General features: G+C 44.1%; 5 protein-coding genes and 2 pseudogenes across 16 annotated transcripts in view; 2 read left to right on the forward strand and 5 right to left on the reverse strand.

The window, feature by feature from the left end:
• Nucleotides 1-263: 263 nt before the first annotated feature.
• LOC112215739 (rhodopsin) lies at nt 264-11,491 on the reverse strand. Of its 5 annotated transcripts, XM_024375071.2 has the most exons (9): nt 10,682-11,491; nt 9,361-9,489; nt 5,976-6,087; nt 4,287-4,386; nt 1,968-2,136; nt 1,198-1,366; nt 873-1,038; nt 529-768; nt 264-436 (listed from the first exon to the last, which is right to left on the reverse strand). In XM_024375071.2, the coding sequence occupies exons 1-9, from the start codon at nt 10,899-10,901 to the stop codon at nt 317-319; spliced, it is 1,425 nt and encodes a 474-aa protein (XP_024230839.1). In that variant the 5' UTR covers nt 10,902-11,491; the 3' UTR covers nt 264-316. The 5 variants fall into 5 exon arrangements, with proteins under 5 accessions (XP_024230839.1, XP_024230841.1, XP_024230842.1 ...); XM_024375073.2 differs by lacking the exons at nt 4,287-4,386; nt 10,682-11,491 and having other exon boundaries at nt 1,968-2,177; nt 9,361-9,480; XM_024375074.2 differs by lacking the exons at nt 9,361-9,489; nt 10,682-11,491 and having other exon boundaries at nt 4,287-5,899.
• An 11,794-nt stretch (nt 11,492-23,285) lies between these two features.
• Nucleotides 23,286-31,258, reverse strand: LOC112215167 (annotated as a pseudogene).
• A 1,790-nt stretch (nt 31,259-33,048) lies between these two features.
• LOC112215738 (methyl-CpG-binding domain protein 4) lies at nt 33,049-37,656 on the forward strand. 2 transcript variants are annotated; one of them, XM_024375069.2, is made up of 8 exons: nt 33,049-33,246; nt 33,439-33,935; nt 34,073-34,911; nt 35,075-35,134; nt 35,248-35,382; nt 35,478-35,627; nt 37,155-37,258; nt 37,419-37,656. In XM_024375069.2, exons 2-8 carry the CDS (start codon nt 33,574-33,576, stop codon nt 37,491-37,493), a joined length of 1,725 nt encoding a protein of 574 aa, XP_024230837.1. In that variant the 5' UTR covers nt 33,049-33,246; nt 33,439-33,573; the 3' UTR covers nt 37,494-37,656. The 2 variants fall into 2 exon arrangements, with proteins under 2 accessions (XP_024230837.1, XP_024230838.1); XM_024375070.2 differs by having other exon boundaries at nt 33,443-33,935.
• Nucleotides 37,657-37,792: 136 nt separating this feature from the next.
• LOC112215740 lies at nt 37,793-40,788 on the forward strand. Of its 3 annotated transcripts, none has more exons than XM_024375077.2 (7): nt 37,793-37,957; nt 38,096-38,224; nt 38,365-38,498; nt 38,582-38,709; nt 38,849-38,908; nt 39,006-39,195; nt 39,766-40,788. In XM_024375077.2, exons 1-7 carry the CDS (start codon nt 37,834-37,836, stop codon nt 39,874-39,876), a joined length of 876 nt encoding a protein of 291 aa, XP_024230845.1. In that variant the 5' UTR covers nt 37,793-37,833; the 3' UTR covers nt 39,877-40,788. The 3 variants fall into 3 exon arrangements, with proteins under 3 accessions (XP_024230845.1, XP_024230847.1, XP_024230846.1); XM_024375079.2 differs by having other exon boundaries at nt 38,166-38,224; XM_024375078.2 differs by having other exon boundaries at nt 37,793-38,224.
• A 756-nt stretch (nt 40,789-41,544) lies between these two features.
• LOC112215741 (protein disulfide isomerase Creld1) lies at nt 41,545-49,542 on the reverse strand. 5 transcript variants are annotated; one of them, XM_042299213.1, is made up of 12 exons: nt 49,039-49,542; nt 48,891-48,934; nt 48,504-48,632; nt 48,242-48,324; nt 47,727-47,837; nt 44,899-44,990; nt 44,653-44,832; nt 44,433-44,528; nt 44,248-44,331; nt 44,038-44,133; nt 43,482-43,622; nt 41,545-43,369 (listed from the first exon to the last, which is right to left on the reverse strand). In XM_042299213.1, the coding sequence occupies exons 1-12, from the start codon at nt 49,058-49,060 to the stop codon at nt 43,149-43,151; spliced, it is 1,299 nt and encodes a 432-aa protein (XP_042155147.1). In that variant the 5' UTR covers nt 49,061-49,542; the 3' UTR covers nt 41,545-43,148. The 5 variants fall into 5 exon arrangements, with proteins under 5 accessions (XP_042155147.1, XP_042155148.1, XP_024230850.1 ...); XM_042299214.1 differs by having other exon boundaries at nt 41,546-43,369; nt 49,347-49,540; XM_024375082.2 differs by lacking the exon at nt 48,891-48,934 and having other exon boundaries at nt 41,546-43,369; nt 48,504-48,628; nt 49,347-49,540.
• Nucleotides 49,543-49,695: 153 nt separating this feature from the next.
• LOC112215168 lies at nt 49,696-51,899 on the reverse strand (annotated as a pseudogene).
• Nucleotides 51,900-66,608: 14,709 nt separating this feature from the next.
• LOC112215742 overlaps nt 66,609-70,134 on the reverse strand; it is a 12,035-nt gene continuing 8,509 nt past the window's right edge. The window contains exon 17 of the mRNA XM_024375083.2: nt 66,609-70,134. This exon is cut by the window's right edge and continues 273 nt beyond it. Within this exon, the coding sequence (XP_024230851.1) occupies nt 69,536-70,134 (599 nt within the window). The 3' untranslated portion in view covers nt 66,609-69,535.

Here is a 70,134-nt window from a genome sequence, read left to right on the forward strand (position 1 = left end):
ACCTGGTATCAGACAATGCAACCCCTATTCCTAACCATAACCTTTAAAAGGGGAGTAAAATAATCTGACTCTTTTTCAGTGGTTTGAGGCAACTTCTACCAACTCCAGTAAACGATTGATGAAGCCAACTAAGCACTGTTTCTTGGTTTGTTATGCTTTGGTCACATTGAGGGATATATGTACAGGTACAACAGGCACACCCATGCAGTGCAGACAGAGGTAAATCGAGAAAATTGGCCTATCGGAGGCTGCTGCTTGGCGGTGGGTCCACAGATGGGCTGGGACAGGTAAGGAGTCAGGCTTTATGGGTCGTAGGTCAGGCAGGAGCCACCTGGCTGGCGGAGATGGCCTGTGTTTTGGAGGAGGCGGTGGAGGTCTCCTCCTCACCGAATGGGTTCTTCCCGCAACACACTATGGTCAACATGCAGTTCCTGAACTGGAGAAGGGAGGAGAGGGAAGGTTTTTCACACACACGTCTATCTATGTCCGCTTTATGTAGACATACACACACACTCTGCTTGGGGTTACCTGTCTGTTGAGTAGAATGTAGATTATTGGGTTGTAGAGGGCAGCACTCTTGGCAAAGAAGGCTGGGATGGTCATCATGACTGGGCCAAAGTTGGTGCCCTGATTGGCAAAGATGTACCAGGCCACAGTGGCATAGGGCATCCAGCACACCAGATACGAGATGACCATGACGATCACCATACGGGTCACTTCCTTCTCTGCCCTCTGAGTGGTCTCTGACTCCTGCTGCAGGGCTGCCGCCTGAATGGACAGACACACACAGAGTGCTTTGATATGAGCCCTAACTGGAGATATATTAGTCCTGTGTGTTTACCGGTACTCAGTGACCGTGTGTGTGGTCGTACCGCGCGGACGGTGCAGAGCAGACGGCCGTAGCAGAAGCCGATGATGACCAGTGGGATGGAGAAGTGGAGGGTGAACATGTAGATGACAAAGGAGGTGTTTCCCAGCTCAGGCGTCGGGGTGTAGTAGTCAATCCCACAGGAACACTGCATGCCCTCTGGGATGTACCTACAAACATTCACCTCATATTTTTGTTTGGAAATGTAATATACAGAAGTATTGCCCCTGAGGTCTACCAGCCATCAGCCCATTCCCTGTTCTTAAGGTGACATTTAAGGTAAGACTAGTAGGAGATGCTATTTGGAGGGTATTTAGAGGGTTACCTACCTGGACCAGCCACACAATGGAGGTAGAGCACAGGTGAGAGACATGATCCAGGTGAAGGCCACGCCCACAATGGCGTGCCTCTCATTGAAGCGGAAGTTGGTCATTGGTTTACACACCACGATATAGCGCTCGATGGCCAATACCACCAGAGACCAAAGGGCGATCTCCCCTGAGAGAGACACAGCATGTTAGAGAGACATACACAGTATAAATGCTCATGTGCAGAAACTATTCAGACAGTTAAGGAATATTGGACACAGGCAGAAAACTTAACAGTGAATACAGGCTAGTGTATCTAAAAGTACACAGGGTATAGTGAGTGAGTTCCAAGAATATTGGCAAATATACGTTTTCATACAGTTATATGATCTCATTTATATCGATATGATAACTACCGTAGGTCCTACTTCAACACAGAGCTTAATGTATTCATTATATAAGGTCTATACATCTGCAGTTATTAAATACCTTTCCCCCACCCCCCCAGTCACAGAACACAGGTGTGTAAAAGAGGTGCAAATATACATATTATAGGGCGGCAGGGTGGCTAGTGGAGCAAGGCACTTAACCCTAGTGTTCTGTATCTCCTTACATTAAACTCATTGAGTTCAAGGTACATTGAGGTGACACCTTTAGGTAAAAGATCCTCTTAACCACAGATCTAAAATCAAATTCCCCATAGCCTAACCATAACCATTATGGGAACAAACATATCTTATCCTGTAGCTTGCGACAACTTCTACCTAACCTAAGGCTCCACCGTGACTTACCTCCCATAGTGGCAAAGAATCCTTCAACGTTACAGCCGGTGACCCCCAGGAAGAAGTATCCCTGTAGGGCTGTTGCCAGAGTCACAGTGAAGCCTCCCACCACCATGAAGAGGTCAGCCACTGCCAGATTCAACAGGATGTAGTTCAAGGGGGTCCGTAGCTTCTTGTGCTGCACCGTGACATAGAGCGTAAGGAAGTTGACGGGGAAGGCTGTGATGATGAGAAAGATCATGTAGGCAGCGAGGAGCGAGTACTTCCAGGGTGGAGCTAGGTAGTACTGAGGGTGCTCAAAGGGGCTCCTCACCACCCCTGTCTTGTTAGACATGGGCACGTAGAAGTTTGGGCCCTCTGTGCCATTCATGGCGACGGCTGTTGGGGTGTGTGTGTGTGTGTTTCTGTTTGTCTATGTGTCTCTACAGGAGTTTGTGTCTTTCTCGATCCTCTCTGGTATTTGGAGAGAGGAAAGAGAAAGCACTATGCCTTCTACGAGAGGAGCTATTTCTAGCTGGAAGGTTGGATAGATAGATGGAGGAAATAGATCCTGGTGATGAGAAGTGGTGTGCTCTGCCCCCCCGAGGCGGGCACAGACCCTTTTAAGAGCTTCTCTCTTAGGATTAGGGACGTGCATGGAACTCAGCATGGTGTCAACATAGGCAGATTTAGGACACACACACACTCTGTAATTCATGAGAAAAACATCTAGGACATATACTGTATACTCGAGGGTTATCCTCTGATGATTTCATCACAAGTGTGTCATAAACAAGTTTGCAAAGGAGAGAGTGTTACTACAGGAGGCTGACGAAGACCAATGCAATTTATAGACTTCTTCTCAAATAGCACATATGACTCTGGCAAAAAGTAGTGCACTGGGAAACATGGTGTCATCAGAGATTTACATTATCCTAGATGTCAAGAGGCTACTGTACCAGTCTGCTAGTGCAGACCGACATGTCAAACCTTTTTCTATATATCATGTTCCAGACATTTATTTCATGGACTGTCTACATTCCCTGTTGGTGTAAATCTGTGTGAGAGGCTCTGTGTAATCTGATCCTGTTAATCCTATTGGGTTGATCGGCTAAAGACGCACTTTTGTTACGGACTATAATGATCGTCATAACCTCGTCACTCAAATAACGTACACTACCATTCAAAAGTTTAGGGTCACTTAGAAATCTCCCTGTTTTTGAAAGAAAAGCACATTTTATGTCCATTAAAATAACATCAAATTGATCAGAAATACAGTGTAGACTTTTTTTTTTTAACTAGGCAAGTCAGTTAAGAATATATTCTTATTTACAATGACGGCCTAGGTTAACTGCCTTGTTTCGGGATTTTTACCTTGTCAGCTCGGGGATTCGAGCTAGCAACCTTTCAGTTACTGGCCCAACGCTCTACTATGCTACCTACCGCCCCTCAACATTTAACATTTAACAAGGCCGGGATCGCGGAGTCGCCTCATCACTGTTGACGTTGAGACTGGTGTTTTGCGGGTACTATTTAATGAAGCTGCCAGTTGAGGACTTGTGAGGCATCTGTTTCTCAAACTAGACACTCTAATGTACTTGTCCTCTTGCTCAGTTGTGCACCGGGGCCTCCCACTCTTCTTTCTATTCTGGTTAGCGCCAGTTTGCGCTGTTCGGTGAAGGGAGTAGTACACAGCGTTGTACCAGATCTTCAGTTTCTTGGCAATTTCTTACATGGAATAGCCTTCATTTCTCAGAACAAGAATAGACTGACAAGTTTCAGAAGAAAGGTCTTTGTTTCTGGCCATTTTTAGCCTATAATCAAACCCACAAAAGCTGACGCTCCAGATACTCAACTAGTCTAAAGGCCAGTTTTATTGCTACTTTTTATCAGCACAATAGTTTTCAGCTGTGCTAACACAATTGCAAAAGAGTTGTTTTCTAATGATCAATTAGCCTTTTAATATGATAAACTTGAATTAGCTAACACAACGTGCCATTGGAACACAGGAGTGATGGTTGCTGATAATGGGCCTCTGTACGCCTATGTAGATATTCCATTAAAAAATCTGCAGTTTCCAGGTACAATAGTCATTTACAACATTAACAATGTCTACACTGTATTTCTGATCGGGTGTGAGCATATGGGCGGAATATTCCTCAGAAGAGCAAGAGAGAAACTGACTCCAACTCCTTTTTCAATCAGACTGGACTTTCGATGAAAGCCATGTAACTGATTCCAGATCAGCATACAATCAAACATAAATATTTATTGGCTGGATTATAACCAAGTAGAAATGTTGATAAAATATATTAGTAAACTGGGAAGATGGATTAAGTGATTCTAAACCAGTTTTCGGAGGTCAGTTGGGTTCATCGATCGGCAGTCAGCAGTAGAGAGAGCAGTTAAACTGAAGCTCTGGCAGCTTATAGTCTTCACTGTGGAACATCTAGATTAGAGGAAACACAGCAGAGAAGACAGGATGAATGGGTCAGAGAACACAGCACCAGGCAGAGGAGGGATTCCCATAGATAGCAACACAACATCTAGCACTGCCGCTAGCAACATTTGGTAAAAGACACTTTTGGTAAAAAACACGAAACACAAAAATAAGTGAAAAATAAAAGCTAGAGAGGGTTCATTCTGAGATTCTGCCAGAGGGCTATGGAGTGCCACGGTGTGTGTGAGCATGTACTGTGTAATATTTTAATGATTAGAAAAAAATGTACCTCCCTATTCTGCACCTGGGTGTGTGTGTGTGAAAGGGGTGAGGGGGCATGAAGTGCAATTCTGTGTGTGTGTGTTCCATCTATTTAGTACCTGGAACCAGGAGCGGCACATATTGATGCTGACAGCAGGCAGTAAGGAGCGGTAGTACTCTCACTGAAGGGGTTTAGGCCAGGGCTTGAGCAGGACATCCCTGCTGCTCATAGACCTCAGCACAGAGCGACTCACCACCACTGGGACATAGTCAGACCCACCCTGCTGTAAAGGGAAACTGAGTCTTTCCATTCATACTCTCCTGTTAGTTTCTCTCCTCCCTCTCTTCCACCTTTCTAACCACCCTCTCACTCCTTACCCCTTCCATCTGTCCCTCTCTCCTACACTCTCCTTACTTCCCATATCCTTCCCTCTTTCTGTCCCTCCCTCCTCAACTCAAAGCTGAGTTTGGCCATGAAGATGTCCTCCTTTGTGTCTTCCGTGCCATCATCCAGCTTCAGGGACTGGGATTCTGACACCGTTAAGGACTCACTCGTAGACGTGCACAATACTTCTGCTCCCTGCTTTCTTACACACATTTAAGCCATACACCATTAACAGACCCATGCCACCACTTTGAGTATTTTAACACCAAAGAAAAACAAAGACACTGAAATGCACAACATTTCATCCTCAGAGCTCAGCCAGTAAGAGTGACGGAAAGAGTAGACTACTAAAGGTCAGTCAGTGAGTTAGTCAGCATGTGGTTTCTAGGAAAAGCCGTGGCCACCGTGCCCTTGTGGCAGGCAGGCTAATGCAGGTTAATCCCAGACAGAGAGGTCTCTGAGGTGTTAGTGTCATTAAACTGAGAGAGAAGATTCTAACCCTATTAACTCTCACCGCTAAGATGACTTAGGCCTGACAGCTTATGCTGCTCGGCAGAAATTAAATCAGTGCCAAGAAATACTTGGATTACTACCTTCTCAGAACACACACCTCAGCACTGACACGTACACATACTGTATGTAATGTGTGTATGTATGGAAACGTGTACGAGCACACAACCTTAACCTACAGATTATTCCCATTAGCTAAAAGTGGTCATGAGAAATGTGTTGATTTTAGTGGTGTACACTGCATAAGGTCATGGATACCCCTACTGCGGCATTCCTGTCAATGCGAGGGACCTCCAGGGCAATGACAGACACAGCCTCCTCATCAGCAATACCCTCGTCCAGGTAGAACTGCGACAGAGGTAGGACCTTTACAGTACAGTGACACATTAATAACACACCTTGGAACCAAACATCAATCACAAAGAGACGGGTGTCAACCTACCGTATGACGATGCCGTGTAGATCAAGGGCTGTTTGCAGTTGATACACACACTGCCCTGGCTGTCCAGCAGGGGGTTGTTGGTGGAGCAGCCGTAATACATGGAGATCAGGTCCTGGGTTACACACATACACACCTTTGTGAATATACACAAACGTATAAAATACACACTCCACAAAAAAAAAAAAAAAAAAAGTGCCTTCAGAAAGTATTCACACACCTTTACCTTTTCCACATTTTGTCATTTTACAGCTTGAATTTAAAATGGGTTCAATTGAGATTTTTTTTCTCACTGGCTTTACCCCATAATGTCAAAGTGGAATTATGTTTTTCGAAATGTTTACAAATTAATAACACATTTAAAGCTAAAATGTTTTGAGTAAATAAGTAACCATTTTGTTATGGCAAGCCTAAGTACAGGAGTAAAAATTTGCTTAACAAGTCACATAGTAAGTTGTATGGATTCACTGTGTGTTTAACATGATTTTTAAATGACTACCTCATCTCTGTACCCCACACATATAAGAATAACAGTTATATGTAGTGGAGTTACTTTTAGTCATTTCCATATTATTTCAACATTTACCAATCATTTTTTTTCGGCAACATACATATATATGTCATTTTCATTCATGTTATAATATATTAACATTAGGATTCATATCTGTAAGGTCTATAAATTGCATAATTTAGTGGAATTAAATTGGCCTGTGTGTATTTTATTTATCCAACAAAACTATCACGTGCAAAACATACAGCGGTTATTTTGTGAGGGATTTCTCCTGCAACTCCTCATTTGGTTGCTGCTGGAGTAAAACATGTGCTTTTATAAGTACATTCATTACGCAACAATTCTAAATGCAATTGCGTGTTAAAACTGTTTGGGTGCACGATTAAAAAGAGCTACTATTTTTATTTCTCAACTGGTAATTTAAGCGGTCTCCCATTCACCATTCAAGCATAGGCAACAGGCTATAAGCGCTTCACCCACAACTTTACAATGTGAGCTGAAGGCAGTATCCATTTTAAAAACATACTTAATTGTTTGAAACCGGAATGTTTTATTTCATATTATGACGCATGTCTATGGGCAAAATCTGACCATGAAGGCAATTATTTTATTAAGACTTCATAGGCGGTGCGTGAGTTTCAAGCTTGGGGAAGCATACAAATCATTCTACCATATCTACAATTCTGCGTGCCAGTTATGATTTTCATATGTGCTTTTTCATGGAACAGATTAATTTCAATAATAACATTTTAGTTTCTCAAAATCATTGTCACGCGGTTCATCATAAAAAGTTCAAAGTCAACTAAAGCGAGATCACCAGCCTCTGCCATATTGGCACACTGATACACCGGGATCCATTGGCTGCTAAAGAAATGAGCACATGGAACTCATAGCCTATAGGCCAATGTAGCAGTATAACTTCCATCTTTTACACTAAGGATTGGTGATTATCGGGGGGAGATTGTAAGAAAGATTTATAAATAGCTTACTGTGAGGAACTATAGTTTTAATATATTATTAGTCGAATTTGCATGTAAAAAAAAATGGAATCACTTTCCTACATTTCTGTGCAGCAGGCCAGGTACTTCTTATGCATACTCAGGTTCGCACGCCCCCTCAACATTATCAGGACAGAGAAATCAGACATGCTCATAGGGTGGCAGGTAGCCTAGTGGTTAAGAGCGTTGAGCCAATAACTGAAAGGCTGCTGGTTTGAATCCCTGAGCATACTAGGTGAAAAATCTGTCGATGTGCCCTTGAGCAAGGCAGTCAACACTAATTGTTCCTGTAAGTCACTCTGGATAAAAGTGTGTGCTAAATGATTTAAAAACATTTTTTTGAAGAGGCTATTTATTTTCGATTCCACTGTGGATAAGTCATGCTTTCTGGTGAAGTATTTCAGTATAGGAGTGATTACATTATGCAAAGTGTTGGTCCTAAATTTCATGAGCTGAAATTAAAGATCCCAGAAATGTTCCATATGCACAAAAAGGTTATTTTTCTCAAATGTTGTGCACAAATTTGTTTAAATCCCTATGAATGAGCGTTTCTCCTTTGCCAAGATAATCCTGATGGGTGTGGCATTTCAAGAAGTTGATTAAACAGCATCATTACACAGGCACACCTTGTGCTGGGGACAATAAAATGCCACTCTAAAATGTGCAGTTTTGTCACACAACACAATGCCACAGATGTCTGCAATTGCCATGCTGACTGCAGGAATGTCCACCAGAGCTGTTGCCAGAGAATTTTGTGTTAATTTCTCTACCATAAGCCGCCTCCAACATCGTTGTACACAACCGCAGACCACGTGTATGGCGTTGTTGGGTGAGCTGTTTGCTGATGTCAACATTGTAAACAGAGTGCTCCATGGTGGTGGTGGGGTTATGGTATAGGCAGGCATAAGCTACGGACCACAAACACATTTGCATTTTATCTATGGCAATTTGAATGCTCAGAGATACTGTGATGAGAACCTGAGGCCCATTGTCATGCCATTTGTCCGTCGCCATCACCTGATGTTTCAGTCTGATAATGCACAGCCCCATGTCGCAAGGATCTGTACACAATTCCTGAAAGCTGAAAATGTCCCAGTTTTTCCATGGCCTGCATACTCACCAGACATGTCACCCATTGAGCATGTTTGGGATGCTCTAGATCGACATGTACAACAGCGTGTTTCAGTTTCCGCCAATATATACCTACTTTGCACAGCCATTGAAGAGGAGTGGGGCAACATTACACAGGCCATAATCAACAGCCTGATCAACTCTATGCAAAGGAGATGTGTAGCGCTGCATGAGGCAAATGGTGGTCACACACACAGGTATCTGTGACCTTAATGCATTCCCAGTCATGTGCAATTCATCGATTAGGCAATAATTGAATTCATTTCAATTGACTGATTTCCTTAAATGAACTGTAACTCAGTAAAATGTTGGACATGTTGCATTTATATTTTCCTTCAGTATACTTCCCTATTGGACCCACCACTATGCCATTTCTCTCCTGTTCTATTGGTTTTCATGTCAACTTTATTTTGTAGTCCAGAAGCCAAAGGCACAATTCTAGTCATATATACAACCCAACCTAGATGTTGCATCTTTAGTTTCCCCCTTTTTCTAAGTTTCTAACATAGATTTTAATCTTTGTCACATTTGTAATTGCTATATTTGCGCAGAATGTTTGTGTTTCCCCCAAATTGCATTATTGGCTGCTTCAATACATGAGTTACATGCTCTGTGAAGCACCCCAAAGCATATCGGTCCGGTAAATTTCTCAAATGGCCGGTAAATTAAAATCTTACCGGTCACGTTGTCCGGCGCCACATTTTCCTATCAGAAACCCTGGTGTGCACGCATGCAAAGACACACACACCTGGTTGAAGTGGTTTGGAGCAGACGGTAAGGCTACCCAGGTCCATGGTCTCCTGGAAAGCGAGAGGGTCTGGCCAGCTCAAACTCTCCCGGGGTTCTGCTCTGCTTAGCCAACGCATACAGAGTGTTACTGAGACCCACCATCAAGGACAACAAGGTGCTACAGGTAGAAATTGTCCTTAGCAACAGATCTGGGGTCAGAATACCCTCTTCAAATTATACCCTAACTATAGGCTAGGAAATGGAAAACTGAACTTAAATCAGTGCCTACTGGAAACTTCTTCAGAACTCCAGAACAGGTGTAGATCAAGACAGAACTGGGCACGCAATTGATAGTACATACTGTACACTCATCAGAGCTGTGTATGTATGCTAAGCATAGCCATTGTTGCCAGCAACCACAAGCCCCAGTCAATACTCTGTTTTGCTCTGTGATGGGTGTACTGATCCTCTCTAAAATAACTACCTTGGCTTTTTGTTTAAAAGTGCTGTGAGTAGAGGAATTTATACTTGTAAGTGTTTGTGTATTCATCCTTGCATGTGTGTGTTTGAGCAGAGGAAATTGCTGCCTGTTTGTATAGATGAAGATGGTTGTGCACTGAGGGACCTCTAAGAAAGGCAACACTAGGTCAATGACTTGCAGCTGCAGAAGCCCTATAACTGATATTCATCTACTAGCTCCAACAGCTCTCCTCTCCTCTGTCCAAGCGTCAGTATTGGAATTGTTAATCAATTTATCCTGTTGTGTGTTGTTTAGCAGTGTTTTCCATGACATTGTGCCATGTTATTCCGTCCAGAGTCCGCTAAACTCATAAATCCCAGTTCAAAGTTTTCCAAGCGGCACCAGAGAGGATGGTAAAAGTAGAAAAGAGTAGAAAAAGAGAGAGTGTTGGTGCCAGTGAATAAACAGATTAGAGGAAACCAAGTGAAGTAAAAGGGAGATGGCCAGGAAGAGGCACATCCTCTTCCTGTGTGTGTGTGTGTGTGTGTGTGTGTGTGTGTGTGTGTGTGTGTGTGTGTGTGTGTGTGTGTGTGTGTGTGTGTGTGTGTGGTAATCAGTGGGTTTGTTTTGGTTAGTGAGGATGTGCCTCTTCCTGGCGTCTTCTCTTCCTGCCCATCTCTTGGCTGCGCTGGGCTGTTTCCTCTAATCTGTTTGTTCACTGGCACCAACACTCTCTCTCTTTTTCTACTTTACCTTCTCCCTCTCTGTGCATCAACTAAAACAAAACATTTAAAGGTGACATTTGACAGATGGATTTGGCCTTCTGCTTTAGACCGTTGCAACACAAGTCGCAGAAGTAGGCCCCACATTGGAAGGATACACTTTAGTAATGCCCAGTGGTACATCCTTGGTGAGGTTGTGCAGGAAGTACCTGGAGATGTTAAAGAGCGTCTCAGGTATATGAGAGCTGAAGGGTTCATCCTGGAGAGAGGAGAAGGGAGAGAGGAGGGAAATAGAGGGCGGGAAAGGAAGCAGGAAGCTCGACAAGACGGAGCTACTCTTCCTCCAGGGGAAGGCCTGCTCAAAGACATCTCCATCATGATTGAAAAGTCCACAGTGTTTCCCTCCTAGAGTGCAAAGAACCTTGGCGTGACCCTGGACAACACCCTATCGTTCTCTGCAAACATCAATGCAGTGACTCACTCCTGCAGGTCATGCTCTCCAACATCCGTAGAGTACGACCCTACCTCACACAGGAAGTGGTGCAGTTCCTAATCCAGGCACTTGTCATGTCCCGTCTGGAGTACTGCAACTCGCCCCATCAAACCCCTGCAACTTATCCAGAGTGCTGCAGCCCGCTTGGTTTTCAACCTTTTCAAGTTCTCCCATGTCATCCCGCTTCTCCACTGGCTTCCAGTCGAAGAGCACTTCCACTACAAGACCATGATGCTTACCTACAGAGCAGCAAGAGGAACTGCCCCTCCCTACCTTCAGGCTATGCACAAACCCTACAACCCAAACCGAACACTCGGTTCTGCCACCTCTGGTCTCTTGGCCCTCCCACCCCTAAGGGAGGGCAGCTTCTGCTCAGCCCAGTGCAATCTCTTCTCTGACACCCCAATGGTAGAGCCAGCTTCCATCTGAAGCTTCCATCTCACGAAAGCACCTGAAACCCTACCTCTTCAAAGAGTATTTTAAATAATTCCCCTCCTCACATTTGCACTTGACCCCCCCCCTTCTAGCTCTGACTTTGTTGATAGCTACTTTATTGAGGAAAGGTGGACTTAGGAAAGGTGGTCCCACCTAGCTTTCTTAAGATGAATGCAATAACTGTAAGTTGCTCGGGATAAGAGCATCTGCTAAATGACTAAAATGTAAGAATGGGCGGCAGGGAAAGGGGGCAGAGAGAGACAGAAGGCACACAACATCCATCAGATACACGCATCTTTGGGCATCTCTGTAAGGACACAGAGGCACCACGACTCCGTCTCTGCCCCTTTTGCTCCTCTCTTCCACCCTTGCCCTCCACTTCTTTTCTCTTCCTCGCTCTCCTGCCTTAAACACTAGTCTGAAGATAAAGAATAGCCTGAGCTGCGCCACATCCTCCCTTCACAGCACAGAGCACTTTGCTCACATGGGCTAGGTTAAGAGGCAGGGTGTGTTTATTAGTGTGTAGCGCCAGCTAGCTCCCGCAGTGTTTGATGGCTCATCAAAGCCCTTTGGCCGGGAGAGTTAAAGTGAGATCTATAAGGTTCCTGCTCTGGATTCAATCACAGGGGTTCCTTATTTCAGGGGTGTGACCAGGGTAGAGTACTGTAAAAACAAACGGAGAGAGAGAGAGAGCACACTGACACAGGCCAGGGATAGTTAAGCCACTGCATACCAGCCTAAAAGGGACAGGGTGCTTATAATCAGACATACACTACATGACCAAAAGTATGTGGACACCTGCTCGTCGAACATCTCCAAAATCATGGGCCTTGCAGTCGGCTTTCCAATTCAGCCCAAAGGTGTTCGATGGGGTTGAAGTCATCCGCCAAACCCAGATTCGTCCGTCAGACTGCCAGATGGTGAAACGTGATTAATCACTTCAGAGAACGCGTTTCCACTGCTCCAGAGTCCAATGGCGGTGAGCTTTACACAACTCTAGCTGACGCTTGGCATTGCGCACGGTGATAGGCTTGTGTGTGTGTGCGTGGGCCATGGAAACCCATTCGATGAAGCTCCAGATGAACAGTTCTTATGCTGATGCTGCTTCAAGAGGCAGTTTGGAACTCGGTAGTGAGTGTTGCAACTGAGGACAGGCGATTTTTAAGCGCTTCAGCACTTGTCTGTCCTATTCTGTGAGCTTGTGTGGCCTACCACTTCACAGCTGAGCCATTGTTGCTCCTAGGACGTTTCCACTTCACAATACCAGCACTTAAAAAGTTGACCGGGGCAGCTTTGACGATCTGACTTGTTGGAAAGGTGGTATCCTATGACGGTGCCACATTGAAAGTCACTGAGCTCTTCAGTAAGGCCATTCTACTGCCAATGTTTGTCTATGGAGATTATGCTCGATTTTATACACCTGTCAGCAACGGGTGTGGTTGAAGAGTCGAAACCAATAATTTAAAGGGGTGTCCCACATACTTTGTATATATAGTGTACCCCTCAAGAAGGGGTGCTGGTGGGAGGGGTTATCATAATAAATTATAATTTAATTAACTGGTTACTATAGAAACAGAGGTCATAGTGGGTTCAGAGAGTTGACGTCATGGTTGACATGAGTTGGGTTGTAAAGCAATGGTCATCGGGGCTGTTGTCGACAGAATCTCCAGGAATGTTCTCTCATTGATGGCTTTGCTCTGTATATCTAACCAACTTATGCTTTGCAGCAGTATATTGCTGAATTGGAATGGATTCCAAAAGCATTTTGTATTTCAACTAAGGAACTGAAGGGAATTTAGCCTTCACAGTTTTTGTCTGGCCGTAATGCAAGCTACCATTCTCAACTTTCTCAAACCTGTTATTCTTAACTTCTTAGCTTTTCTTAACTCAACCTTAACCCACTCTTAACTGTACTTACTGGGCTCTACTCTACCTTTAGGCATGGTGAGCATCTTACAGTGTAACGCTGTATAGAGCGGTAAACATGGTAGCGCTCAGCCAGCTGCGGAAATGCCTGAACTTCTTCAGCGTCTACTCCTTCCTCTCCTAATTTTCTGTTCATCCCCCCTTTTTAAAGGTAATTTTGAGGCAGGAAAATGTGAAGACTTTCACTAGGTAGACTCCCTTACCCCTAGTGATGTCCAAACACTGCATAGACCGTATCCAGTAATAATACGCAGCCTCATTAAACCTGCTCTTCACCACGGCATTGTGGGTAAGCTGCTTCAACACCTTCACAGCATCACTCTGTCCGCCTGCCTTGTGGAATGCTGTGGGGGGAGGAGAGAAGGAAGTGAAGAGACTTAATTGTAGCGATGGAGGAGGAAAAGCGAGCTTGAGTGGCGCTTAAAGGTAGACTTATCACGCAATATGACGTAGATGCAGAAAGTAAACAGCATAGTGGGATAATTTCCACAACAACTAAGAGCGTTGAAGCGTGAGGCTCAACTTCTCTGCTGGTTTTGGTCCCCTGGTTACCACGCTGTCCACAGCGTGAAGCAGACCTGTGTACCTGCACAGATACTGTGTGAAATGTTGCATCTCGCTCCTCTCAAAATCTCCGTTACTGCTCATGGCAACATCATTTCGTGAGTCTACCTTTAAAAAGGGCTTTCCGGACATGAAGCGGGGCAGAACTTCCCATACATTTCCAACGAGCCAGTCAGGGGGCAGAATTCTATCCAGGCGGAGTGATTGGTGTGATCGTGCACGTAAAAGCAGAGGTGGCAAAAATAGGAATCTGCTCTGTTTTGGAGAACTCCGCTCCACCCCATCTCTTCCCGTCTGGACAGCCCTTAACACTGCTTCTATTGCAACAACAGAGATATGCTTTGACAAGTCTAAGAAATCTCCTTGAGATTCAACCTTATAGGAGCCAACACCTTTCCCATTACTCTGTCTCATTCTCAGGCTGCCAGAGTTTAACAGCATCACACACGCTCTCTCTCTCGCTACTACACGCCAAGGGCAATTTGTACTTAACGTATACGAGACAATATTTTCACTAACTACAAACAGACGTCTTCTTAAACGAACCCACTCCCAAATGTCAAACAGCATGGCACTTAGCAAGCAGAGCACCAGTAAACATATGTCCTATTCTTCATGCTGCTATCTGTGGCTAATTAAAGCCAACTTCAGGGAGACAGCCCCTCGGGTGACCCTGTCTGTCCTGCTAGATGTACAGGAGGTCAGGACATATTAGTGGCTAATATTTATCAGTGCAGCCAGGCGGATAAAACCACAGTCAGCTGCTGCTGCTTAGTGTAAGGACACGAACACTATACAGGCACACACACAAACCACATACCCTCCCCCAAACACACTACACTAACAATGATTAACATGGGCTGTGGTCTGGGCCCACAAAGCTCTGTGATGTAGCTCGGTTACACCACACGTTTGAGTTTGTGAGGAGTTACAGTCGCCAGTCAGCCTTAGCCAGGTGAGGAACTACCAGGCTACTAGACTACAAGGGCCTAAAGGCAATACCAATCACTGTGGTGGTAACACAATACACCATTACGAAAACACAATACAGACAGCACAACACCAGATTACTGCCAGACTGAAACACAACCAGGGCTGTTCAACTATATACTCCACAGCAAGACACAGAGAAGAATATTGTGCAAGATCGATTGGATACAGTACAGTAGATAAATATGCATGCAGGGATCCTAATTGTAAATCCATGTGGTGATTATAGTTCTTCAAGTCATAATTAGGAATTCTTGTTGTAGTGCTGATTGGAACCATGCATGGCATGTAATAGTGTTAGCAGTCTGTCTAGCTGTGGATCATGTTTTACAGTAAACAGAGAGAGCAGTGCAGAGGAAGTAGTAAAAAACTACACGGGCCAACCTTTATATGGTTTCCATATGTACCCCATGTTAGGAACTAACATTGCCTTCTAGCCATCTGTGGTATTCTGTGATACGTTGATATAGTTCTGATTCCAGAAGGATCTGAGATATGTCTGGTCAATGTAAGGTGCACAAAATGAGATTTAAAAAAAACTAGTGCTAAGAAGTTTCAACAGACATGGCCTTGGAAAAGTTACTATACCATTTGGGAACATCAAACATTGAGCTCCTGTAACATATAGGGATGAGTATATTCTCTCGTCACTCCCAACCTCTCTGTTCCATCCTCAGCCAGCCACTGAGCGTAGGGCACATAGAAGTCATCTTTAAACTGGGCATGTTTCTATACCAGAGAGAAAGCCTGGGAGAGAGAGGGGAAGAAGTGTTCATATCACAGATGATTTTTAAAAGGTACATAGATCCACCCTCCCGCCCTGCTCCTGGAGAACAGAGAGCAACCCTCCATATTCCACCCCTTCCCCGTGGGCCTGGAAGCAAAGAAAGTCAAAAATATGAGGGTACACTATCGGTCAAAGGTTTTAGAACGCCTACTCATTAAAGGGTTTTTCTTAATTTTTACTATTTTCTACATGGTAGAATAATAGTGAAGACATGAAACTATAAAATAACACATATGGAATTATGTAGTAACCAAAAAAGTGTTAAACAAATCAAAATGTATTTTGTATTTGACATTCTTCAAATAGCCACCCTCTGCCTTGATGACAGAGTTGCACACTCTTGGCATTCTCTCAACCAGATTCACCTGGAATGCCTTTCCAGCAGTCTTGAAGGAGTTCCCACATATGCTGAGCACTTGTTGGCTGGCTTTCCTTCACTCTGCGGTCCGACTCATCCCAAACCATCTCAATTTGGTTGAGGTCTGGGGATTGTGGAGGCCAGGTCATCTGATGCAGCACTCCATCACTCTCATTCTTGGTCAAATAGCCCTTACACAGTCTGGAGGTATGTTGAGTCATTTTCCTGTTGAAAAACAAATGATAGTCCCACTAAGCACAAACCAGATGGGAAGGTGTATCACTGCAGAATGATGTGGTAGCCATGCTGGTTAAGTGTGCCTTGTATTCCAAATAAATCACTGACAGTGTCACCAGCAAAGCACCTCCACACCATAACACCTCCTCCTCCATGCTTTACGGTGGGAAATACACATGTGGAGATTATCCATTCACCCACACTGCATCTCACAAAAACAAGTTGGTTGGAATCAAAAATCTCCAATTTCCACCGGTCTAATGTCCATTGCTTGTGTTTCTTGGCCCAGGCAAGTCTCTTCTTCTTATTGGTGTCCTTCAGTAATGTTTCTTTGCAGATATTTTCCTTATTGACTGACCTTCATGTCTTAAAGTAATGATGGACTGTTGTTTGTCTTTGCTTATTTGATGTGTTCTTGCCATAACATGGACTCTGTCTTTTACCAAATAGGGCTATCTTCTGTATACCCCCCTTCCTTGTCGCAACACAAGTGATTGGTTTAAATTCACTAATAAAGAAAGAAACTTCACAAATTGACTTTTTAGAAGGCACGCCTGTTAATTTAAACGCATTCCAGGTGACTACCTCATGAAGCTGGTTGAGAGAATGCCAAGAGTGTGCAAAGCTGTCATCAAGGCAAAAGGGTGGCTATTTGAAGAATCTCAAGTATAAAATACATTTAGATTTGTTTAACATGTTTTTGGTTACTACATGAATCCATGTGTGTTATTTCATAGTTGATGTCTTCACTACTTTTCTACAATGTAGAAAATAGTAAAATAAAGAAAAACCCTTGAATGAGTAGGTGTTCTAAAACTTATGACCGGTACTATAAGTATATAGATATATTATATAAGAATATATAATATATAAGCACTGAGTATACAAAACATTATGAACACCTACTCGTTCCAACAGACTGACCAGGTGAATCCAGGTGAAAGCTATGATCCCTTATTGAGGTCACCTGTTAAATCCACTTCAATCAGTATAGATGAAGGGGAGGAGACAGTTTAAAGAAGGATTTTTAAGCCTTGAGACATGAATTGACAAAAGACAAAATATTTAAGTGCCTTAGAACGGGGTATGGTGGTAGGTGCCAGGCACACCGGTTTGGGTCAAGAAGTGCAGCGCTGCCGGGTTTTTCACACTCAACAGTTTGACACCCAACTTGACACAACTGTGGGAAGCATTGGAGTCAACATAGGCCACCATCCCTGTGGAACGCTTTCGACACCTTGTAGAGTCCATACCCTAATGAATTGAGACTGTTCTGTGAGCTATGTATGTATGTATGTATGCATGTATGTATGTATGTATGTATGTATGTATGTATGTATGTATGTATGTACAGTGGGGCAAAAAAAGTATTTAGTCAGCCACCAATTGTGAAAGTTCTCCCACTTAAAAAGATGAGAGAGGCCTGTAATTTTCATCATATGTACACTTCAACTATGACAGACAAAAATAGAAAAAAAAATCCAGAAAATCACATTTGTAGGATTTTTAATGATTTTATATGCAAATTATGGTGGAAAATAAGTATTTGGTCAATAACAAAAGTTTATCTCAATACTTTGTTATATACCCTTTGTTGGTATTGACAGAGGTCAAATGTTTTCTGTAAGTCTTCACAAGGTTTTCACACACTGTTGCTGGTATTTTGGCCCATTCCTCCATGCAGATCTCCTCTAGAGCAGTGATGTTTTGGGGCTGTTGCTGGGCAACACGGACTTCAACTCACTCCAAAGATTTTCTATGGGGTTGAGATCTGGAGACTGGCTATGCTACTCCAGGACCTTGAAATGCTTCTTACGAAGCCACTCCTTCGTTGCCCGGGCGGTGTGTTTGGGATCATTGTCATGCTGAAAGACCCAGCCACGTTTCATCTTCAATGCCCATCTTCAAGTTGAGTTTTTACCAAAAAGTTATATTTTGGTTTCATCTGACCATATGACATTCTCCCAATCTTCTTCTGGATCATCCAAATGCTCTCTAGCAAACTTCAGACGGGCCTGGACATGTACTGGCTTAAGCAGGGGGACACGTCTGGCACTGCAGGATTTGAGTCCCTGGCGGCGTAGTGTGTTACTGATGGTAGGCTTTGTTACTTTGGTCCCAGCTCTCTGCAGGTCATTCACTAGGTCCCCCCATGTGGTTCTGGTATTTTTGCTCACCGTTCTTGTGATCATTTTGACCCCACGGGGTGAGATCTTGCGTGGAGCCCCAGATCGAGGGAGATTATCAGTGGTCTTGTATGTCTTCCATTTCCTAATAATTGCTCCCACAGTTGATTTCTTCAAACCAAGCTGCTTACCTATTGCAGATTCAGTCTTCCCAGCCTGGTGCAGGTCTACAATTTTGTTTCTGGTGTCCTTTGATAGCTCTTTGGTCTTGGCCATAGTTGAGTTTGGAGTGTGACTGTTTGAGGTTGTGGACAGGTGTCTTTTATACTCATAACAAGTTCAAACAGGTGCCATTAATACAGGTAACGAGTGGAGGACAGAGGAGCCTCTTAAAGAAGAAGTTACAGGTCTGTGAGAGCCAGAAATCATTCTTGTTTGTAGGTGACCAAATACTTATGTTCCACCATAATTTGCAAATAAATTCATTAAAAATCCTACAATGTGATTTTCTGGATTTTTTTCCTCATTTTGTCTGTCATAGGTGAAGTGTACCTATGAAGAAAATTACAGGCCTCTCTCATCTTTTTAAGTGGGAGAACTTGCACAATTGGTGGCTGACTAAATACTTTTTTGCCCCACTGTATGTATGTATGTATGTATGTATGTATGTATGTATGTATGTATGTATGTATGTATGTATGTATGTATGTACGTACGTACGTACGTACGTATGTATGTATGTGTTGGGCTTAATACAGTGTACAAAAATATAAAACGCAACATGTAAAAGGGTTTTTCTCTCACATTTTGTGCACAAATTTGTTTATATTCCTGTTAGTTAGCATTTTTCCTCTGCAAAGATAATCCATCCACCTGACAGGTGTGTCATATCAAGAAGCTGATTAAACAGCATGATCATTACACAGATGCACCTTGTGCTAGGGCCAATAAAAGGCCACTCTAAAATGTGCAGTTTTTTCACACAACACAATGCAACAGATGTTTTGAGGGAGTGTGCAATTGGCATGTAGATTGTAGGAATGTCCAACAGAGTTGTTGCCAGATAATTGAATGGTCATTTCTTTACCATAAGCCACCTCCAATGTTGTTTTCGAGAATTTGGCAGTACGTCCAAATCGGCCTCACAACCCTAGACCACGTGTATGGCGTTGTGTGGGCGAGCGGTTTGCCGATGTCAACATTGTGAACAGAGTGCCCCATGGTGGAAGTGGGGTTATGGTATGGGCATAAGCTACGGTCAACGAACAGCATTGCATTTTATCGATGGCAATTTGAATGCACAGAGATACCATGATGAAATCCTGAGGCCCATTGCCATGCCATTCATCCGCCCACATCCGTTCATGTTTCAGCATGATAATGCATGGCCCTATGTCACAAGGACCTGTACACAATTCCTAGAAGCTGAACATGTTCCAGTTCTTCGATGGCCTGCATACTCAGTAGACATGTCACCCATTGAGCATGTGTTTGGGATGCTCTGGATAGAAGTGTACGACAGCTTGTTCCAGTTCCGGCCAATATCCAGCAACTTCACACTGCCATTGAAGAGGAGTGGGACAACCTTCCACACAGGTCACAATCAACAGCCTGATCAACTCTATGCGAAGGAGATGTGTTGCGCTGCATGAGGCAAATGGTGGTCACACCAGATACTGAAAAGGTTTTCTGATCCACGCTCCTACCTTTTTAAGGTATCTGTGACCAACAGATGCATATCTGTATTCCCAGTCATGTGAAATCCATCGATTTAAGGCCTAATACATTTATTACTATTGACTGATTTCCTTCTATGAACTGTAACTTGGTAACATCTTTTAAATTGTTGCATGTTGCGTTTATATTTTTGTTCAGTATAGATTGTTTATTTGTATATGTTGGGCTTTAGTTGAGATTATTCTTTACAGAGTGTAATGGTCCAGGCCTCAATTGTTCTGTAACTAGCACTATTCATTCTCGGTTTCGACAACTCTAAAGTTATAACTTCTAATAGTAATTCTCCCAATCCACTGGCGGATTGGGAGAGAGTGGGATGACTGCCATCTAAGACCCAACATCTTCTTTGAGACCGGGCTGCCTGCCAGTAGTAATCATCTGTGATTGATTGAGAGATTCAAGGAGCTATCACCATTAAGTAACATAGTAGATGCAATGCATTGAATATTTACATTCATGCACTTCGATCACATATCTGACATACAACCAGATTAAAAACCTTGAAATATTGTGTCTTTATGAGGCAATATTCCCGGGGAAATTGGCCTACAATTGTAAGAAATTAGTAACACAGGCTTTAAAACACAGACACACTACTTCATCTAGCCAAAACATTAATACATCTCATTATTAATGTGATATATTAGGGTTAACATACAGTACCAGTCAAAAGTCTGGACACACTTAATCATTCAAGGGTTTTTCTTAATTTTTTCTATATTCTACATTGTAGAATAATAGTGAAGACATCAAAACTATGAAATAACACATATGGAATCATGTAGTAACCAAAAAAGTGTTAAACAAAGTAACAAAAAAGTGTTAAACAAATCAAAATATTTTGTACATTTGTATTGTATATATCTTCAAAGTAGCCACCCTACTACAGTATATTAGACTGATTTTATGTCATGGTCAATTAGTGTGCAGCTGGTGTTGTCTGTAGTAGAGTAGCTAGTGTTGTCTGTAGTAAAGTAGCTGGTGTTGTCTGTAGTAGAGTAGCTGGTGTTGTCTGTAGTAGAGTAGCTGGTGTTGTCTGTAGTAGAGTAGCTGGTGTTTGTCTGTAGTAGAGTAGCTGGTGTTTGTCTGGTAGCTGGTGTTGTCTGTAGTAGAGTAGCTGGTGTTTGTCTGTAGTAGAGTAGCTGGTGTTGTCTGTAGTAGTAGAGTAGCTGGTGTTTGTCTGTAGTAGAGTAGCTGGTGTTGTCTGTAGTAGAGTAGCTGGTGTTGTCTGTAGTAGAGTAGCTGTTGTCTGTGGTTGTCTGTAGTAGAGTAGCTGGTGTTGTCTGTAGTAGAGTAGCTGGTGTTGTCTGTAGTAGAGTAGCTGGTGTTGTCTGTAGTAGAGTAGCTGGTGTTGTCTGTAGTAGAGTAGCTGGTGTTTGTCTGTAGTCGAGTAGCTGGTGTTTGTCTGTAGTAGAGTAGCTGGTGTTGTCTGTAGTAGAGTAGCTGGTGTTGTCTGTAGTAGAGTAGCTGGTGTTGTCTGTGGTAGAGTAGCTGGTGTTGTCTGTAGTAGAGTAGCTGGTGTTGTCTGTAGTAGAGTAGCTGGTGGTGTCTGTAGTAGAGTAGCTGGTGGTGTCTGTGGTAGAGTAGCTGGTGTTGTCTGTAGTAGAGTAGCTGGTGTTTGTCTGTAATAGAGTAGTGTGACAGTACCCTATGGAGGCATACCTGCCTGTCATGTTGATTGATTAACCTAAACGTCCCATAGCAAGAATGTTGTTAAGTACACTCCTCTTAATATGTGTAACTGTGTGTCACAGTAATGTCAAAGCCCTCTTCTGCACAGCCCAATCAGCCTCTGAGTCAAAGCAGACTAAATCCAGGCTAGGCCCAGGATAAGAGTGAGTGCAGTGAATAGCATCCATATGGCCCATTCATACTGTACTGTAGGCTGTGTTCTGTTCTCTCTCAATGTCCACCTCCCCCAGAAAGGGATATAAAAACATGGCTGCTAAAGCCATGCCAGATTCATACAATATGAATCTGATAAAAGGTTACATTTTTTTGGCATTCTCTGTTTCACCGTGGACATCGGCAGTTTGCTCTCAGGACAGCCTGTAATTGATGAAACACTAGTGATGGATTTAGGAAATGTAGTGTTTTCTTCATGTCTCTGTAGTATGAGCTGCTCTGATGGGGGTGGTTGAGCTAAGGCTCTTTATTGCTTTGGACTGTTGGGTACTTCTCACATTCTAGTCATAATGTAGGCAGAGATTCAGAGGAAATCTCTGGTTTGGCTGGAAACGTTGCTCTGGTTTTAATAGAACATTGTTTCAGTTTGTCTTGTTCCAGTAAATATGCAGTTCAATTTTCTGTGTTCTGGGTGGGACCTATGAGGTCAACTTTCTGATGAGCCAAGTAAGATAGAATACTGTAGCTGTGTCCAACAGGTGGAAGGACCATAAGTGAAATGTGAAAGGTTTTGACTGACCTGGTCCCAGTATCGTGCCTCCACGTGCAGCTGCACCAGGGCCTGCAGGTCTCCCATCTTGGAGTAGGTCTCAGAGGAGTAGCCATGGTGCTCCGCATTATCCAGTTTACGGGCGATGTCAATCAGCCTATTGGGGGGGTGGGAAGAGATGCGATCAGACGGAGTGTGTGGGGGATGGGGGTTGAGTGTGTGTGTCTAAGTGTGTGTGTGGATCAGGCCTCGTAGAGGACCCTTTACAAATCACATAGCTCCTATAAGCGCATCACACCACACTTAGGAATGAGGCCGAACTCACTCACACCCGAATGTCAGCTGTCATGCCTGATAAAGCTTGACGAGGCCAACCAGTCTTTCCCTGTGTTTGTTATGCTGAGGCCGCCTTAGCCTAGGTGGTCTGGGCCAGAGTGGGTGTGTGATTGACAAGCAGCAGACACAGAGAGAGGGGCCCATGGGGAGCTCTGATAGAGCCACAGGACCCAGCATTAGCCATCTGCCTGCCTCGCAACCACACACATCCATAACGCTTTCCCATGACTCACAGGAAAACCAAGAGCTGAGTATATATGTGTGTGTGTATGTGTGTGTGTGTGTGTGTGTGTGTGTGTGTGTGTGTGTGTGTGTGTGTGTGTGTGTGTGTGTGTGTGTGTGTGTGTGTGTGTGTGTGTGTGTGATCCACATGTCGACTCAGCCTTGTTCTCCTATGATGTCGATGGCTTTGAGGTGTTCTCCTACAGATAGGTACATCTGAGCAGCGGCCGTCGGCTCTTTGCTGTTCTTAGCCCAGTCTGCCTGCTTGGACATCAGCATGCAAGTGTTTTTAGGGTCTGTCACGCCCCCATACTCCTACAGAGGGACAGAAAAAGTGGGAGGATGAGTGAGAGAAAAGGCCAGAGAGAGAACAAGAATGAGAGACAGACAGGCCCAACTGGGTCAGGGCCTGGAGAAGGGGGACATGGAGTCACACAAACAGGACCAGGATTCCCCCTCTGGTGTCCTCCAGTGGTAAAACAAACAGCCTCGAGGACCAGATGGCCTCACAGCCACATAAATATACAGCAGCCACAAAACACACACACACACACAAGGGAGGGGAAAGGAGTCACGCCTGTGTCATCTGCTTCAGTACCATGAACATACATACACACACTTAACAGGAGATCGCCTCAACTTCAACTGACCCCCTCATAAAATAATTTAGATCCAACAACTGACACCCCACCATCAATTATTTCTGGGTATGTGTGTCACATAAAGCCACAGCCCCTGTGTGTGTGTGTGTGTGTGTGTGTACAGTATCTTGGCTGACTCAAACAGGCACAGGTCTCACATGCGTGTGTGGGTGTACAGGCATATTCAAACATCCATGTGTGTGAATGTCTGTTGTCTTGAACATGTACAGGTCTAGGGTATGAGAGTGTGTGTATGAGACAATCAGTATTCGTACAGTGTACAAGCTGGGGACTCTGGAGTGGTAGCCAGTCCTTAGACAAGGCAGCCTGGTGGAACTTCCCCTGGTAGGCATAGACGTCCGATAGGAATAGCTCCTTGTCGCTCTCACCCCTCTTCTTTCTCTCCTGGAAATCCATCAGCACACACACACAAACACTAGTGTATGCACGAACATGCAAAGAAAGAGAGAAATGAGCTAATATCAGCCGCTCAGTCAGTTTCACCCTAGTCTGACCCTGGACTATCTGCCCATAGTTGCACGTATTCCATACAGTATGCACACACACAGACACCAAGACTGTTTTGTGGAATTCAATGATCCATTGTTTCCACATCTACCGTCACCATGCAACAACAAAAAAATGATTGACATTTCCCTTCTCAAACTGCAGCCCCCGAGGCAGGTCTAATCTTATCACAAAGAATGTCCATGAAAACACATGAATGTATTTATAGTCCCAAATATTCCCAGGAGATCAGCTAAGTTCACATAAAATAACGCCTTCCTCCCTTTACTAGCCCTTTGTGTGTGACTGAGTGCCTGAGTGCCTGTGTGTGTGTGTGTGTGTGTGTGTGTGTGTGTGTACAGTCATATGTTGGGGCAGTAGAAAATGCTTAATGGGGGCAACCCGTGCGATCCCAAGTTTCCCCTCATCTGTCTCGTTTTGATGATGTCATGTGGAGTTCTCTGGTCAACCAGTAAATCCACCCTGATTAAAGCTATGTGGTCTGTTTTCTACCGTGACAAATTCTTTGATCTTGGAATAATACCATTTGGACTAATCCATTATGCATTTTAGGGGAGTGTGTCTGTGCCATATTGTACCTCAATGCTGTTGATGAGCTCCAGGCAGAGCAGGTCTCGTACTCGGATGAAGGCCTGAGAGAGAGAAACAAAAGGGAACTCCAGTCCTTGAGTATCCCCAACATCACACATTTTTGTTGTAGTCCTAGACAAAAACACCTGATTCAACTTGTCAAGGGCTTGATGATTAGTTGACAAGTAGAATGAGGTGTGCTTGTCCAGGGCCACAACAAATTATGGGGAAGCCAGAGAATCCACTCACACCACATACTTAAGCTATTCTATCACATTGGTCAAACAAGCATGAGAGAGGTTCTTCATACAAATAGCATCAGGCTGCACCATCTAGTGATGAACACTAGCATTGCAGTGAAAAGGTGTGTGTGTGCTTCCGTGGGAGTATGTGCTTGTATGACCTTCTTAAAGGTGACAGTCGAGCCCTTCCAGGGCATCCGTGGCCAGATCCCTACAGTCACTTTCAGTCACACACAGACAAGAGATCTGATAGACCTGCTTGAACATCCTTCTCTCTGGTACATAGACACTGGTACATAGACACTGGTACATAGGAGCCGACTGTGGAGAAGAGATGGGAAGGAAGGGAAAACCAGTCAATTCAACATACAATAAGAAAACGTAGGAACAGAACTAAATAGTGGATAATAAAGCTCAGTTCTTTAAGTATTATTATAAAAAGGGACAACCTTTGAACGATAATTTGAAAGTGAAGCCACCTCAACCTTGGCCTTAATAACTCTTGACGCCTGCCCCTCTGACCTTAAAGAGCTGTTCCTTGGTGTGGATGTCATTAAACCGGCAGGTGCTGTGTTCGTCCACCACTGCCAGCGTGCTGCAGGACGTACTCATGTCCAGACAACGCACAGGTGTAGACTGCATCAGCAGATTGATGGCAAACGGGTTGTCCACAAAGACCTTCAGGATCTGAAGAGAAAATGAATACCATTGGTGCAAGTTGGATTGGCTTGAGCCGCAGGAGATCTCAATAAGACTAACCTAGATAAATACAAGTTAGCTAAGACAGAAGTGTTTGTATCTGCTCTCTTCTTTAGCCCCACCAGTAGGCCCTCGCTGTCCGGTCGGCCACCAATGACTTTGATGTAGAGAATCAGAGACTCCATGAGCCAGTATTCCTTGGTACTGGTGAAGGACAGACACTGCATTGGTGAAGGACAGACACCACATATAAAATAATTTAAAGCTGAACCAATGTTCAATATAGTGTAAATCCACAAGAACTACGAGGAATAGCTGATAAGCAGCAGAGAGGCCAGGTTGAAGACAATGAGACATGCAGCTCAAAAGGCTCCCCTATTGATCTTGATTAGGGACAATACAATGATCCTACCTAGACTAGCCTACAACAATGAATAATTGCATTATTGTTTTTAAGTGAGTACAAACTTCTACACTAGGCTAAACGTCAGTGATTCCAGCGGCTATTCCTTGCCAACCTAGAAACTAACGCTTCAATATTTGTAATTTCACTTTTCAAATGTAACACCTTTTATGTGTGGCATAAACACAAGCAGTCACAAGGTTTTAATATGATTAGGCACCTTCAAACGTCTCCTATAGGCTACCTGCACACATTCCTCAAAAATGTCATTCCAGCTTCCAAACTGTACCATTTGATAAATGGAAAGAGACATCTGTTACAAAACACCCAAAGGTTTAATGACATTTGGAAACTGTCAAGTCAAGCATTCGACACCGAGTGCAAGGTAGGGAGGGATCTCATTTCTGTTGGTCGAGACTGACATAGTCTATTTGATTGTAGTGTTGAAAATGCAAACCATGATTTTGAAGCGCCCAAAGTCGGCATGCTTTGTTTGTTGGTTGTTTTATTTGAATTATTTAACTAGGCAAGTCAGTTAAGAACAAATTCTTATTTACAATGACGGCCTACCCTGGCCAAACCCTCCCCTAACCCGGACGACGCTGGGCCAATTGTGCGCTGCCCTATGGGACTCTCAATCACGGCTGGATGTGATGCAGCCTGGATTTGAACCAGGGACTGCAGTGATGCCTCTTGCACTGAGATACAGTGCCTTAGACTGCTGCGCCAATCAGGAGCATTGGCAAAGAAACCTGTTGGTGATCGGCAAACCCCGTAGCCCTGTGTGGCATTGACTGTCCCACAAAAGCATGCTGAAGTGGCGAAGTTGATATCCACATTTATAAACAAACACTGGGTCGCTACAGTTATTGTTATTTTTGGACGTAAACATTATTTAGAGGGGGGGGGGCATTTTTGTATGGCTGTCCCTTAATATATCCTTCTAATCTAACTATCCATATGTTTCATTCTCGTTCAATGCTATGTGAAGATAATTCTGATTGTATTTGACAGAGCCCATTCAGAGGTTAGACAGTCATACCAGAGAAACCATCAGCCTCAGTGGTGAAGCTGCAACATGGCTTTTAGAGACAGATCTAAAGCATCTCTGTCACAGTTAACTCTAGACTGCTCCCCTCCCCTTCTCTGTCAAACCCCAGAGACACAAACCAGGGAGGAAACCACCAGATACATCCAGCCAGGCTCCACAATGCTGTGGTGGTAACCACTCACTCTTCCCTGTCTCACTTAGGCTGTCTAATGGCTGAGGAGGTGGGGGAGAGACTCAGAGAGAGAACCCGTAAAGGAACACAGATACAGTTGAAGAAGGATAGGCAGAAAGATCTGGAGGACCACTGGGTCTAACCGTCCCTCTCTGGACTCTCTCTGGCCGTCCCTCTCTGGACTCTCTCTGGCCGTCCCTCTCTGGCCGTCCCTCTCTGGCCTCTCTCTGGCAGTCCCTCTCTGGCCTCTCTCTGGCCGTCCCTCTCTGTCCGTCCCTCTCTGGCCATCCCTCTCTGGCCATCCCTCTCTGGCCATCCCTCTCTGGCCGTCCCTCTCTGGCCGTCCCTCTCTGGCCGTCCCTCTCTGGCCGTCCCTCTCTGGCCTCTCTCTGAGGTGTTTTAGAGCAGCGATGCAGCACTAAACACTAATTCACTGGCTTTCCATCATCTTAATAGCATGATAATGTCTTTCGGGGGGAGGGTGGTCTTTCACAATCTGTCACCAATGCATTATTATAATTTACATAAGCCAAAGACGGTGCAGGTCAGTGTTATTGACAGATTAAATGAAATAGTATCGAACTCATCAAACACATGGTCTCCTCCCCTCAGCAGCCCCCTGTGTTGTGTTTTGTTATGGCACTTTACGGAGTTGTTTGTCACCAAGTGTTTGAGAAAAGCCTGAAGTCAAAAGCAAATCCGTAGAAAACAGTTATTAATCAATGTATTTAGTCTAAAAACAGCTTTAAATAACTGTACAAATACTACGACCATCTACTACCACAGTGTAAATGTGTTTGGGGGTAGTAGGAGATAGGGTATGATTTTGGACTGGGTATAAGTTTCACCTGACACAGGATGATGTGCTCTGAGCAGACCACGAGCAGGTTGCACTCAAACCTCCTGCAGATCTTCTCCTTGATGCGGTTGTACATGTCAGAAGAGTCGTCAGAAATCGTAGATGAGGATCTTCTCAGGCAGCTGGATGGCCCGGCGGTTCCTGTTGATAGCTATCTTCTTATCCAGCTCTCTGCACTTCATCCTCACTGGGGATGGAGAACAGGTATAGTAAGCACAGGAAGTCCAGTCAAAAAATAACCACTAGCCCTAGCTTCACTTAACTCCTACACCCTTAGTGTTTACAGATCTGAAGGGACTGGATAGATCTAAGCATATGGGCTGGACTACATAGCCTTCCAATGGACTTCTTCAGGGAGCTTCTGCCATCCATTTCCATCAGATCTGCTAACACTGACAACGTAAGTACAATGTACTGTTTCAGTCAATCCACCTTTCTGTTCAGTGATGAGGTGCTGGAGGATGACATCGGTCATGCCGTCTCTGTAGGCGTAATGGTCTTTGTACAGGCCATGCATCGTGCTGAAGATGAGCTGAAAGAAGGCTATGGTCTGTCCTGGAAGCCCAACACCTACACAGAAGACAAAGAGAGAACAATGTAACAGTGGTTCCCATTAACACTTCCATGAAAATACAGAGAGACAAAGTGTTCCTGTTGTTAGATCCCCGTCTAAGACAATGTGGAGATGTCAGCCAGGTAGAACCTAATGCTTTCTCGTGTGAGTCGCTAGTATTAATATAATATAAAATATTAAAGATATAAAATAAACTACATTGATATTACTTTCATGTACTCTATGGGTGATCACAGATACTTTTTCCACAAGTTGAAAACTGATCTGTGAATTTATCCCAACGTGATATGTCGCATCAACACTTGATCTGACAGCATGACATCTATACCGTTTACATCAGTCGCATCTTATCATTTCCGTTCCGCGTTCTTCACAGCATGTCTCGGCACCATGTCAGCTCTGTTTTAAATTACAGCGTTCCAATACAGTACCCTTCAGACACACGCACACACACTCTCTCTCATACACTCTTACACAGTTACTCAAATGTACACACACACACTAAAAGAGACCCACCACATAGACTCTACAGGTCCACACCCAGGAGCTCTGTTCCCCGATGGTGCCGAGCCGCACCCAGTATTTGGTGTAGAGGGAGGCCTGCCTGTGCGAGCCGCCCATCACAAGGTACTCCCACTTGGGAAAGTAGCTGACGCAGCAGGAGTCATTGAGAGTTCTGTCCTTCCCAATCTGAGAGAGACAGAGGAACAGACATTGAAATAACAAGGAATTCTACTTCATATTTATTGACCTTTAACTGAGCTATGCTTGTCTAGGCCAATACTTCCCCTGACTGGGAGCAAGTCTCAAATGAATGTCCTAAAAATCATCTGTCCTCGGTTGCAACACTCACACAACAACTGTTCGTCGGGGGCTTCATGAAATGGGATTCCATGGCCGAACAGCCGCACACAAGCCTAAGATCACCATGTGCAATGCCAAGCATCGGCTGTAGTGGTGTAAAACTTGCCGCCATCGGACTCTGGAGCAGTGGAAACACGTTCTCTGGAGTGATGAATCACGCCCTCACCATTCGGCAGTCCGACAGACGAATCTGTGTTTGGCGGATGCCAGGAGAACGCTACCTGCCCCAATGCATAGTGCCAACTGTAAAGTTTGGTGAAGGAGGAATAATGGTCTGGGGCTGTTTTTCATAGTTCGGGCTAGGCCCTTTAGTTCCAGTGAAGGGAAACCGTAATGCTACAGCATACAATGACATTCTAGATGATTCTGTGCTTCCAACTTTGTGGCAACAGTTTGGGGAAGGTCCGTTACTGTTTCAGCATGGCAATGCCCCCGTGCACAAAGCGAGGTCCATACAGAAATGGTTTGTCGAGATCGGTGTGGAAGAACTTGACTGGAATGCACAGAGCCCTGATCTCAACCCCATCAAACACCTTTGGGATGAATTGGAACTCCGACTGTGAGCCAAGTCTAACCGCCCAACATCAGTGCCCAACCTCAATAATAGTCTTGTGGCTGAATGAAGCAAGTCCCTGCAGCAATGTTCCAACATCTAATGGAAAGCCTTCCCAGAAGAGTGGAGGCTGTTATAGCAGCAAAGGGGGGGTCAACTCCATCTTAATGCCCATGACTTTAGAATGAGATGTTCGACGAGCAGGTGTCCACATACTTTTTTTTCATGTAGTATATTTTAAAAACAACTTGAGTAATTATAATAATTTGATATTAATGAGATGGGCACATGTATTTATTACAGAAAATAAAACATACAGTGCATTGGGAAAGTATTCAGACCCCTCCCCTTTTTCCACATTTTGTCACGTCACAGCCTTATTCTAAAATGGATTAAATTATTATTATTACTCCTAGGAGTCTTAACATGTTCGATACCAATGTTCTTCATCTCAGAGAGATGATTTTGTGACGAGCCTCCATGAAATGCGCAGCAGCACAGGGTGTCTCTGGTCAAGAGTTCCTATATGAACCCTGTGTTCTGCTATCCTTTTTTCAGAGCTCATTTAGTTTTTTCCTACACAGCATAGACCACAAATACACTTGACTAGGCATACCACGTTGTTTGTAGAACACCTAATGATGCCTTGCCCATGATAGGGTGATTGAACATTTCTTCGTAAAGTTTCAGTGGGTACGTCTGTAATTACCGTCCGGCACATTGACTAGGAAGGTGCTACGTGGTGCTGGTGGAAGATCCATCCTCATTTGACTGATGTTGGAGGCGTGTCTGAAGACGACCTGCGAGGGTTCTTTAAATGTATTTTCCAGTTATGGATCGGTGTTCAAGATGAGCCAGCGTTTTTTTATGATATGGTCCAACTATTTGCCAAGTGGCGAGTACTGAAGGTTGTATTGAACTCGCTGGTCAGGGGGTGGGGTGGTTTGGGCGTGAGGCTGTCATCCTTGGTCATATCTTTGTGTCAGGAATATGGCATCATTTGAAATGTGGTCTCACCCATTAAAACAGGGAAGTTTCTCTCATATTTATGGTCCACAATGTCTGAGCCAAGGCTTTCTCCAGACCACGACCTAGTAGACACATCAAAGCTTATAGTCCTTAGCAATCCCGTTAAGCGCCTGACCAAACAGATGGAAAAACACATACACACTCTCTTGTTTATAAATGGGCTCTATTGTTCTGGCACTTGAAGTCCATTTGCGCAACGTCATATCAGTTCCTGACTGTGCATCTGGTTCTCCTCACTCTGAAAAATAACCGCCTGACAGTCCATTCTTTTACCCTGAAATAAAATAATTTTGGACAACCTCCCTTTTTTTTATTACAGATTATTCCCAGCATGGTAATCAAACCAGCATGTTCACTGAAACCGATGAACAGCCCAGTGACAACACATGAGACTAAGGTTCCATGGCAGGGTAATGAAACAGTGCATATTTGTCTGTACTTACAGTATTAGCCAGGGGGATATGGGGGAGGAGTAGTGAGGGGATCATTATTAAATGCTAAACAGGATCACCTCCAGTCCAGTGTTATGGTTTCAATAGTGCCTGACAGGCTGATTGCATACAGGCCTTAAAGGCCTAATGAAGTGTTATCAATACATTATGGTGGCCTGTGGTTTATGTGTTATCGCTCGTTGCCACAGCAATGGGAAAGTGTGATAACACCCAGGCCATTGACCAATCACCGCTGCCCACCTGGGAGCAGAGCCTCAAACCCTGTGGTCGTAACCATAGGCCTTTTGATCTCTACATAACGACCATTCGGTGTATTGCTGTGCTACACACTGATATACTTTGGATTGTCAATCATCAGAGTATTTTCTATGATACTTTCTATGAAGCAAATGTTTTTAAAAAATCACGACTGCATTTTCTACTAGATATGCTATGTTAGACAAGTAGCCTATCTATTAATTTGCTGTGGAAACAAACTCTAAATGTTTATCTCATATGTAACCAATATCCAGATGGCCAGTAGGAGGCAAAAACATTTACTACATTTTAGACCAGGGGTGGGTAAACTTTTTGGTTTAAGGGCCACATCGGTATTTTGAAATTCAATGAAGGGCCACAGATTTTTGGGGGGTTGTTTTGTTTGTCAAAATCAATGTGGATCAGAAAAAGCACAGTTATTTGAAAATATATAGATCCGTTATAATTTGTACCTAATTTCTTTCAGCGGGTCATTGTGCTCATCCCTGAGAGAGACACGCCACAATGAGTCTTTCCCTGAGTTTTGATGTTACCTCCCTTCCTTCATGCATGCAGTGGTCTTGATCAGAGAACAGTCCCTGCAGCAGGGGCTCCCCTCCTCTCCCTGCCTGCCTCTCTTTCTCCAGCTGCCTAGCTCAGCACCAGGTGCTCTACCCTGCTGCTGCAGCTCTGCTGTAGGGGGCGTCGGTGAGCAGGCACAGGGGCTCTGGCATGCTGCTGTACACATCCACTTCCACTGCCTCATCATCCTCTTCCTCACAGAACGAACCCACTTCCACCAGTCCCTGTCAGAGCTCGCTTGGTCAAACATTGACACCTACTGGCTGTCTACAGGAAATGCATTGGACTTCTGATGTCCCAAAAAAAAACTCTCAACCGCACTCACAAGTATGTCTATTTTCTCCGATTTCCTCTACGTTCGCGCAGTTGATGTTCTACAGGTTGCTGTCCAACAGGTTGCTGTCGTGGAGGACTGTTTACAGGATCGCTTGTGCGCAGACTCCGTTCTCTGTTTCCTGTCCTGTCTCTTGTGCTGCGTTCTGCGCATGTCATGTGTGAGTCAAGCGGAATCGCTCACAAGCTTGTTCACACACTTCACAGCCCAGCGCACAATACAATTTATCCAAAGATGTTATGTCTCCGACAATTTTATTCAACTCGATCTTCAAATAATATACCAATAGAGATGAACCATTCATCCAGAACAGCACGTGATCACGAGGTATGTAAAGAAGCACAGTTGAATCGACTATCAAGAAGGTCAACCAATCTGCAACTGTTGAGCTACTTAGCTAGCTAATAGTCACCTATTTGTCCAAACCATGCTCTTTCATATAAAATAAAATATAATTAAAATATGATTTGATAGACAGTGTGAGTTGACTATTCTGATCCATCTTTTTGTTTGTGGCAGCAAGGTATAAAGCTCCAGATGTCTTAAGAAGATGTTAGTGGATAAGAGGACCGGAGCAGGATCTCAGCCTCATGAAACCCAGCTTGTGACACCTGTCTGAGACAGACATCCTCTACGCTCCCGAGTGTGGACAATATGCTATCACTGGATTATCATGTGTATCAGGCTAAAACTGAGCCTACTGTTAATACAACCTGTGCTTCCCCTACGGACAACAACACAGTCACAACCAGGCTCAAAAACAATGACCTCAACACAGAGAACCCCATCACTGACACACATTTGAATCCTAACTCTGACACAGACACTATGGCTGTTCCAGTTTCAGATATGAGAGTTACCAAAGAGGCTGATCCCAATGCAGTCAAGAGACAGCGGACCAGACAGGAAGATGAGGAGTCGTGCCCACCATCTAGTATGCCGCCGGGCTGGGTGAGAGTAGTGAGACGGAGGAAAAGTGGGAAGACTGCAGGCAAAATGGACATCTATATAACAAGGTGATTCTGATTTTTGCTTCTTCACTAGTTACTCTCCATTCTCTCATTGCATGTAAAATATCCCTGAAGTGTGTGTATCTTACTGTCAGGGCCAGGGGCTAAGTGCATTGCAGATATCCTATGATCAATGATTCTAGTCCCCAGGGACAGAGGTTCCGGTCCAGGGCGTCTCTTCAAGCTTTCCTTCTCAGAGATGCAGGAGGGGATCTACAGATAGATGACTTTGACTTCACCAAAGCCAAGAGTGGCAGTGTAGCTGTGACTCCGCTGCCAAGCCAGGAGAGACAGAGGAAAGTTAATCAGAAACACACACGTCATATCTCAGAGGCCAATATCAAAGAAGACCGGCAGAACACAGAGGAGAATATGGAAGAGGGTAGAATATTAAGCCTGCCTCCAAATAACACAAAAATAGCCAATTCCGCAAAATCCTGCAAGCAGAGGACCAGACCCAGAGACAAGAGAACGATAATAACTCATCTGAGGCCTGACATGCCTCACCTGGCAAGGGGGAATCACAGACCGGCAGCTGGGAGAGGCACAGAAACGGGCCAACCATCAGACACAAATGAAGACATCAAAGAGACAAACATACAAGCCTCTGTGAGAAGGGGTGAGGATGATGAGACTGAGAGGCGTCTGAAGGTCGTGGCGGTAGTTGACGATGTCATACTGGAGAAGAGCCCCCAGAGGAGGCCGGGGCTGCTGAGAGAAAAGCTGCTCAGGCTGGCCCCGCCCACTGATCTACAAGATGCTCTCTTTGGTCAAGAAGATCAACTTCCTGTGTCACTGTTACTTGTCCCAGTCCTTAGGGTGCAGTCTGCTTCTGAGAGCGAGGGGGAGGCTGAGTCTGAGAGTGTGGGAGTGGGGGAGACTGAGGGAGTGGAGAATATAGAGGCAGAGGTGCATGACGAAGAGCTGCCATCTCCCCAGACCACTGGAGAGCGCTGTACACCACTGAAAGATTCCCAGAGCAGTATGTATCAATTTTCTCTACTGTGCATTGCGCTATCTGAGTTATGATGCATAATGTGCATTGACTGTGATGCCTAGATAGAGAACCTTCTTTCAGTGTACTGACCCAAGAGAATAACATGTTTAATGTGTGTAGTGGTGCCTGTTGTTCCTGTTCTGCCCAGAACTGTTAGGAGAGAAACGGAAGACCAGTCCTTATTTCAGCCGGAAGTCAATGAGAGATGGTAATCCTTTCATAAATGGTAGAACTTAACAGAACTTGCCATTCTTGGAGAAAAATGTAAGTCAAATAAAAAATGGTTTATTTATGTCCGAAACCCCTTATGTCCACACACAGGTCTAAGCCCTCCCAGGAGGAAAGCCTTAAGGAAGTGGACCCCTCCTCGCTCCCCCTTCCACCTGGTGCAGGAGACCCTTTTCCACGACCCTTGGAAACTCCTGGTAGCCACCGTGTTCCTCAACAAAACCAGCGGTGAGACACACACACACACATGCAAGACACACACACATCTACAATAACAACATTGGAATTATCTCACACAGTCTCTGTTCTGTGTTCCTTTTCAGGTAAAATGGCCATCCCGGTGTTGTGGCAGTTCTTTAAGCTTTACCCATCAGCGGAGGAGACCAGGGGGGCAGAGTGGAAGCCCCTGTCTGTGCTGCTGAGATCTTTGGGCCTGTATGAACTGCGAGCCAAAATCATCATCAGGTTCTCTGGTGAGTCACTGTTCCCATCTCCACCTGTGGATCCAAGAGATGATCCACTGATTTCCCTCCTAGAAAGAGAGATTTTAGTTTTAGCTGAATCGAGGACGACGACTGGGTTGTCCTATCCTCCAAGTGTTAGAGGTATGTTTGTTTTTGCCAGCACCTGAGAAATAATGGGGATGTTATGCAGATGTTATGCATCTCTTATAGAGGTTGACCGATTAATCGGAAGGGCTGATTAATTAGGGCCCATTTCAAGTTTTCATAACAATCGGAAATTGGTCTTTTTGGACACGGATTTGGCCTATTAAAAAAAATATCTCTATTTTTTTTTACACCTTTATTTAACTAGGCAAGTCAGTTAAGGACACATTCTTATTTTCAATGACGGCCTAGGAACAGTGGGTTAACTGCCCCGTTCAGGGGCAGAAAGACAGATTTTCACCTTGTCAGCTTAGGGGATTCAATCTTGCAACCTTACAGTTAACTAGTCCAACGCAATAACGACCTGCCTCTCTGTCGTTGCACTCCACAAGGAGACTGCCTGTTACGCAAATGCAGTAAGCCAAGGTAAGTTGCTTAGCTAGCATTAAACTTATCTCATAAAAAACAATCAATCATAATCACTAGTTAACTACACATGGTTGATGATATTACTAGATATTATCTAGCGTGTCCTGTGTTGCATATAATCTGACTGAGCATGCATGCATACAAGTATCTGACTGAGCGGTGGTAGGCAGAAGCAAGCGTGTAAACATTCATTCAAACAGCACTTTCGTGCGTTTTGCCAGCAGCTCTTCTTGTGCGTCAAGCATTGCGCTGTTTATGACTTCAAACCTATCAACTCCCGAGATGAGGCTGGTGTGACCGAAGTGAAATGGCTGGCTAGTTAGCGCGCGCTAATAGCGTTTCAAACTTCACTCGCTCTGAGCCTTGGGGTGGTTGTTTCCCTTGCTCTGCATGGGTAACGCTGCTTCGATGTGGTGGCTGTTGTCGTTGTGTTGCTGGTTCGAGCCCAGGGAGGAGAGAGGGACGGAGGCTATACTGTTACACTGGCAATAATAAAGTGCCTATAAGAACATCCATTAGTCATAGGTTAATGAAATATAAATGGTATAGAGGGAAATAGTCCTATAATAACTACAACCTAAAACTTCTTACCTGGGAATATTGAAGACTCATGTTAAAAGGAACCACCAGCTTTCATATGTTCTCATGTTCTGAGCAAGGAACTGAAACGTTAGCTTTCTTACATAGCACATATTGCACTTTTACGTTCTTCTCCAACACTTTGTTTTTGCATTATTTGAACCAAATTGAACATGTTTCATTATCTACTTGAGGCTAAATTGATTTTATTGATGTATTATATTAAGTTAAAATAAGTGTTAATTCAGTATTGTTGTAATTGTCATTGTTACAAATACATTTTTTTTAATCGGCCGATTAATCGATATTGGCTTTTTTGGTCCTCCAATAATCGGTATCAGCATTGAAAAATCATAATCGGTCGACCTCTAATCTCTTATGCAGATGAATACCTGACCAAGCAGTGGCGCTACCCTATAGAGCTGCATGGGATTGGGAAGTATGGCAATGACTCCTACAGGATCTTCTGTGTAGAGGAGTGGAGACAGGTGAGTGAGTCACAGACCCCATAGTAGGTTGTTACATACAGTTTATAGTGTATTTTCCCTTTAGCAAAGATGACAACTGTTGTTACACCAACATTTAAATAATAGATCCAGATATAGTCAACTAGAGATATTGCCCTTGTGTGTGTGTGTATTTACATAGGTTGAACCCCAGGACCACATGCTGAACAAGTACCATGCTTGGCTGTGGGAGAACCATGAGAGGTTGGGAATCTGAACCATGAGGAACTGCGATGTCACAACCTGTTTTATCAGTGGAAGAATGTTCTAGTTCTTAAATCATTAGGCTTATAAACTGACATATCGGTATCTCTCTTGGACAACAATTGTTACTCAACATGATTCTATTAAAGAAATTGTTTTATCATGTTTTAAAAGCCTAATGACTCATTTACATTGAATTGGACTTTGATGTTGTGCCTCTGGAAAAGCAACAGATAAACTGTGTCCCTTTTGTCTAGTGGAGATTGGTGTTCCTTTTTGCGTGTATTGAATCGTCTCCATCTGTCTAGCTGTGTAGCCATGCTCTGACAATAGCTCGCCCAGCCCTATTTCACATGCTAATACATTTCTTTAGGAGAGCACCAGTGCATTTAGCTATGCTAGGCTCCAGCTTTATTCTCTGTCTGCACACGAGTAACCTGATTCCCAGGGCAACCGTTGCCACCGCAAAACACCCAAGTGAGTGCATTTGTTTGTACTATTTCTATTTGAATCCAAGTCTTCATAGTCATTAAAGTAAATATTTGAAAAGGAAGTAGTTTGCATGTAATTAATTCAACTTAACTGTTATGAAAAATAGCTTTACTGTTTTGACAGTGTCAGTAGTAAGAAGAGAGCTTAGTGTAAAAGTTAAGACAGAGCCTTTAGAAGTTTTTCAATGCACAAGGACCGGACTCCACTGCTGGGGAAACACAAGGCACAGCCCTGTCTACGGAATGAAACTTCGTAAGAAAATTTTGAAAACAGCTTTGACGTTTTAAATTGTTTTTAATGAATGGTTTTCTATCAGTTTGAACTGTGCATGTTTGATTATTTAAACCGTTCAGTGTTTATACTGTGCATTATTCTTCTTTTCATTACCACAGCTGCTGTTTGCTTGAATTCCACAACTCTGTCTATTCCTCGATCCACACCTGTCCGCCAAAGTCGCTACCTTATGGTCACTCCCCTGACATTGCCCATCATCTCACCTGCCTCGGCAGCACTGCCAGTCAGCCAGGTGTGCATTGACTCTAAGATAAAGCAAATTCAAGTGTTATAAATATTTTGGCCTGCCGTGTGAACTTCCTATCTGGTCGGCAGTCTGTCCCCAGACTGGACCCCCTCCATCCTCCTCTGGCCCATAGACGGACTGTCAGCCTTGAGACCCCTGCTGTGCATCACCACAACCACCAGAGGGCACTGGTTATGCAGAGAAAGGAGCACTATAGGTGACTCCAGTAGTAAAACATAAACCCTGATGCCAGTCTGTTTCTGCATTTTCTGACACTTTGGAGAAAACTACAAATTACCGATAATATGAATGTCACATTTCTGCCAATGAATCTTTTTTCTCTGGGGCTTTGTTAGGTATCACCAGGTGTGGCGGAAGCCATTCTACGGATCCTGCACTGAAAGAGAGGAGTACAGGTAAAAGCATCCTCGTCTGAATGATTCATTTCCCTCCCATATCTAGGTGGGGATTCTGGCTTCCGTCATATTGTTTATAAATCTCTCGATTTTCCAGATCGGAGGTACGTCAGCAGCTGAAGAGGCAGATGGAGGAGAAGAGGGCGGGGCTGATTCTGAAGTTGACCAGTAAGGCAGAGGAGGCCGAGTTTTTACAGGAAGTGGATCGCTTGGCTCTGTCCAGTGAGAAACAGCAGAGGATCCAGCACAGCAGAGCGATGAGCCACTACAGAGATGAGAACAAGAAGGTAATAGACCAGGGATCATCAACTAGCGGATGGTCGAGGGGCCGGAACAGGCAGGGTCAGCAGGTAGCCTAGCGGTTATGAGTGTTGGGCCAGTAATTCAAAGGTCACTGGTTTGAATCCCAGAGCCGACTAGGTGAAAAATCTGTAAATGTGCCCTTGAGCAAGGCACTTAATCCTAATTGCTCATATAAGTCGCTCTGGATAAGTGTCAACTAAAATGTCAAATATAAACATAATTACAAATAATTTGTAGACTGCATATTGACCGCAAGAAGCCTAAACAGATGTTTGACTAAAACAATTATTTTAAACCTTGCTTATCTTTGTATACAATCCACATGTCTCTTATGTGTGGAATACTTGAACAGATTTCTTAAATTAAAATCACTTGGAGCTGATTTCCTGGTGTTTTTACAGTCTCTGTCCAACAATAAAAAGGTTTTAAAAGGTTTATCAATATATATATATTTTTTTCCAGACAACTTGGGGGGCCAAATAAAACAACCCACGGGCCGCCAGTTGGTGATATTTTTTTTACTCATACTCTTCTCTTTTGTGTGTGTGGTGTAGCTGATGGAGCAGAGCTGGATGGACAAGGCACTGATTCGCTCTCAGGAGGCCCTGATGGAGAGAGAACTGCTACGCCACAACCCCATTAATTGGAGCGGCACACTGAAATAGAAGCACACACCTCTGTTCACACATTTTCTCTTTTTCCATAGCTAGCTTTATAGGGGACTTCACTATTTTTAGGGTTAGGGTTATTTAATTAGGCAAGTCAGTTACAAACAAATTCTTATTTACAATGACGGCCTACCCCAGCCAAACCCTAACGACGCTGGGCCAATTGTGTGCCGCCCTATGGGACTCCCAATCACGGCCAGTTGTGATACTGGCTGGAATCGAACCAGGATCTGTAGTGACACTTCTAGATGCAGTGTCTTAGATAGTAGCTCCTGAGTGGCGCAGCGGTCTGTTTTCTTGAATGGCTTTCATCTATCGCCTCCATGCAACAACAGTGTTTTAGTAAGGTCTTCAGCAATGAGCAGCAGTAGTTCAAATTAAATTGCTTTTAGTTCATTTCAACATGTCAAATAAAAATGGTGAAAGGATATTGTAAAGAAAATAGCACTCTGGGGGGAAAACAATGTTTTTAAATAATGGTCATAATGCAATTAAGTGCAGCTGGGAATCTTAGGCCTAACATACACACATACTGGTTCTGGAACCTAAGGACATGATTAACAATAAAAGAAAGATAATTGAAAATGAAAAAATATAATTTGAATAAATGTTTTATTCTAAGCGCACTAGCTTTAGTAGATACTCAGGATGAGGGTGGAACAACGTGTTGGGATTGAGTGGATGCACATGTTGACACAGTTCTGATAAATACACTTGTGCTTTGTACAGTCGTGGCAAAAAGTTTGGGAGAATGAGACAAATTAATTTCCACAAACTTTGCTGGTTCAGTGTCTAGATATTTTTGTCAGATGTTACTAGGGAATACTGAAGTACAATTACAAGCATTTCACAAGTGTCAAAGGCTTTTATTGACAATTATATGAAGTTGATGCAGAGTCAATATTTAAAGTGTTGACCCTTCTTTTCAAGACCTGCAATCCACCCTGGCATGCTGTCAATTAACTTCTGGGCCACAAAATTTGTGGGTTTTTGTTTGTCCACCCGCCTCTTTAGGATTGACCACAAATTCTCAATGGGATTACGGTATGGGGAGTTTCCTGGCCATGCACCCAAAATATCAATGTGTTGTTCCCCGAGCCACTTAGTTATCATTTTTGCCTTATGTCAAGGTGCTCCATCATGCTGAAAAAGGCATTGTTCGTCACCAAACTGTTCCTGGATGGTTGGGAGAAGTTGGTACCATTCTTTATCCATAGCTGTGTTCTTAGGCAACATTGTGAGTGAGCCCACTCCCTTGGCTGAGAAGCAACCCCACACATGAATGGTCTCAGGATGCTTTACTGTTGGCATGACACAGGACTGATGGTAGCGCTCACCTTGTCTTCTTCGGACAAGCTTTTTTCCGGATGCCCCAAACAATCGGAAAGGGGATTCATCAGAGACAATGACTTTACCCCAGTCCTCAGCAGTCCAATCCCTGTATCTTTTGCAGAATATCAGTCTGTCCCTGAAGTTTTTCCTGGAGAGAAGTGGCTTCTTTGCTGCCTTTCTTGACACCAGGCCATCCTCCAAAAGTCTTTGCCTCACTGTGCGTGCAGATGCACTCACACCTGCCTGCTGCCATTCCTGAGCACGCTCTGTACTGGTGGTGCCCCGATCCCGCAGCCGAATCAACTTTAGGAGACGGTCCTGGTGCTTGCTGGACTTTCTTGAGCGCCCTGAAGCCTTCTTCACAACAACTGAACCGCTCTCCTTGGAAGTTCTTGATGATCTGATAAATGGTTGATTTAGGTGCAATCTTACTGGCAGCAATATCCTTGCCCGTGAATCCCGTTTTGTGCAAAGCCTTGTCCTCGTCAACACTCACACCTGTGTTAACGAGAGAATCATGTCAGCTGGTCCTTTTGGGTCACGGCTGAAATTCAGTTAATGTTTTTTGGGGATTCAGTTAATTTGCATGGCAAAGAGGGACTTTGCAATGAATTACAATTCATCTGATCACTCTTCATAACATTCTGGAGTATATGCAAAGTGCCATCATACAAACTGAAGCCGCAGACTTTGTGAAAATTAATATGTGTGTCATTCTCAACTTTTGGCCACGACTGTACAGTACCCCATTTTGGTGCTGATCACACACATATCAAACAGATACAGAATAAAAATCTTTAAGGTTTTTGCAAAAAAATGATGTTCAGAAATGAATTATTGCAAAACAATACAATGGGTGACATCTTCACTAGGACTGCTGCCTTTTACTCTCTTGCTTTCTCATGCACACTGCTCAGGCACTAGGGTTTGGGGTGGTGACACAGAAGTGATGATCCTTGTATCCTGGTTAAACAGTTTAAGGGGGAAACAAGCAGCTCTATAAAGTTCAGTCTTTCATGCCTATCAGGATAATAAATACATACAGTATCGCCTTTCTCATGCATTCATACAGTAAGAATACGTTTGTGCAAAAACACAGTCATAATAGGGACGCGATAATAAATAGTGTTATAACATTGGACATAATTTCACTGGTGCAACAGGAAGTATCTGTCCTTTCCTACACATTTCCCATGTCCACTATAGCAGCAGTCTTTAGTGCTTCAACACCCCACTGACCATCCCATATCACCTTCCATTACCAGGGAAACACCGCTGTTCCTCAGTATAAGGTGAAATGATGAACAGTAGAATACTGATGAGGTAAGAGGGGTAGCTAAGAAGTTTGGGTTGGGATGTGTGGAAATGGACAGACATCATTTTGGAGCAATATTTTGCTCAGTAGAAGATACAAATGCATAATAACTTGGTAACAATCAGTAGTGGTCTTATCCGACCTGCACTCCCTCCCTTTTCATCATGACAGAGTGATCTCCAGCCTTGTCCTCGTCAACACTCACACCTGTGTTAACGAGACAATAATGTCAGCTGGTCCTTTTGGGTCACGGCTGAAATTCAGTGGAAATGTTTTTTTGGGATTCCATGAGTTGAGGCAAGAGGCTTGGGTTTTGGTCTCCCATATCAGTGCAGAAAGACAGTCCAGTGTCTTTTCAGTGTTCTTGGATCAAGTAGTACCCGGTCTTCTATATTCATTCCTCCATTGAGCTCTCTAATTTCACTAAGCTCCAAGGTCTCTTATCTCAAAGGTTCACAATCCAGAAGACCCACAATCATCCCAAGCCAACACCCCCAAAGTAGTATAGTACATCCCTGATTGGCTAGCATTCCTGTAGCCGTCACCCCTCAGTCTTTGTCGCCCTCATTGGTTTGCATTCAAGAGTTCCTTCCTCTGTCCTGTATCCCTAGCTCCTGGTAGGCTAGCGTCCCTTTAGGAAGCCGTCCAGCATGCGGTCGCCCTTCTCTGACAGCCAGTATCCAGCCATGGCGGCCACGCCCCCGATGAAGATGGCGGTAAAGACCATGTCGCCCTTGGCGGCGAGCGTTGCTAGGGCACAGATGACCACGCCAAAGAACATCTGCTGCAGGACCAGGACCTCGTCATCAGTCATGTCATCAAACAGACCCTTCTCTGGACCACCTGATGGAGCGATCGCGAGGAAGAGAGAAATATCATGTTTGTGATGCTGTGGGGTGGATGGAGGTCATGCAGACATAACTATCACGTGTTTGTGTATGTGTGTGTCACTTACTCAGCGGATGGTTCTCCACACAGATGCTGTCTCTACGAATGAAGCCGTCAGCACATTCACAGCGGAAGAACCCCTCGTCATTGAAACACGCCTCATTCAGCCCTGGACATGCTATCGCCCTCTCACTACATTCATCCACATCTGGGTGGGAGAGAAAGAAAAGCTGGACAGAGTGACCCGCATGACAAGAGTGTATAATACAAGTAGGTGAGAAAGTCAGACTGCTTTAATAAAAGGTTAATCTGATTGGCTGAATCAGGGACGCAAGTTTGGTTTTAGAAGTGGGGTGGACATAATTGTTTTATTCAGTCAGATTAACACTCCAAACAGCCTACCCGACCACTCGGAGGCGTCCGTATGGTCCTAAAGCACTCCGTTGCCTTGTTTTGTATCACATTCCAATGATAAAACTGGGGTGGGCAAAAATGTCATTTCAGAACGTGGGGGGGGCATGTCCACCCCGTCCCCAATGAACGTTGCACCCCTGAGCAGAATCATATAGTAAAGGGAGCCACACAGACAGACAGTAAATGGAGACACAGCCGGGTTCCCTCACCGAGACATTTGGCTCCTCTGAGCTTGTATCCCCGAGCACATTTCTTACAGCGGGCTGGACCACTGCCCATACAGCCCACACATGCCTGGTCACAGCCTGGCACAGACAAGAGAGGACAGAGAACTGGGTCAGCACACAGGTCTACCAACAACAAACAGGATTAGTCATTACTCTGTTACTAGCAGATAGTAGAGGGAGAGCCTACAGTACCTCTGCACTCGTACGATCCATCTGTGTTGTGGCAATAGGTGTTGGAGGAACATCGAGCCAGCTCTGTGCCACACTCATCAGTGTCTGGAAACAACACACACAGCAGGAGTTAACCACAGGCACAGTACGAAAACCAACAGACGGCATTACGCTTGAACAAACACACACAAAAGCCAAATACTCACCAACACACTTGTTGTCATGGAAGAGCCACCCAGGTTTGCATTCCAGACATTTGTAGTTCTCTGGCCCTGAGCACTTTTTACAAGAGTGGTAGCATGCTAAAGACATTACACAGAGGAGAAATGATTGGTTTGTGAGCATTCTACATGAGATTGCTTGATAATATATGAGCCAGGCTGTCTGGTTGATGATCAGATAGGCAAACTGTTTCTGACTGGCTACCTGCGCAGGCTGGTGTGCTGTGATTGGAGCTCTTCTCTCTGTAATAGCCATCTGCACAGCTCTGACACAGCTGACCGAAGTACCCCGGGTCACACACGCATTCTCCATCTCCCAGACGCGTGCCCTCTCCTTCACAGCGGCCCAGACCACCACACACCCCTCCAGGACCAGACAGACACTCTGCAGCACAACAACAACACACGGTTAATACAGTGACTGTGTGTGTGTGTGTGTGGTGTTCAGTACCTTTGCAGTCTGGTCCAAAATGTCCCGGGGGACAGCAGAGCGGGAGCTCTTCTATACACAACCACTCAAATAGGTCTGGAGCCTCTTGCTGCCTACACACACAGAGACAGACAGTGATGAGAGGAAGGACAAGCACACACAAATATAGCACACACAATAACATACTGCTTAGGTGTGCATGTACATTGACACAGAACAGTTACAGTGCTGTGAAAAAGTATTTGCCCCGTTTGATTCTCTATGTTTGCATATTTTTTATAATGTTATCAAATCTTCAACCAAAACCTAATATTAGATAAAGGGAACCGGAGTTCACAAATAACAAAAAAAATGGGATACTTATTTATTTAATTAACAAAGTTATGCAACACCCAATTCTCCTGTGTGAAAAGTAATTGCCCACTTACACGCAATAAGTGGTTGTGCCACCTTTAGCTGCAATGACTGCAACCAAATGCTTCCTGTAGCTGTCGATCAGTCTCTCAGATCGCTGTGGAGGAATTTTGGCCCACTCTTGCATTCAAAAGTATGGAACGCCGTTTGGGTCTTTGCAATACTTTTTCACGGCACGGTATACACTCTCCTCCATAGATATTTGGACAGTGAAGCTACAATCTAGACACTGAAATTTGACTATACTCCAGCATTTTGGATTTGAGATCAAATGTTTCATGAGACGACATTACAGATGTCACCCTTTACTTGAGGGCATTTTAATACATATTTGTTTTACCATTTAGAAATGATAGCACTTTGTGCATTTAGTCATACGTATTTGAAAAAATTCCCTTATATTGTATTAAGGTAGTCAAAAGTTTAGTATTTGGTCCCATATTCCTAGCACGCAATGACTACATCAAGTTTGTGATATTTGAAGTTTGTTTTGGTTGTGTTATGGGTTGTTTTGCTCAATAGGAACTGAATGGTAAATGATAACTGGAGTAATTTCTTTCTACGTGAGTAAATAAGATGTTTGTAAACACTTCTAAACTAATCCTGATAATGCCAAGACTAAGAAAAATCCTGAATAATGATGAGTGAGAAACATCTAACTTCTCACTGTTACCAATAACAGGTTAGCATTTTGAAGGGGTATGGTCAAAGAGCATCTAACTTTCTCACTCATCATTTTCATAATTAATTTATAATTATCCATAATCATGGTAGCATCCACATGAATGTATAAGTTTAAAAAATATATAATTTAAAAACACATTCTTATTTACAATAAAAGTGACTCCAAAATGACACAATAGATGTATTGTTCACCATTCAGTTCCTATTTGGCTAAATATAATCCGAAACAACCAAAACAAACAAACTCCATCCAACAAGCTTCATATAGTCATTGAGTGCAAGGAATATGGAACCAAATCCTAAACGTTTAACTACTTTAAGTAGTAAGTGAATTTGTCCAAATGTGGGGACTAGATACATAAAGTGCTTTGATTTCTAAAAACAGATATGAAAATGCCCTCAAATAAAAGGTGAAATGATGTGCCTCATATGGCACATTTGATATAAAAATATAAAAAAACTGGAGTATAGAGCCAAATGTTCCTTCACTGTCCAAATGCATATGGAGGGGAGTGTATACACAGTACCAGTCAAAAGTTTGGACACACTCACTCAAAGTTTTTTCATAATTTTTACTATATTGTAGAATAATAGTGAAGACATTAAAAACTATGAAGTAAACAAAAACAGTTAAACAAATCAAAATTGAGATTCTTCAAAGTAGCCACTGTTTACCTTGATGACAGATTGCACTCTTTGCATTCTCTCAACCAGCTTCATGCATTTCAAATAACAGGTTTGCCCTGTTAAAAGTGAATTTGTGGAATTTCTTTCCTTCTTAATGAGTTAGAGACAATCAGTTGTGTTGTGACAAAGTAGGGGCGGTATACAGAAGACAGCCCTATTTAGTAAAAGACCAAGTCCATATTATGGCAAGAACAGCTCAAATAAGCAAAGAGAAACGACAGTCCATCATTACTGCAAGACATGAAGGTCAGTCAATACGGAAAATTTCAAGAACTTTGAAAGGTTTCTTCAAGTGAAGTCACAAAAACCATCCATCGCAATGATGAAACTGTCTCTCATGAGGACCGCCACAGGAAAGGAAGACCCAGAGTTATCCTCTGCAGCAGAGGATATGTTCATAAGAGTTAACTGCATCTCCGATTGCAGCCCAAATAAATGCTTCACAGAGTTCAAGTAACAGACACATCTGAACATCAACTGTTCAGACTGTGAATCATTCTACAGCGATACGCCATCCCATCTGGTTTGCATTTAGTGGGACTATCATTTGTTTTTCAACAGGACAATGACCCAACACACCTCCAGGCTGTGTAAGGGCTATTTGACCAAGAAGGAGAGTGATATAATACTGCATCAGATGACCTTGGCTCTGCAATCACCTAACCTCTACCCAATTGAGATTGTTTGGGAGGAGGTGGACTGCAGAGTGAAGGAAAAGCAGCCAACAAGTGCTCAGCACATGTTGGAACTCCTTCAAGAATGTTGGAAAAGCATTCCAGGTGAAGCTGGTTGAGAGAATGCCAAGAGTGTGCAAAGCGGTCAAGGTAAAGGGTGGCTACTTTGAAGAATCTAAAATATATTTGGATTTGTTTAACACTCTTTTGGTTACTACATGATTCCATATGTGTTATTCCATAGTTGATGTCTTCACTATTATTCTACAATGTAGAATAGTAAAAATAAAGAAAACCCCTTGAATGATTAAGTGTGTCCAGACTTTTGACTGGTACTGCATTTAACACATTTACAGTCAGATACAAACAGACACACTGTGGCATACATACCGGTGGAACCACCATGTCTCCACTTGGTCCTCTATCTGCTCCAGCAGTTTGTTACAGTCTAAGTCTGATTTCTCACACGCTGCCTCCACTATCTCCAGCAACCTGGTTTCACTGAGAATGAGAGGGGTAGAGTGAGTAATATAGTACACTTCACTAGTGAACATAGCACAGATAAAACAAATACTACACCCTTATATCCTCCATTATGCACTCAAGAAGTATCACACACACAATTATGAGAGGCTGTACTGTGTAAGAACATAGGGGGTACTAAGCTCTTGTCTTGTCTGCCTTAGCTTAATCAGAAGGACAACAGAATCAGGTCAGAGGAATCCAATTCAAGCCTTTATAGTGACAATGGTCCATTGTCCCTTCAACTACATGCTAAGGCTTGTCAGAGATTAGTAGGCCTTGTGGACTTGCCTCTGCATAAACACAGATGTTAGACTGTAGGTCCTAAAGACTGCTTATTCGTAGAGATTCTAGAGACATAGGCATAGTGGGGCCAATAGTACCTGCGAGCATATTTAGCCAGATTTTCCTCCTCCCAAGCAGTGTTGCCACCCCCAAAATTCTTATTGGATGTTTTATCCAGTCCCTGGGAAAAACAAAGACCATCAGGTGAAGACAAAAACAGAACAGCAAGGAGAGTAAAATAGCAGCTATCGACAAGAGACATGAGTAATAAGCAAAACAGAGACACCAACAGATACAAAAACGCACAATATGACCGACAAACTAACAAAGAGGGAGTACAGGAAGAGAGACAACTTCTACCTTGATGAAGCTGTCAGTGAGCTTGCGGCAGGTCTGGCATGGTGCAGTCTGTACTCGAACCACAGACAACACAGAAAAGAGTACCAGGGCAGGGAGCAGGGGCCACAACCACGACATGGCTTGGACTACCTACCACTCAGCCACGGAGGACAGAGGAGATTCAGTACAAAGTAGTTGACCCCAACTACTGATACACAGTCCGATATTTCTTCATCACAGTGGTTATGTCACGATTTGTTACTGTGTCTTTCAATCAACCTAGTCATTTATCATACTTTGAGAACTGCTGTGTACAATGACGGGCAGCAGGATTAAATAAAGTGTGTGAAAAGAAAGGAGGATGAGTTATATACTTTTTTAGTAAACAATGCAGTGCCACTTACTTACTCTATCTCTAATCATAGCTATGTATTGCCAAATCCAGTTGGATCCTGTTAAGGATAAGACTAATTAATGATGATTATTTTACATCGCTTCTGCTGCTTAGCAAAAACATAGCTAGTTAAATTCTTAGCTAGGTACGGAGCTCACTAACGTTGTTGTCCTGACTGAGCCATCTAGGCTGTGGTCCAGAGGATCATCATCATTCTAGCTAGTTAACGTTAGCCGAGGTCCCGTTCGCAGTCACATCCGATAACCCTCAATCCCATCAGATCAGCGCAAGTAATATGAGATGCTGCCTACTGTACACTGCAGGACAGAACATGTACTATGCTAACTAGCTAGCTGCTATAACTAATGCACTTTTTACGGGGGTTTTAGCTAGCTGGATAGCTAATGTTAGCCACCTAGCTTCAACAAAGATGTTCTGCTTCTAAAGAATGATGCTGAGCTGAATCGTACCAGCAGTTTGCAGGCAATAGACTGGGAGCGTCGTCAGCACAGTAATCCAATTACACCGTGGTTCACCGGTTCAGTTGTTCAACCATGCCATTCATTGACCAGCCACGGTATTATCTACGGTAGTTTCCTGACCGGTGCTGATGCAGGGGTTCTAGTAGCTTTTTTTCTGCCTATTTTTGGTTGAGACGCAGCTGGCAGGATACCGCCCAATCCCACTGGGACCTCAGTCTTAAACCAATCATTACTCGCCGAGTACCAAGAAGGGCGTGCCTTGATCCTGAACGACATGATCGTTTGTCCTGAGACGATTTAGCAGACCAATTTCAATTTCAACATTTATTTTGACCAATACACGAACATGAATCAAACCACTGTAGACGGTGTTGACTACGTGGTATGCAACTACGGCCGGAAGTAACTTGTTCGTTAAAGGTTAGGAAAACGTATGCAGCAGGTTAGGATAATTAGGTTAAGTTTAAGAAAATATTTAGGCTTAGCTAAAAATGCTCTGCTAACCTGCTACGAAAAGTTACTCCCGTCCGTAGTTGTTCTGCATTTAGTCACGACCACTGTAGACCTATGACTGATTATGAATCACCCAGTCACAGCAATGCACCACAACATAATACACAAATGTAGAAAATAGAATTTAACAGTGTTGGGGAAGCTACTCTGAAATCATAGTTTACCAAACTACCAATTACTTCACACTGGAAGAAGTTAAGCTACACTATAGCTACCTTTAATAAAATAAATAATTAGCTTTAGATAGGTAATTTTGAAATAGTAGTTCACTACAGCCAAGATACTTCGTGAAAAATGATCCTATCTAAATCTGAAATGTCAGACTAAAAATTGCAAGAACAAATCGTTCTGGAGTCAGATGTTACTATATATTTTGAGCAAGAAATTAGCTAATAAAAAAAGTAATAAAACTACTGAAAACACTACCGAGATTTAGATTTAGTTAAACTACCACCAAGCTATGACAAAATGTTGTTTAATTAGTAGTTGAACTACATGTAGTTCACTACTCCCCAACACTGGCGTTAAACAACTTAACAAATCACTTAGTAAACTAAAAAAAACTTTAACCATATAATATTTTGAAATTAAGATAATGGTTGAGTACAACAATGTCACACATTTACAGTTCAGGGATGAGCACCAAGCTGGGGTTGACAGTAGTGTTTCAGGAGCACAAAAGTGAATCACTTACAATATTTACAAGTCATGCTCAACTTTATAGAGTAGCTCTACAAGTGCATGATGAGATAGTTTCAACGAGCCACCATCTCCGCAAGTCCTTATTTCCAGTATCTGATTATAGTATACTGTATAAGTGCCACAGTTACCGTCCTGTAGCAAAAGCCCCTGGTTCCTTCCTAGCCTCTCATGTCCTCTCAGACTTTCCTGCTGGTCTTGGTGTCAGGACTAGACGGTGGGGTACTGAGACACGGCTCCTTAGGCACAGACTCCCAGGGGTCCTCCACCCCTGCACCAACACAGTCCTGTGGCAGCCCTGCAAGCCGTAACACTGCTGAACCCCCCGCAAACCCTCTCAGCCCCCCAGCAAGTACCCGTGAGGCTGCCCTGTGCCCCCCTGCCAGTGGCCATGAGGCTGCTCCACTACTTTGCCCAAAAGCCAGTTCAGTCAGGAAGCCCAGAATCTGGGAGGGGAGGCTGAAGACTGGCAGCCCCCTGTAGAGCTCAGGCAGGGGGCAGCCGCCACCAGGAGGCCGGAGGGGCAGAGACTCAAACTGCACCAGGGTGAAGTATTCACCGGTGCGGCGCGGCCCTGCAGATAGTTCACAGAATGCAAGTGAGTGAAGCGCTGAAGACATCCAAATATGGAGAACGACACCCCTCCACAGACTCCATCCTCTTCACACCCACTCCCCCGGAGTGTCCCTCTCCCAGGCTGCCTGGGTCAGCACCAGCACTACTTTGACCCCTGTCTCGGCAGGCAGTCCAGCCGGGAGTGGAGAGCCATGGAACAGGTCTCAGGACAGTGAGCTCAGCCTGGCTCCACAGGTCAACAGACACACTGATGCCCAGAGAGGACAGGAATGAGCCCAAACGACACACCAGTCCCGGCAGAGCCTGATCGCTGTCAGGAGGGTACAGCAACACGATATTGCTGCCTCCTACTGCGCCTGAGAGGGGGGTAGAGAAAAGGGAGGGAGAGGGAAGGAAGGAAATCAAGAGAGAGAGCGCTTATTTTTCTAAAACATGAAGAAAGTGTTTAATTGGACTCATATTAAAGACTGAGTAGAAGGGGCAAATCATTACCACCTATGTTATTGTCTTTCAACCATCTCCACAGGTACCCTGTGGACAGACACACATCGTAATTATGGCAAAGTCATTACGATGACATGTGTGTGCTGTCCTAGCCTCAGTGCCAATCTGATAAATTTGCCTCACACACTTGAAATAAAAATCTCAGGCTTGAAACCAGGCTTGTAAGTATTATATTAATTTTAGTAGATGTGATTAGATAGCTAATAATATTATTAATATATAGTTGCATCACTAACCTTTGAGCACCATGGACAACGTAGGCCCCAAGTACTGCCAGACAGATTAGTAGTAGCCCGATCAGAAGAGTCAGACTCCATCGGTTCCTGGATGCTACAGGAGAAGTCTATCTGATTATACCTTTTAGAGCTGGGGATCAATGCCTCATAATCCATGACTGTATCCATTATTTCTGCCAAATATCCTTCTAGCTAATAGAGCACTAATCTCTACGCTGCGTGTTAGAGAGACAGAGATTAACCAATGAGATAACCTGGTCTATACTATCGACACTGATATATAATATGGTTAATGTGTCAGTTGAATTAATACAGTCACCTCCAAATGTATTGGAACCCTTGATAAAGATGAGCAACAGAAATACTGTATAAAATGAAGTAATACAAATTCTAAGTTATATTGTATGCAAAAAAATTGGGAAAGTACATGATTTTATAATAATACAATTGCACATTGTTTAAAAAGTAATAACCCCCCCCCCAAACAAAAAAAAAATGTGTCAAAATGATTGGCATCCAAAATCAAATCAAATGTATTTATATAGCCCTTCGTACATCAGCTGATATCTCAAAGTGCTGTACAGAAACCCAGCCTAAAACCCCAAACAGCAAGCAATGCAGGTGTAGAAGCACGGTGGCTAGGAAAAACTCCCTAGAAAGGCCAAAACCTAGGAAGAAACCTAGAGAGGAACCAGGCTATGTGGGGTGGCCAGTCCTCTTCTAGCTGTGCCGTGTGGAGATTATAACAGAACATGGCCAAGATGTTCAAATGTTCATAAATGACCAGCATGGTCCAATAATAATAAGGCAGAACAGTTGAAACTGGAGCAGCAGCACGGTCAGGTGGACTGGGGACAGCAAGGAGTCATCATGTTTTTTATTTCACCTTTATTTAACCAGGTAGGCTAGTTGAGAACAAGTTCTCATTTACAACTGCGACCTGGCCAAGATAAAGCATAGCAGTGTGAGCAGACAACACAGAGTTACACATGGAATAAACAATTAACACGTCAATAACACAGTAGAAAACAAAGGGGGAGTCTATATACAATGTGTGCAAAAGGCATGAGGAGGTAGACGAATAGTTACAATTTTGCAGATTAACACTGGAGTGATAAATGATCAGATGGTCATGTACAGGTAGAGATATTGGTGTGCAAAAGAGCAGAAAAGTAAATAAATAAAAACAGTATGGGGATGAGGTAGGTGAAAATGGGTGGGCTATTTACCAATAGACTATGTACAGCTGCAGCGATCGGTTAGCTGCTCAGATAGCTGATGTTTGAAGTTGGTGAGGGAGATAAAAGTCTCCAACTTCAGCGATTTTTGCAATTCGTTCCAGTCACAGGCAGCAGAGTACTGGAACGAAAGGCGGCCAAATGAGGTGTTGGCTTTAGGGATGATCAGTGAGATACACCTGCTGGAGCGCGTGCTACGGATGGGTGTTGCCATCGTGACCAGTGAACTGAGATAAGGCGGAGCTTTACCTAGCATGGACTTGTAGATGACCTGGAGCCAGTGGGTCTGGCGACGAATATGTAGCGAGGGCCAGCCGACTAGAGCATACAAGTCGCAGTGGTGGGTGGTATAAGGTGCTTTAGTGACAAAACGGATGGCACTGTGATATACTGCATCCAGTTTGCTGAGTAGAGTGTTGGAAGCCATTTTGTAGATGACATCGCCGAAGTCGAGGATTGGTAGGATAGTCAGTTTTACTAGGGTAAGCTTGGCGGCGTGAGTGAAGGAGGCTTTGTTGCGGAATAGAAAGCCGACTCTTGATTTGATTTTTGATTGGATTGGAGATGTTTGATATGAGTCTGGAAGGAGAGTTTGCAGTCTAGCCAGACACCTAGGTACTTATAGATGTCCACATATTCAAGGTCGGAACCATCCAGGGTGGTGATGCTAGTCGGGCATGCGGGTGCAGGCAGCGATCGGTTGAAAAGCATGCATTTGGTTTTACTAGTGTTTAAGAGCAGTTGGAGGCCACGGAAGGAGTGTTGTATGGCATTGAAGCTTGTTTGGAGGTTAGATAGCACAGTGTCCAATGACGGGACGAAAGTATATAGAATGGTGTCGTCTGCGTAGAGGTGGATCAGGGAATCGCCCGCAGCAAGAGCAACATCATTGATATACACAGAGAAAAGAGTCGGCCCGAGAATTGAACCCTGTGGCACCCCCATAGAGACTGCCAGAGGACCGGACAGCATGCCCTCCGATTTGACACACTGAACTCTGTCTGCAAAGTAATTGGTGAACCAGGCAAGGCAGTCATCCGAAAAACCGAGGCTACTGAGTCTGCCGATGAGAATATGGTGATTGACAGAGTCGAAAGCCTTGGCAAGGTCGATGAAGACGGCTGCACAGTACTGTCTTTTATCGATGGCGGTTATGATATCGTTTAGTACCTTGAGTGTGGCTGAGGTGCACCCGTGACCGGCTCAGAAGCCAGATTGCACAGCGGAGAAGGTACGGTGGGATTCGAGATGGTCAGTGACCTGTTTGTTGACTTGGCTTTCGAAGACCTTAGATAGGCAGGGCAGGATGGATATAGGTCTGTAACAGTTTGGGTCCAGGGTGTCTCCCCCTTTGAAGAGGGGGATGACTGCGGCAGCTTTCCAATCCTTGGGGATCTCAGACGATATGAAAGAGAGGTTGAACAGGCTGGTAACAGGGGTTGCGACAATGGCGGCGGATAGTTTCAGAAATAGGGGGTCCAGATTGTCAAGCCCAGCTGATTTGTACGGGTCCAGGTTTTGCAGCTCTTTCAGAACATCTGCTATCTGGATTTGGGTAAAGGAGAACTTGGAGAGGCTTGGGCGAGGAGCTGCCGGGGGAGGAGCTGTTGGCCGAGGTTGGAGTAGCCAGGCGGAAGGCATGGCCAGCCGTTGAGAAATGCTTATTGAAGTTTTCGATAATCATGGATTTATCGGTGGTGACCGTGTTACCTAGCCTCAGTGCAGTGGGCAGCTGGGAGGAGGTGCTCTTGTTCTCCATGGACTTCACAGTGTCCCAGAACTTTTGGAGTTGGAGCTACAGGATGCAAACTTCTGCCTGAAGAAGCTGGCCTTAGCTTTCCTGACTGACTGCGTGTATTGGTTCCGGACTTCCCTGAACAGTTGCATATCACGGGGACTATTCGATGCTATTGCAGTCCGCCACAGGATGTTTTTGTGCTGGTCGAGGGCAGTCAGGTCTGGGGTGAACCAAGGACTGTATCGGTTCTTAGTTCTGCATTTTTGAACGGAGCATGCTTATCTAAAATGGTGAGGAAGTTACTTTTAAAGAATGACCAGGCATCCTCAACTGACGGGATGAGGTCAATGTCCTTCCAGGATACCCGGGCCAGGTCGATTAGAAAGGCCTGCTCACAGAAGTGTTTTAGGGAGTGTTTGACCGTGATGAGGGGTGGTCGTTTGACTGCGGCTCCGTAGCGGATACAGGCAATGAGGCAGTGATCGCTGAGATCCTGGTTGAAGACAGCGGAGGTGTATTTGGAGGGCCAGTTGGTCAGGATGACGTCTATGAGGGTGCCCTTGTTTACAGAGTTAGGGTTGTACCTGGTGGGTTCCTTGATGATTTGTGTGAGATTGAGGGCATCTAGCTTAGATTGTAGGACTGGCGGGGTGTTAAGCATATCCCAGTTTAGGTCACCTAACAGAACAAACTCTGAGGCTAGATGGGGGCGATCAATTCACAAATGGTGTCCAGGGCACAGCTGGGAGCTGAGGGGGTCGGTAGCAGGCGGCAACAGTGAGAGACTTATTTCTGGAGAGAGTAATTTTCAAAATTAGTAGTTCGAACTGTTTGGGTATGGACCTGGAAAGTATGACATTACTTTGTAGGCTATCTCTGCAGTAGACTGCAACTCCTCCCCCTTTGGCAGATCTATCTTGACGGAAGATGTTATAGTTGGGTATGGAAATCTCTGAATTTTTGGTGGCCTTCTTGAGCCAGGATTCAGACACAGCAAGGACATCAGGGTTAGCAGAGTGTGCTAGAGCAGTGAGTAAAACAAACTTAGGGAGGAGGCTTCTGATGTTGACATGCATGAAACCAAGGCTTTTACGATCACAGAAGTCAACAAATGAGGGTGCCTGGGGACATGCAGGGCCTGGGTTTACCTCCACATCACCCGCGGAACAGAGAAGGAGTAGTATGAGGGTGCGGCTAAAGGCTATCAAAACTGGTCGCCTAGAGCGTTGGGGACAGAGAATAAGAGGAGCAGGTTTCTGGGCATGGTAGAATATATTCAGGGCATAATGCGCAGACAGGGGTATGGTGGGGTGCGGGTACAGCGGAGGTAAGCCCAGGCACTGGGTGATGATGAGAGAGGTTGTATCTCTGGACATGCTGGTTGTAATGGGTGAGGTCACCGCATGTGTGGGAGGTGGGACAAAGGAGGTATCAGGGTAGAGTAGAACTAGGGGCTCCATTGTGAACTAAAACAATGATAACTAACCTGAGCAACAGTATACAAGGCATATTGACATTTGAGAGAGACATACAGCGAGGCATACAGTAATCACAGGTGTTGGATTGGGAAAGCTAGCTAAAACAGTAGGTGAGACAACAGCTAATCAGCTAGCACAACAACAGCAGGTAAAATGGTGTTGACTAGGCAACGGGGCCGACAGATAAAACATAAACAAGCAGAATGGAGTACCGTGATTAATGGACAGTCCAGCGTGCATCAGCTATGTAGCCAAGTGATCAGTGTCCAGGGGGCAGCGGTGGATGGGGCAGGGGAGCTGGACTGGCGAGTGTTATCCAGGTTGAAAAAACACTAACAATGACTAAATAGCTTGTAGCTAGTTAGCTGGTTAGCTTCTGGAGGTTCTTGAGTGTGTTCTAAAAATTAAAAAAATAGCGATTCCGTGTCACATTGGGTGAGGCAGGTTTCCGAAAAGGTATAAACAGATTAAAAATCAAAAAGAGATAGAAAGTGAGTATGGGTCCGGTGCGTGTTTGGGACGCGGCGATTCAGACGGTTAGCAGGCCTGTGCTAACAAGCTAACAGTTCGTAGGTCCGGGCTAAACAAGCTAGCAGTTAGCAGGCCTGTGCTAACAAGCTAACAGTTCGTAGGCCCTGGCTAAACAAGCTAGCAGTTAGCAGGCCTGTGCTAACAAGCTAACAGTTTGTAGGCCCGGGCTAAACAAGGTAGCAGTTAGCGGACCGGGGCTAGACAAGCTAGCAGTTAGCAGGCCGAGTTTAGCAAGCAGGGAGATAGCGAGGGCTAGAGAGTTGGCCTTTGGGGGGCGTCACGATGGGGTGAGTCTGTTTATTCCTCTTCATGCGGTGACATCGATAGACCGGTCGTGGGCCCGGGTATTGTAGCCCAGGAGTATGCTACGGTGGTAGTACAGGTGCGCTGGCCGGGCTAGCTTCACGCTAAGTGGGTGGAAGCGCTAGCCAGGAGTAATCATCCGGGGTTGCGGTTTAGCTAGATAGCTAGTTGTGAAGATCCATCTGAAAAATGTTCCGTTTGCGGTGGGAATCCGGGGATGAATCCGGGGATGAAAAATAAATAGGTCCGTTATGCTCTGGTTAGAGTCGCGTTGTTCGAACTGGCGAGAGCTTTCCGAGCTAAAGGTTAGCTTAGCTGATGACCGGTTAGCTGAAGACCGCTAGCATAGCTGGTGGTTAGCTGGCTAGCTTCAGTTGAGGGGTTCCGGTTCCGAAGTAAATATAAATACTTTAGGAAAAATAGCTACATTGGGTGAGGCGGGTTGCAGGAGAGTATTTGGAAGCTTAGGTTTAGCAAAATGTTTTTGAAGAGATATGCGAAGAAAAATATGTTAAAAAAAACGAAAAATATACGATATATACAAGGGACACGAGACAGGACGACTTAGACGCGTAGCAGGTGTCAGGTGATGTCAGGTAGTCCTGGGGCATGGTCCTAGGGCTCAGGTCCTCCGTCCTCCGAGAGAGAGAAAGAAAGAGAGAAGGAGAGAATTAGAGAACGCACACTTAGATTCACACAGGACACCGAATAGGACAGGAGAAGTACTCCAGATATAACAAACTGACCCTAGCCCCCCGACACAAACTACTGCAGCATAAATACTGGAGGCTGAGACAGGAGGGGTCAGGAGACACTGTGGCCCCATCCGAGGACACCCCCGGACAGGGCCAAACAGGAAGGATATAATCCCACCCACTTTGCCAAAGCACAGCTCCCACACCACTAGAGGGATATCTTCAACCACCAACTTACCATCCTGAGACAAGGCTGAGTATAGCCCACAAAGATCTCCGCCATGGCACAACCCAAGGGGGGGGCGCCAACCCAGACAGGATGACCACATCAGTGAATCAACCCACTCAGGTGACGCACCCCTTCCAGGCACGGCATGAGAGAGCCCCAGTAAGCCGGTGACTCAGCCCCTGTAATAGGGTTAGAGGCAGAGAATCCCAGTGGAAAGAGGGGAACCGGCCAGGCAGAGACAGCAAGGGCGGTTCGTTGCTCCAGAGCCTTTCCGTTCACCTTCCCACTCCTGGGCCAGACTACACTCAATCATATGACCCACTGAAGAGATGAGTCTTCAGTAAAGACTTAAAGGTTGAGACCGAGTTTGCGTCTCTGACAGGGGTAGGCAGACCGTTACATAAAAATGGAGCTCTATAGGAGAAAGCCCTGCCTCCAGCTGTTTGCTTAGAAATTCTAGGGACAATTAGGAGGCCTGCGTCTTGTGACCGTAGCGTACGTGTAGGTATGTACGGCAGGACCAAATCAGAGAGATAGGTAGGAGCAAGCCCATGTAATGCTTTGTAGGTTAGCAGTAAAACCTTGAAATCAGCCCTTGCTTTGACAGGAAGCCAGTGTAGAGAGGCTAGCACTGGAGTAATATGATCACATTTTTTGGATCTAGTCAGGATTCTAGCAGCCATATTTAGCACTAACTGAAGTTTATTTAGTGCTTTATCCGGGTAGCCGGAAAGTAGAGCATTGCAGTAGTCTAACCTAGAAGTGACAAAAGTATGGATTAATTTTTCTGCATCATTTTTGGACAGAAAGTTTCTGATTTTTGCAATGTTACGTAGATGGAAAAAAGCTGTCCTTGAAATGGTCTTGATATGTTCTCAAAAGAGAGATCAGGGTCCAGAGTAACGCAGAGGTCCTTCACAGTTTTATTTGAGGCGACTGTACAACCATTAAGATTAATTGTCAGATTCAACAGAAGATCTCTTTGTTTCTTGGGACCTAGAACAAGCATCTCTGTTTTGTCCGAGTTTAAAAGTAGAAAGTTTGCAGCCATCCACTTCCTTATGTCTGAAACACATGCTTCTAGCAAGGGCAATTTTGGGGCTTCACCATGTTTCATTGAAATGTACAGCTGTGTGTCATCCGCATAGCAGTGAAAGTTAACATTATGTTTTCGAATAACATCCCCAAGAGGTAAAATATATAGTGAAAACAATAGTGGTCCTAAAACGGAACCTTGAGGAACACCGAAATTTACAGTTGATTTGTCAGAGGACAAACCATTCAGAGACAAACTGATATCTTTCCGACAGATAAGATCTGAACCAGGCCAGAACTTGTCCGTGTAGACCAATTTGGGTTTCCAATCTCTCCAAAAGAATGTGGTGATCGATGGTATCAAAAGCAGCACTAAGGTCTAGGAGCACGAGGACAGATGCAGAGCCTCGGTCCGATGCCATTAAAATGTCATTTACCACCTTCACAAGTGCCGTCTCAGTGCTATGATGGGGTCTAAAACCAGACGGAAGCATTTCGTATACATTGTTTGTCTTCAGGAAGGCAGTGAGTTGCTGCGCAACAGCCTTTTCTAAAATTTTTGAGAGGAATGGAAGATTTGATTTAGGCCGATAGTTTTTTATATTTTCTGGGTCAAGGTTTGGCTTTTTCAAGAGAGGCTTTATTACTGCCACTTTTAGTGAGTTTGGTACACATCCGGTGGATAGAGAGACGTTTATTATGTTCAACATAGGAGGGCCAAGCACAGGAAGCAGCTCTTTCAGTAGTTCAGTTGGAATAGGGTCCAGTATGCAGCTTGAAGGTTTAGAGGCCATGATTATTTTCATCATTGTGTCAAGAGATATAAAACACTTGAGCGTCTCTCTTGATCCTAGGTCCTGGCAGAGTTGTGCAGACTCAGGACAACTGAGCTTTGAAGGAATACGCAGATTTAAATTTAATTTAAGTAATTTGCTTTCTAATAATCATAATCTTTTCCTCAAAGAAGTTCATGAATTTATCAGTGCTAAAGTGAAAGTCATCCTCTCTTGGGGAATGCTGCTTTTTAGTTAGCTTTGCGACAGTATCAAAAAGGAAAAGCATAAATACTGGAGGCTGAGACAGGAGGGGTCAGGAGACACTGTGGCCCCATCCGAGGACACCCCCGGACAGGGCCAAACAGGAAGGATATAAGGATACACCCCTAAAGATAAACATTTTTTAAATCTGAATGAACATTCTACTTTGTAAAGGTCGTCTCAGCTTAAGGAACTGTAATGTGGCCTTCCATGGCCTTCCTGTTTCACTGGGGCATAAAAATTAAGTAACACACATAAAATCCATTTGTCATCCATCACCATGGGGAAAGGTAAAGAACTCAAACAAAAAGACACAAATGGTTGTTGACCTTCATAAAATCAGGCAATTGGTACCAAAAAATTACTAAAACAATAATTATAAACTGGATGTCCGAGCCCTGAATGCTGATTGGCTAGACTGTATACCACGGGTATGACAAAACATTTATTTTTACTCATTCAATTGGTAACCAATTTATAATAGCACTGTGCGTGGGGACAAGATACACTTACCAGCAGTTTACCACTGTTCAAGTGGTTTTACACTTTTTAATTATTGCCTTAATAAATGGTAAGAAGTATAATTAAGCAATAAGGCACTTGGGAGTTTGAGATATATTGCCAATATACCACGGCTAAGGGCTGTAATCCAGGTCTTCTGCGTTGTGTCGGGCATAAGAACAGCACTTAGCTGTGGTATTTTGACCATATAGCACACCCCCTCGGCTTATTGTTTAATTATACCACTATTAGGGCAAGTATTATAAAGTGTATAACCACTTGAACAGTGATAAACTTGCTGGTAAGTGTATCTTGTCCACACGCACATGGAGGAAGATGGTTTGGGAGGCAACGGAAAATTGAAGGCAACAGTTGGAGAATTACAGAATTTGGTCGCATCTTGGGGGTCACCAAGTCTCCAGGGTTGCCAGAAAAGATCCTTTATTGAGAGCAACCAACGTATGTAAATGTCTGGAGTTAGCGAAATGGCATTGGCACTTGGATTGGATCCGGGTACTATGATCAGATGAGATGAAAATAGGGGTCTTTAACCACGCAAACCAGCATTGGGTTTTTCGTCGACAAAGGATGCATATGCCAAAAATAACCTCATACCTACAGTAAAATATAGTGGTGTATCTTTGATGTTATGGGGCTATTTTGCTTCCACTGGTCATGGGGCCTTTGTTAAGGTCTCTCTTCTCTGTATACATCAATGATGTCGCTCTTGCTGCTGGTGAGTCTCTGATCCACATCTACGCAGACGACACCATTCGGTATACTTCTGGCCCTTCTTTGGACACTGTGTTAACAACCCTCCAGGCAAGCTTCAATGCCATACAACTCTCCTTCCGTGGCCTCCAATTGCTCTTAAATACAAGTAAAACTAAATGCATGCTCTTCAACCGATCGCTGCCTGCACCTGCCCGCCTGTCCAACATCACTACTCTGGACGGCTCTGACTTAGAATACGTGGACAACTACAAATACCTAGGTGTCTGGTTAGACTGTAAACTCTCCTTCCAGACCCACATCAAACATCTCCAATCCAAAGTTAAATCTAGAATTGGCTTCCTATTTCGCAACAAAGCATCCTTCACTCATGCTGCCAAACATACCCTTGTAAAACTGACCATCCTACCAATCCTCGACTTCGGCGATGTCATTTAGAAAATAGCCTCCAATATCCTACTCAACAAATTGGATGCAGTCTATCACAGTGCAATCCGTTTTGTCACCAAAGCCCCATATTTTTTACCCACCATTGCGACCTGTACGCTCTCGTTGGCTGGCCCTCGCTTCATACTCGTCGCCAAACCCACTGGCTCCATGTCATCTACAAGACCCTGCTAGGTAAAGTCCCCCCTTATCTCAGCTCGCTGGTCACCATAGCATCTCCCACCTGTAGCACACGCTCCAGCAGGTATATCTCTCTAGTCACCCCCAAAACCAATTCTTTCTTTGGCCGCCTCTCCTTCCAGTTCTCTGCTGCCAACGACTGGAACGAACTACAAAAATCTCTGAAACTGGAAACACTTATCTCCCTCACTAGCTTTAAGCACCAACTGTCAGAGCAGCTCACAGATTACTGCACCTGTACATAGCCCACCTATAATTTAGCCCAAACAACTACCTCTTTTCCTACTGTATTTATTTATTTTATTTATTTATTTTGCTCCTTTGCACCCCATTATTTTTATTTCTACTTTGCACATTCTTCCACTGCAAATCTACCATTCCAGTGTTTTACTTGCTATATTATACTTACTTTGCCACCATGGCCTTTTTTTGCCTTTACCTCCCTTATCTCACCTCATTTGCTCACATCATACATAGACTTGTTTATACTGTATTATTGACTGTATGTTTGTTTTACTCCATGTGTAACTCTGTGTCGTTGTATGTGTCGAACTGCTTTGCTTTATTTTGGCCAGGTCGCAATTGTAAATGAGAACTTGTTCTCAACTTGCCTACCTGGTTAAATATAGGTGAAAAAAATATTTTAAAAATGAAAAAAGGTCAACGGCATCATGAAGTCTACCAAGTACCAGAACATTTTGCCTCTACCAGGAAGAACTTGTGGTTTCAGCAAGATAATGCTCTACCAGGAAGAACTTGTAGTTTCAGCAAGACAATGCTCTACCAGGAAGAACTTGTGGTTTCAACAAGACAATGCTCTACCAGGAAGAACTTGTGGTTTCAGCAAGACAATGACCTCAAGCACACATAAAATGTGAACATATAATATAGCTCGATATTTGTATTATTTTTTTTATATATATTTTTTTACATCTTTATCAAGGGTGCCAGTAATTTTGGAGGTGACCAGATAATCAATCATTATAGATAAATTGACCCTCAGGGGTGAAATTCGTACTTGCAAATGGACATATTAAGGGATCCAGCTTTGTATCCATCCCCTGTACTTTCATCTAGACAACAAGAAGCAGTACAGTGTCAGACAAACACTTGCACTTACATTTCAGAGCAAATACCGGCTCACATTTTTTTTATACAGTGCATGCTGACCAATAGTCATTGGACAAGTGTGAAGGGAAAGAAAACACTTTACTTGAACACACAAAGCAGGATGGGGGTTCACATTGATAAACCCTCCTCTTTTCTGAAAAAAGACACATCCAAACACAAACACACTGTCAGTGATCAGAAAACACCAGATATTCATCTGTGGTTTAGCAATGCCAAAGTCAAGGGTTTGATTCCTGCTTGGGCCACCCATAGGAAAACCTGCGCATGCACTACTGGGAGTCGCTTTTTAAAATGCGGAAGACACATCTTAGTTGAATGCATTCAGTTGTACAGGTATCCCTAGGTATCCCCCTTTCCCTTCGGAAAAAAAAGACTCAGCTAAATGGCATATGTTATTATACACACTATTAAAGGTAATGGGTAAGTCAACTTTTCACACGGTTGGCATTACCCAATGTCCGTGGAGAGTGGCCGTCCACCCGGTGTGTTTGTGGTTGTAACTGACAGTTAGACTGTCTTTTGTTTGAATTGTTTACGTGTCTGCTGTGCAGGGGAAATAATAAGACAAGCGGAACTACGTAGCTAATACTCCCACCTCAGCTGTAGATCTCTGCAGTTCATCCAGAGTGATCATGGGCCTCTTGGCTGCATCTCTGATCAGTCTTCTCCTTGTATGAGCTGAAAGTTTAGAGGGACGGCCAGGTCTTGGTAGATTTGCAGTGGTCTGATACTCCTTCCATTTCAATATTATCGCTTGCACAGTGCTCCTTGGGATGTTTAAAGCTTGGGACATCTTTTTGTATCCAAATCCGGCTTTAAACTTCTTCACAACAGTATCTCGGACCTGCCTGGTGTGTTCCTTGTTCTTCATGATGCTCTCTGCGCTTTTAACGGACCTCTGAGACTATGACAGTGCAGGTGCATTTATACAGAGACTTGATTACACACAGATGGATTGTATTTATCATCATTAGTCATTTAGGTCAACATTGGATCATTCAGAGATCCTCACTGAACTTCTGGAGAGAGTTTGCTGCACTGAAAGTAAAGGGGCTGAATAATTTTGCACGCCCAATTTTTCAGTTTTTGATTTGTTAAAAAAGTTTGAAATAGTTTGAAATATCCAATAAATGTCGTTCCACTTCACTTCATCACTTGTTGTTGATTCTTCACAAAAAAATACAGTTTTATATCTTTATGTTTGAAGCCTGAAATGTGGCAAAAGGTCGCAAAGTTCAAGGGGGCCGAATACTTTCGCAAGGCACTGTATAAACGTTATATATACACACACAAAGGGAACCTAAAGATCAGTTAATTACTCATGACTAAAAACATAAAATGGATTTTGGCAAAACGACCCCCCATTCGAAACTTCGCAAACAGACAAACAGAACAGGTATAAATACACAGGGGATAATGGGGAAGATGGGCGACACCTGGAGGGGGGTGGAGACAAGCACACTCTAGGGGCGTCACCTGGTGTCCTACCTGGGTGTATACCTGGATGATCGCGGTTTTTCAACGTCGACACCCTGATGAAGCCTGGGTCCAGGATGTCCCTGGCGGGGACCCAGCACCTCTCCTCCAGGCCATAACCCTCCCAGTCAACCAGGTACTAAAACCCCCTGCCCAGAGGTCGAACCTTCAGGAGACGCCTCACCGAGACAGTGTAGAGGGGGTGGGCCTGGAAACAGTAGACAAAGGGCTGTGAGAAATAGGTTTGGCTCTGGACACATAAAAGGTGGGATGTTTAGGCATAACTTCCTTTTTTTCCCCAATTTTTGCCCAAATGACATACCCAAATCTAACTGCCTGTAGCTCAGGAACTGAAGCACGGATATGCATATTCTTGGTACCATTTGAAAGGGAACAGTTAAGTTTGTGGAAATGTGAATTGAATGTAGTAGAATAACACAATAGATCTTGTAGAAGAAAATAAGAAAAAAAAAGTATTTTTCTACCACCATCTTTGAAATGCAAGAGAAAGGGCACAGTTCTAGCCATCACTCTGGTTGTAATTCCGATAGTGTCCACAACATGGCAGCAGTGTATGTGCAAAGTTTGATGGATAACTTGAAGTATGAGTGAACTGCAAGCCTGAAGTCCCCAGGTACATTTGGGAAAATCGTGAAGGAGCCATTTGCATTCATATTATATTTTTATGTAAGAATATTGTCAAATCTGTATACTTGGACTTTGATTTAGCTTTCCAAGTATTAGTGGCCATATAAGTTCAACATTTACAAAACAACCAGTTTTCATAACTGTGAATATCCTTATAATTTGTCCAAAATGAAAAGGCATGCTGTCGTACAAGGTTAGTAACTACATTTTAAGACATATACATGGTTTCTGGATACTCCTGTAAAGCCCAGCTTATTGGCTAGCTTTGTTTGACCCCGATTGGTGCTTAGTTGACAAAGTTCAAGAGATGACTGCCCGTGTTGTCGGCATGCCATGAAGGCATCGCTCTGACCAAATATGGTCCTATAGGATATACTACACCCCTAATGATATAGTGAAGTCTTGATATTTGTTGTTTCTCTCAAATCTGCGATCTTGACATGACTGCATGATTTACAACTGTCCTGTTGAAGGGACGCCGATCCTTTAGAAGTTACGAAGGGTACGGAGCAACAGATGATGATCAGCAGAGGGGCTAATAACCTTGGAGATGGGGAAAGGGCCCATAAACCAGGGGGAGAGTTTGCGGGATTACACCTGGGAGAGGCAGATCCTGGGTGGATAGCCATACCTTCTGCCCGAGACAATACCGGGGAGCCGGGTTGACACTGGTTGACTTGACAAACTGGCAACAGACAGAGAACACAGGTATAAATACACAAGGGATAATGGGCAAGATGGGCGACACGTGGAGGGGGGGGGTGGAGACAAGCACACAGACAGGTGAAACAGATCAGGGTGTGATAGTTGATAACTACATACTGCAAAGTGAAATATTCTGAAAACAAAGTCTTGAATAATTTAAATATTAAACTAAGACCATGTCATCATTGGACCAGAGAATGAGTCACTAAGGTGTCGATTTCTCATTTACCTTAGGTTACAGTACAGTCCATACAAGCTCATTGGAGCTGACCGATCCCGGTCCAGTTGAGCTCATTACAATGTAGGAGTGGTCTCTATACCCAGACATTGTATATCATCTCTATGGCACTGTGCATACCCAGGCAGTTCTACTGCCAACCAGTTAGAGATGGACATGTGCTGGCTCAAGATGGGGCATGTTGATGCTGTGCACTTCAGTAGAACTACATATTCCAGAAAGGTTCTAACAGTCAAGTGGAGACTTGGGTAAAACAACACTTTGTATGTATAGTTAGTGCCCAAATATATCACATACTTTCATCAGAGTGATGAAGTGAGTTTCTGTAACCTGTGATGACGTGAGCACCTGTGGTGAGGGTACACATCAAGGACATTCAGTTTCATACAATAATAGTTTAGTTTATTTGAATGGGGACAAACACATTGACACAATGAACAAACAATCGTCCGATGCATTGCACTAGTGTGTCTAGCTCAAGCTCATTTTCAACACCCGTCCCAAAGAGACTTTAATGAAAAGAAAAGAAATACGTAATCAATAAAAATATCACATCTGTACATTATCATAATTATATCCACAATGCCAGCCTTCAATTAGATGCACCTAAGCAAATCTCATAGTGGTAATATTTACAACTTGGACATACAACAGTCTTAATGGGTCTGTTGGATAACACACGGCAGTTCATACATGATTGCACTGCTGAAGCAGTAGCAGCCTGTTGGGAAACAATGCAGTAGAAAGACCCTGCAGTTTTCCCTGGTGGACATTCCAGGCCTTTGCAGCTCCGGCATCTGTTAGGGCAGGGGGTTCAGGGGAAAGACCATTGAAAGACACTTGAAGACAAGCTTCACATTTTAAAAAATCAGATGAGGTGTTCAAAGCTCAGTACATTGTACAGAATGTGTCCAGGATTTTCAGCGCACGGCTCTAGTGACAATTCTTTAACTTAGATTTTTGGTTGAGATGGAGACGTGAATCCAACAAATTATTAATTTGTAGACAAACTGGATATTGAAATGCATTTGGCAACCAAATATCAACATTTGAAGAATATGTACCTTGGACAGTTCCATTTACTTTTGTAATACAGTATATAGCAATAAGGCTAATGTAACAGTACTTATTCTACCTTAAAATAAGTAACAGATCCATGGCCACATTCTGAGGTTAGCCTACTGGAACTATAAATGTCTTGTGTAATTATAGAAAGTGTGCATGTTCAAGATAGCATGCAAAGGTCATCACAGGTCTGTGGAGATCTTCACAATTGCTATAATATTCTGTGTAAAATCTCAAACAACATTGATCATTGACACTATGTACTTTTAATATAATCTGAACTGCAATCCAGGTAATTTGGTTACGGTATTAGATGAAGCACAGTGAAATCTATCAACGTCTTACCCACATTTCCACGTTGAAATGACGTGGTGTGCCCAGTGAGTTAGTGATCATCAAGCTCAGGTAGTATTTACATCACACATTGTCCATGATGGTTCTATCACCCTTATACTTCCTGGGTGGACTTTTTGTGTTCTTCACTTGTGATCTGGGGACTTTGGTCCTGTTCATCATCATTTTCTTTCTTTGACTTCTGTTCCAGACTTTGAGTCTCCCTAGGTCTCTTACTTGCCTGTAGAGAACAGAGGAACAGAGCACAGAGGGAATAAGATAATTAAAGGATGGATTCCCTTATTTTGCCCTCCCAAGTGAGTTGCACCGCCTTCTGTTCATCTTACTATCTTAGGTCTTGCCTTTCTTCTTGTTTTACTCTGCTTTTGTCACTTCCATTTTTTTCTCTTCACATTCTTTTGCTACTTAATTTCTTCTTCTTTCTCTGCTCATTAGAATGTATAGTTGGGTCTGGCACACTGTTTTCTCCAGGCTCATCCCCCTTATTGTTCGGTGTAGAAGTGGCCTGAATTTCTCCAGATTCTGCGGGTGTTTCTGATAGCTCTGTTCCACTTTCAGGCAGGCGTTGTCATCCAGCACAGACTAGCTATACTGTACATCTCCTCTATGTAATTCAAGTTCTCTTCAGTGGCTGGAATGCATTTTGGGCTCAGTGCAGGCTTTTGTTCCGGCTCGTCTTGACGCTGTCCATTGCACGATCCATAGAATCATATTTTGACCCAGTGTGGACCCATCTTTGCAGAGCGCGGTCTGGGTTAGGGGGGCACTGCTTCAATGTAAACAAAGCGCTCTCTCTCCATTGGAACAATTAGTGAGTTGGTTCTTGCGTCGAATCATGCGTTTCATAACTTTCCCCAGTCTTGCAGCCTGCTTTGGTCAGAAACTCTGTCATCTGCTCATTCAGGCAGCTCTTTGATTGTACCTTGAACTGAGTTCTGATTGGCCATGCGTGACTGCAGACTGACAGGGTTGTTTTCCTTGAACAGTACATGCTTTCCACAGACAGATATTCCTCCAATAAGGAGTTGCCCTTGCCTCCTATTTACTTAGATACTCCAGAGTGCACTCTCTGTACCAACCTCAAGTGGCTTGGGTGGATTCCCTGTATGCTATGGTTGAGCTATTCTTCCTTCAGGGGGTTAGCTCTGGCCTCCTCCCTTGTAAGGATTTTTCTCTCCAAGATGAAGATAGGGTGAACCGTTTCCTTTGGTGTGTTGCGCCCGGCAACTGTACTTCAAGCCTCCTTTTCTTTAACATTTCCCTTAATGCTGCTTGATGTGGCAGCCCCCATGCACTCTGCCATGTCAACTTGTTCTGATTTCACTATATTATGTCAAAAATCACTTATATAATCAAAACAAAATAATTAGCCAAGATTGTTCAGAGTAATGTAGTGAATTTAAATCTTGTTGTATTAACAGAGGGTGGTTGATTTTGTAGGAGATATTCCCTAGATTAAGGTGTCTCCTTTGTTCAGGCAAACCCACAACGGTAAGGCTGATGTGTGCGGCTTCATGGTCAGGTTCAAACAGTGCACTCAGTACACAAAGAACAAACTGTGGCCCTACGTGGGATGTACCCAGACGATCATATTTACTTAGCTTAGCGAATCAAGTGGTAAGGTATCTTAGTGGTGAAGTGTTACCCCCTATTGACTTGATAGGCATAAATGTTCGTTGTCTCTGTTTGGGTCACTACACCACCCATGCCTCATGTTTACAGTCAAGACAACAAAAAAACTGGCCCTGTATAAAAGGTCAAACCTGAGATGCCCTGCCTCATCACCACGGTGGCCCGCTGAGTGACTCCTCCTGCAAAGTGCTTGGCTCTGTCCTCTCTTAATTGGTTGACAGTGGCGACACATGCCTGCTTAGTGTCCTCTCTGACATCACTTTCTGCGACAATTTCGGTTTTGGACCCTCTTCTTCCTGTGGGTGCGTCCGTGGCAACTCACCTTGTGAGTTAGTCGTCGTGCCAACCAAAGCGACAATGTTTTGGAGAGGAGTCTGAGCCAGCAGTGCCAGCTGCCAATCACATTGTTCCTTCCTCTAGCCATCCCGCCCAGCTCTCGTATCAGTCCCCCAAAATCCCGAGGCAGGCAGTAGCGCGGGACACCTCTGAGGTCTTTGGGGATGTCTCGGCTGTGACAGAGGTCCTGGAAGTAGACAAGGGCAAAGCCGTGGCTCTTGCCTGTCCCCTGTAGTGCCCCCTGCAGACAGGACAGGGCAGCCCTGAACACTGGCCCCGTCACTGAGGAGGGCTCCCTCTCCTCCTCTCCGCTCCTACCTTCCTCTTTCCATTCCACTCCTTTCTCCATTCCTGCTTGCTCCTGTTTATCTCTTGTTAACTCAAGTCCTTTCAGCTCCTCTCCTCCACTCTCCCCTTGTCGCATCTCCTCTCCTTTACTCCCTCCTATCTTTTTCCCATCTCTCCTATTCCCTCCATCTCGCTCTTCTCTCCAGCTCTTGTAGGACTCCTTAGCCTCTG

The sequence above is a fragment of the Oncorhynchus tshawytscha genome, linkage group LG16 (assembly GCF_018296145.1).
Source record: "Oncorhynchus tshawytscha isolate Ot180627B linkage group LG16, Otsh_v2.0, whole genome shotgun sequence".
NCBI classification, from domain to species: Eukaryota; Metazoa; Chordata; class Actinopteri; order Salmoniformes; family Salmonidae; genus Oncorhynchus; species Oncorhynchus tshawytscha.

Bases quoted from the DNA above. Each gene is read 5' to 3' on its own strand.
- LOC112215741 (XM_042299213.1), bottom strand. From the start codon at position 49,060: ATGGCTCAGTCAGGACAACAAC. The intron at 48,935-49,038 runs GTTAGTGAGCTC...TATCCTTAACAG, and splicing joins GGCTCAGTCAGGACAACAAC to GATCCAACTGGATTTGGCAA. The intron at 48,633-48,890 runs GTAAGTAAGTGG...GCTGAGTGGTAG, and splicing joins TAGCTATGATTAGAGATAGA to GTAGTCCAAGCCATGTCGTG.
- LOC112215740 (XM_024375077.2), top strand. From the start codon at position 37,834: ATGCTAATACATTTCTTTAGGAGAGCACCAGTGCATTTAGCTATGCTA. The intron at 37,958-38,095 runs GTGAGTGCATTT...CTGTTTTGACAG, and splicing joins TGCCACCGCAAAACACCCAA to TGTCAGTAGTAAGAAGAGAG. The intron at 38,225-38,364 runs GTAAGAAAATTT...TCATTACCACAG, and splicing joins TGTCTACGGAATGAAACTTC to CTGCTGTTTGCTTGAATTCC.
- LOC112215739 (XM_024375071.2), bottom strand. From the start codon at position 10,901: ATGATGGAGATGTCTTTGAGCAGGCCTTCCCCTGGAGGAAGAGTAGCT. The intron at 1,039-1,197 runs GTAGGTAACCCT...GAATGTTTGTAG, and splicing joins CCATTGTGTGGCTGGTCCAG to GTACATCCCAGAGGGCATGC. The intron at 437-528 runs GTAACCCCAAGC...TCCCTTCTCCAG, and splicing joins ACATTCTACTCAACAGACAG to TTCAGGAACTGCATGTTGAC.
- LOC112215738 (XM_024375069.2), top strand. From the start codon at position 33,574: ATGCTATCACTGGATTATCATGTGTATCAGGCTAAAACTGAGCCTACT. The intron at 34,912-35,074 runs GTATGTATCAAT...TGTTCTGCCCAG, and splicing joins ACTGAAAGATTCCCAGAGCA to AACTGTTAGGAGAGAAACGG. The intron at 35,628-37,154 runs GTGAGTCACTGT...TCTCTTATGCAG, and splicing joins AATCATCATCAGGTTCTCTG to ATGAATACCTGACCAAGCAG.